The sequence below is a fragment of the Amblyraja radiata genome, chromosome 3, assembly GCF_010909765.2.
Source record: "Amblyraja radiata isolate CabotCenter1 chromosome 3, sAmbRad1.1.pri, whole genome shotgun sequence".
Classification (NCBI taxonomy): Eukaryota; Metazoa; Chordata; class Chondrichthyes; order Rajiformes; family Rajidae; genus Amblyraja; species Amblyraja radiata.
In genome coordinates this window covers 108,114,755-108,186,843 of record NC_045958.1, presented here as the reverse complement: position 1 = coordinate 108,186,843, position 72,089 = coordinate 108,114,755, and the positions used below count along the sequence as shown (strand labels likewise).

The 72,089-nt window shown below is 46.2% G+C and overlaps 1 protein-coding gene and 1 long non-coding RNA gene across 2 annotated transcripts; both read right to left on the bottom strand.

Moving 5' to 3' along the window:
- Positions 1-31,552: 31,552 nt before the first annotated feature.
- helt (helt bHLH transcription factor) lies at positions 31,553-36,910 on the bottom strand. The gene is made up of 4 exons (XM_033017208.1): positions 36,803-36,910; positions 36,355-36,459; positions 36,141-36,237; positions 31,553-32,097 (listed from the first exon to the last, which is right to left on the bottom strand). The coding sequence occupies exons 1-4, from the start codon at positions 36,827-36,829 to the stop codon at positions 31,607-31,609; spliced, it is 720 nt and encodes a 239-aa protein (XP_032873099.1). The 5' UTR covers positions 36,830-36,910; the 3' UTR covers positions 31,553-31,606.
- A 14,402-nt stretch (positions 36,911-51,312) lies between these two features.
- LOC116970715 lies at positions 51,313-64,607 on the bottom strand. The gene is made up of 3 exons (XR_004411283.1): positions 64,597-64,607; positions 60,684-60,686; positions 51,313-51,378 (listed from the first exon to the last, which is right to left on the bottom strand). It is a non-coding gene; the product is annotated as an uncharacterized LOC116970715 (long non-coding RNA).
- Positions 64,608-72,089: the final 7,482 nt, after the last annotated feature.

Genomic DNA, 72,089 nt, shown 5'->3' with positions numbered 1-72,089 from the left:
GGCAGATTACAATAGTTGCACGAATAGTGATTCTGTGTCAGTGTGCGTTTTTCCTCTCTCCTTATATAAATTCGTGTGTGTGTGTGTGTGTGTGTGTGTGTGTGTGTGTGTGTGTGTGTGTGTGTGTGTGTGTGTGTGTGTGTGTGTGTGTGTGTGTGTGTGTGTGTGTGTGTGTGTGTGTGTGTGTGTGTGTGTGTGTGTGTGTGTGTGTCGAGGGCATGGGTGGACGCTCAAGTGAGCTCTGTATTAGTTAAACCATTCGGACAACGAGCCCCAAACCATTGGTTCATCGCGCCGGGCCGGCACCGGCAGAGTTTGCGGGACCCGAACTATCAACCGCCAAACCCCAGGCCTTTTTTTTTTTGTTTTTGTTTTTCCCAGGGCACAGAAGAAACCTTTGATTTAATGGAGACGAGTATTTTTATGCTCGCCCAGTCAAGGGTGAAGCTCAAGGAAGCGGGGAATGTCTCTTTTCACGACTTTTACAATGGATCACATCCACTCAAAATGAAAAAAAAAGTGATAGGGGGGAGGAGGGGAGAGGAGGGGGGGAACAACGAAAATCCTGGGTCCTGTTCCGCCTCTCTTGGAAACCATCGCTATACAACTTACTTAAAGGAGCGGCGGAGAGAAAGAGGGAGAAATGAATCCGTTCTTTGTCGGAGAGAGAAGAGAGCAAGTTGAGTCACAATCCGCTTCCAATCTGTCCCGTCCCGAGACGAGATTTTTGTGTGAGGTTTTTTTTTTGGGGGGGGGGGGGGGGGAAGACAGTTTATCCGGTCGCTTCAACTTTTGACCAGATTTAGCGAATTGCTTGCAAGGGTCAGTTAGTTGTACGATTTGCAAGCGAAGACTTACTTCTGAGGCAATCCTCAAAGCATCTTCGACGTCTGAGGTTCTCCATTTTGGTGGCAAAAACAGGAAAGCAGACTATTATCTAAATGGTGGCCGACTAGGAAAAGGGGAGATGCAGCGAGACCTGGGTGTCATGGTACACCAGTCATTGAAAGTGGGCATGCAGGTGCAGCAGGCAGTGAAGAAAGCGAATGGTATGTTAGCTTTCATAGCAAAAGGATTTGAGTATACGAGCAGGGACGTTCTACTGCAGTTGTACAGGGTCTTGGTGAGACCACACCTGGAGTATTGCGTACAGTTTTGGTCTCCAAATCTGAGGAAGGACATTATTGCCATAGAGGGAGTGCAGAGAAGGTTCACCAGACTGATTCCTGGGATGTCAGGACTGTCTTATGAAGAAAGACTGGATAGACTTGGTTTATACTCTCTAGAATTTAGGAGATTGAGAGGGGATCTTATAGAAACTTACAAAATTCTTAAGGGGTTGGACAGGCTAGATGCAGGAAGATTGCTCCCGATGTTGGGGAAGTCCAGGACAAGGGGTCACAGCTTAAGGATAAGGGGGAAATCCTTTAAAACCGAGATGAGAAGAACTTTTTTCACACAGAGAGTGGTGAATCTCTGGAACTCTCTGCCACAGAGGGTAGTCGAGGCCAGTTCATTGGCTATATTTAAGAGGGAGTTAGATGTGGCCCTTGTGGCTAAGGGGATCAGAGGGTATGGAGAGAAGGCAGGTACGGGATACTGAGTTGGATGATCAGCCATGATCATATTGAATGGCGGTGCAGGCTCGAAGGGCCGAATGGCCTACTCCTGCACCTAATTTCTATGTTTCTATGTTTCTATGTCTTTTCCTACACACAGACGGCTGTGGAGGCCAAGTCAATGGGTATTTTAAAGGCAGAGATAGACAGATCCTTGATTAGTGCGGGTGTCAGGGGTTGTGGGGAGAAGGCAGGAGAATGGAGGTGAGAGGGAGAGATAGAAGGGTAGACTTGATGGGCCGAATGGCCTAATTCTGCTCCTATCACTTGTGAATTTATGAAAAAAGCCGACTTGAGAAGTTTAGGCTGTGGTTCATGATGTGCCGAAGTACGGTGACAAGCTTTGTTTTGCACGCTGTCTAACGTGTGTTGGGGGGGGGGGGGGCTGATGGGGCGGCATGTGGCATCACATACACTAACTACCCCCCAGCACACACACTAACTACCCCCCTTGATATTATATTAATTTTATTAATTTGCTCCTTTTACCCCCATAATCGCCCTATCCACTGACGCATAGCCCCCAACTCGCAGGCGCGTCTAGAGAGGGGGTGGGAGGGGGGGGGGGGTAGAGAGTGAGGGCAGAGAGAGAATGGGGAGAGACATAAAGAGGCAGAGACAGAGACAAAGGGTAAGAGACAAAGGGAGAGGGGAGTGGAGGGGAGGAGGAGAGGGTGGGTGGGTGAGGGGGGGAGAGTGGGGGAGGAGGGGAGAGAAATGGGAGGAGAGAGAGAGGGGAGGAGGAGAGAGGGGGGCTGAGAGGGGGCCTGAGAGGGTGGGAGGGAAGGGGGAGAAGGGGGGAAGGGAAGGGGGGAAAGGGAGGGGGAGAGGTGGGGGGAAGGGAGGGGGTGGAGGGAAGGGGGCAGGGGAGGGGTGAAGGGGGTTTAGAAGGGAGGGTGGGGGGGGGTGGGGGTGGGGGAAAGGAAGGGAGGAGAGAAAGGGAGGGGGAGAGAGAGAGGGGAGAGAGGAGGGGAGAGAGTGAGGGGAGAGAGAGGAGGGGAGAGAGAGAGGGGGAGAGAGAGAGGGGGAGAGAGACAGATTGCAACCTTCACGTGGACCGCCCTGTTTTGACTAATGCAATTGTGAGGGATAAGATGATTAAACCACCATCATTGTGAGGGGCCGAGTGATTGAAGTCACCGACCTTGTGATGGGCCGAGAAGTTGGAATCGCCAACCTTGTGATTCGAACAAACAGTCAGACCTTCAGAGCTGTTGATAACATTGTAGAACAACAAGATGAGGTAAGGAATGTTGCTGACAACACAGAAGCTATTCTTTAGGTCAAAGGCAATTAAGTAGGTTAGGGCAACAGCTACTGCGCATGCTTAATAAGTTAAATGAATATTAACTTTACGCCCCTCATGACAAAGAACCTAATTTAAATGTACATGCGATGTATGATGTGGGAGGAGAGGGAATGATTGATGACGCACGGAGGGGAGGGTTGGAAGATTGTGAACCTCGGCACCCTGATTGGAAGGGGTCAGAAGGGGAGGCGTCCGATCAATAAAGACTGTATACTGAATTGTATAAAAATAGAAGTTTTTCCTTTGCTCGGTGTGTCTCAACTTGGAGAGGCACCCGGTTCCGCAGACTCGCAAATAAAGCATTTCTTGTTTCCACGATTTAGTCTCTGAGTAGTGATTGTGAGCACAAACCATATATCTCACAAGTTGGGTGCTTGTCCGGGATCGCCACTCCGGCCGCTTGACGGAGGCACGAAAGGAAGGGAAGGTGCACCCTGCTGATTTCAGCAGTCTCTGATCTCCTTGCTTGCCGTCAGTGGTTTGAGCGAGTGATATTCGGACAAGAGACTCTGGAAACAAGAGGGAATCCGGTGAAAGGGATCAATCAATCGAGCAATTCCTGTGCACAGGACTCGGGTAAGAATATTGACTATTAAGTATTACTCGGGCGATTGGGTTCTGTTGGATGGAAAAAGGTCTGACAGGGATGGGTAACCGGAACGGGCAAAGTAAGGGCACGGGGGAAAAGGCTCAAAATGGTGAAGAGCCGCACATTCCACCTGATAGTCCATTGAGGCGGATGTTGAACGGATGGGGTGAGGGGGGGACTCAGGGTAAAAGTAAGAAAGTCATGATAAAGTATTGTTACTTTGAATGGCCAAAGGAACCCATAAAAGGGGTGAATGGAGGGACCAAGGTTGGGGTCCCCCGGGAAATAAAGAACAAGGATCAGGGGGATGGTGCACCAGGCCATCCCGGTGTTATCATTGTCACAAAGAAGGACACTTTAAAAGAGAATGTCCAAAGATAAGGCACAATCGTACACACTGATGGAGGAATAGGGGGGTCAGGGGTTCCCCTCCTTGGGGTGTGTAGGACGTACATGGGAACCCTTGGTAAACTTAAAATTAGGTCCCCAAGGAGAAGACACGGTATTTATGGTGGACTCAGGGGCGGAAAGATCAAGTGTAACCAGGATACCGGAGGGAATGGGATTAGGGGAAAAGCAAGTCAAAATCTCTGGAGTAGAGGGAAAGGTAATTACAGCTCCCGAGATAGAAGGAGTAATGGTAAGATATGAAAATCGAGAGGCCATGGAAGACTTAATCCTGGTGCCCCAGGCAGGAATAAATCTGATGGGAAGGGACTTACAAGTTCAATTAGGAATGGGCACAGCTCCCGTAGGTGGACAGATTATAGTACAACTATATAAATTGACAACCGAAGATGAAGAAAGAATAGTCTCACAGGTGTGGGCAAGAGAGGGAAATAGGGGAGGGCTAAGAATACCACCTCTGAGGATAGCCTTGCGAGAAGGAAGTGAAGTAGTACAAGTAAGACAGTATCCGATTTCAATGGAAGGAAGGAAAGGGCTGCAGCCAATTATAGAAAACTTACTGAAGGATGGAGTATTGGAGAGTTGTATGTCCCCCTACAACACGCCAATACTCCCTGTAAGAAAGACTGACGGAACGTTCCGACTGGTCCAGGACCTAAGAGAATTGAATAGGGTAGTTAGGGCTCGACACCCGGTAGTCCCAAATCCTTATACCATAATGGGACGTATACCCCCTAACCATAGGTGGTTCAGTGTGGTAGATCTGAAAGACGCCTTTTGGAGCTGCCCCCTGGCTGAGGAAAGTAGAGACCTCTTTGCATTCGAGTGGGAAAACCCAGACACACTGAGGAAGCAACAGTATCGATGGACTGTGCTCCCTCAGGGATTTACTGAATCCCCGAACCTGTTCGGGCAAATATTAGAACAAGTATTAGAGGATGTTCCCAGGACCTATGGGACACAATTATTGCAGTACGTAGATGATTTGTTACTCTCAGGCGGAGAAGAAGAGCCAGTAAGGCATGCAACCATAACCCTCTTAAACTTTTTAGGGGAAAAGGGATTGAGAGTGTCCAAAAATAAACTACAATTTGTAGAACAGGAGGTTAAATATCTAGGACACCTGATTAGTGACGGGAAAAGGAGAATAAACCCCGAAAGAATAGCTGGGATCACCGGGCTGCCGATGCCAAGGAACAAAAAAGAAATCAGGAAGTTTCTCGGGTTAATTGGATACTGTAGATTATGGATAGACAATTACACCCGACAAGTCAAGTTCTTGTATGATAAATTGTGTGAGGAGACTGATAAAGTACAATGGGATTCTGAGGACGAACAGAGATTTGGAGAAATAAAGAATAGCCTGATCACCGCACCGGTACTGACCCTCCCGTCCATCGATCAACCATTCCATCTCTTTGTTAATGCGGAGAATGGAATTGCGTTGGGGGTACTGACACAAAAGAGAGGAGGGAAGCGACAGCCAGTCGCATTCCTTTCTAAACTCTTGGATCCGGTATCACGAGGGTGGCCTGTATGTATTCAAGCGGTCGCAGCAACAGCAATATTAGTGGAAGAAAGTAGAAAATTGACATTTGGAGGTGACCTGGTAGTATCTACTCCCCACACGGTCCGGACAATACTAACTCAGAAGTCCAACCGGTGGTTGACTGACTCCAGGATCCTAAAGTACGAAGTGATACTTATGGAAAAAGACGATTTGACCATTCTGACCGATAAGAATTTAAACCCTTCCCAGACTTTATACTCGGCGGACGACGAGCAGGAAGGGCAGAGACCAGAACACTACTGTAGCGAAGTTATAGAACTACAGACCAAGAGCAGGGAGGATTTGGAGGAGCAGCCTCTGGTAGAGGGAGAAAGGTGGTTTATAGACGGTTCTTCCCGCTGTATAAATGGAAAAAGATATAGTGGGTATGCCATAATAGGAGGAGAAGGATTTGAAGGAGTGGAGGCGGGCAGGTTGCCAGGTAGTTGGTTGGCTCAGTCATGTTAATTGTATGCCTTAATACGGGTGTTAGAATTGTTGGAGGGGAAGGAAGGAACGGTGTACACCGACTCCAAATATGCATTTGGACTAGTGCACACGTTTGGGAGAATATGGAAAGAAAGGGGGATGATTACAGCAAGAGGAAAGGAGTTGGCACATGAGCAATTAATTGAGAAGGTGCTGGAAGCATTATATTTGCCAGAAAGGATAGCGGTGGTCCATGTGGCGGGACACCAAAGGGGAACTCATTAGAAGCAAGGGGAAATGAAGCGGCAGACGGAGCTGCCAAAAAGGCAGCGACAGAAGGAACAGTGAGGATGTTGTCTTTAATACCATTAAAGGAAGGAGTAGGAAAGATACCTGTATTCTCACAGGAGGAGGAGGATAAAATGAATGAGTTAGGGGCTCGGCGTTCCATTGACGGGAGGTGGTGGACGCCGGATGGGAAGCAAATGTTAACCAAAGGATTAACTCGGGATTTGATGACACAACTGCACTCCCAGTCACATTGGGGAGCGCAGGCCCTGTGTGACACACTACTATGGACCTACGCTTGCCGAGGTATCTATACTTTGGCTAAGCAGACAGTCTCCGGTTGTGTGTTATGTCAGAGGGTTAACAAGAAGGTAATGAGAGCTGTCCCTGGTGGAGGACAACAATTGGCTATAAGACCCTTCCAGAGAATACAGGTAGATTTTATAGAACTTCCAAGAATACAAAGGTGGAAGTACCTCCTAGTAGTTGTAGACCATTTCACCAGGTAGGTGGAAGCATTTCCCACGATAAATGCCACCGCTCAGGCAGTAACCCGGATATTATTAGAACAAATCATTCCCTGATACGGGGTCATCGAATCCATAGATTCCGACCGAGGAACACATTTTGCCTCTAAGGCTCACCTGTTGGTTTGCAGTACCTTGGGAATAAATTGGAAATTGCATACACCCTGGCACCCCCAGAGTTCTGGGCGAGTGGAAAGGATGAATGCAACCCTTAAAACACAGATAACTAAGTTAATGGAGGAAACCAGACTACCCTGGACTAAGTGTTTACCAATTGCATTATTAAGAATACGAGCGGCACCCCGTAAAGATATTGCGGTGTCTCCCTACGAAATGTTGTTTGGGCTGCCCTATCTTGGAAAGGTAGAGGGCACGCCGACCTTCGAAGGCAGCGATGTGTTCCTGAGGAACTATTTACTGGCAGTGTCTCGTTCCCTTGCAGAATTAAAAATAAAAGGACTGTTGGCACAAAGTCCACCACTCGACTTTCCAATACACGCTATAAAGGCCGGTGACTGGGTACTGATTAAAAGTTGGAAGGAGGAGAAACTGCAGCCCCGGTGGACTGGCCCATACCTGGCATTGCTGACAACGGAGACAGCAGTACGAACAAAAGAAAAAGGGTGGACACATGCGACCCGGGTTAAAGGACCCGTTGACCCGCCGTCAGTTCCTGAGAAAGACGATCAGTGGACGGTAAAACCAGGGAATAAGCCCCTGACATTAACTTTCAGTAAGAAATAAGTGTATGAAACTAACAGCATGAAAGGAGCAGTTGTAGTATTACTAACTAGGTATGTAACCATTATAAGAAATGTTAATAACTGTGATAAGTGCTACCATCCTATCAGATATGGAGGGTGAACAACCAGAGCATTTACCTATCATTCCCATGTAAGTGATGTTTGCTACGACCTAAGGACTAGAGCTGTTTGTCAGGACGGGGGGAGGGGGTATTATGTAGTAGAAAATAAGGGACATGTAGGAAGTTTTGGGCACATTACCTGCCCAAAAGGGGAGAAATGGGTCTGCATGACCAAGAGAGGACAGTTAGGCATCCCTTCCCGAGCCAGGGAGGAAACATTAGACAAAATTAAGGAGGTAGTGATAGTGAAGTTAGCAGAAGCAGTAGTCAACAAACCTCCACCACCTTCCCAGCCTCAACTGCACCAGACTATGTATGATTAAATAAAGCAGCAGATTGAGATCCCGGAAGTGGGGAGAAACCTGTTTGTGGACTTGGCCCTCCGGATAGCCAGAACCCTGAATGTGACTAACTGTTGGGTTTGTGGAGGACCGCTGATGAGCTCACGCTGGCCATGGAGAGGATCTATCATTGAGGTATGGGACCTGATAAAGTGGAATTTGACGGTGGGAAGAGATCGAAGTCCCCAGGAATGGGTCCTGACACACACCCCGGTTGGAACTGAGTGTATCGCCAGGCCCTGGGCAAAGGATGCCATCCTAGTAGGCAGCAGCCCCTGCCAGCGCATCATCACCCAGTGGCCAAATCAATCCCGAGTGTGGTGGCCAGAGGAACCTCAATGGTATCCCACTGTAAAGGATGAAGGAAACTGTACTATCTGGATGAAGACTGATGGAAGCGAATCGACTGGATTATGGAATTGCACCGGGAACAACCCTTACCAGGGAATCCCAGTGTTGCAGGACATATGGGACAATGTTACCTCTAGTGGACCGGCCCCTGAAGGACTGCTTTGGATATGTGGACACAAGGCATACTCGGTATTGCCAGAAAAATGGAGTGGGACTTGTTTAATTGGACTGATACAACCAGGTTTTTTTATTTTATTTATTTATTTATTTTTTGACCACTGAGGAGGGGCGGTCGCTAGGAACACCCATCTTTGACAATTTACACCGAACGAAGAGAAGAATGGACATCGGAAAATGGGAAAATTATGAGTGGCCACCTGCAAGAATCATCTCATATTATGGACCAGCCACTTGGGCACAGGACGGATCCTGGGGCTACCGGACCCCAGTGTATATGTTAAATCGGATCATAAGACTACAGGCAGTGCTGGAAGTAATTACTAACCAGACTGCATCTGCACTAGAGATGTTGGCAAAGCAGCAGACACAGATGAGAACAGCGATATACCAAAACCGTTTGGCCTTAGACTACTTACTAGCCGAAGAGGGAGGAGTATGCGGAAAATTCAACCTCTCTAATTGCTGCCTAAACATAGATGACAAAGGGCAAGCAGTAATGGATATATCAGAAGGAATCAGAAAAATAGCACATGTCCCGGTACAGAGATGGAGCACAATCATGGGAGCAGGATGGTGGGATTACATCTTAGGAGGAGCCTGGTGGAAAGCGGTGGGACTGGTGATTTTATGGGCATTAGCTGCATTGATCATTATCCCCTGTTGTATACCATGTCTCAGGGTTCTTATAACTAGAAGTATAAGCCAAATGCAGGCAGTTGTAGTCCCCATGGGGGAGAAAGGGGGCGTCCAGAAGATAATGATAATGAGGCCGAGAGAGGACCCAGAGGAAAGAGAGATAAAAATAATGTTATTAGCTTTGGAACAGCAGGAAGTCTAGGAATGGGGTTTAATACAGGATGCGTAGCAAAAGAAAAAGGGAGGATTGTGAGGGATAAGATGATTAAACCACCATCATTGTGAGGGGCCGAGTGATTGTAGTTACCGACCTTGTGATGGGCTGAGAAGTTGGAATCACCAACCTTGTGATTCGAACAAACAGTCAGACCTTCAGAGCTGTTGATAACATTGTAGAATAACAAGATGAGGTAAGGAATGTAGCTGACAACACAGAAGCTATTCTTTAGGTCAAAGGCAATTAAGTAGGTTAGGGCAACAGCTACTGCACATGCTTAATAAGTTAAATGAATATTAACTTTACGCCCCTCATGACAAAGAACCTAATTTAAATGTACATGCGATGTATGATGTGGGAGGAGAGGGAATGATTGATGACGCACGGAGGGGAGGGTTGGAAGATTGTGAACCTCGGTACCCTGATTGGAAGGGGTCAGAAGGGGAGGCGTCCGATCAATAAAGACTGTATACTGAATTGTATAAAAATAGACGTTTTTCCTTTGCTCGGTGTGTCTCAACTTGGAGAGGCACCCGATTCTGCAGACTCGCAAATAAAGCATTTCTTGTTTCCACGATTTAGTCTCTGAGTAGTGATTGTGAGCACAAACCATATATCTCACAAGTGAGGTGAGAGAGTGAGGGGAGAGAGAGAGATGGGGAGAGAGAGAGATGGGGAGAGAGAGAGGGGGAGAGAGACAGATTGCAACCTTCACGTGGACCGCCCTGTTTTGACTAATGCAATCAACCCGGCATGCACAATCAAATAAGATCATGTAGCGGCGCCTGCTGGAGAGATCGAACCTGGTGGTCCAAAGCCGCGGTCATGTGAATCAGAAGGGGTCACTTGTTTTGCGCGGTTTTCACTTGCACGCGTTAGTTCAGCGCTGACCACCGTTGTGGGCAGACGTGTCTGAAGAACCTGTGTACTGGTGTCTCGACGTCTACGTTGGACATGGGTGGCAAGGAGTAGTTCGTCTCCGTGAGCCGCCTTAAGCCAGCACACGTCGACGAGGATAGCCCGGTGACAGTGGCTACTCCACGGCGTAGAGGACATCCACCAGCCGTTTTGCCGCCCTCTGCACTTGTTACCCCCGGTCGCATTTCGCCGGTCCCCATTGTTACGCCCGTCCCTCGTTCACATTCTTCGCGCCACTCCGGTCCTGTTTTACCGGTCCCTACAGTTACACTAGCCCCGCGACCTCGAACTACGCTATCCGGTCGAACCGTCCGTCTACCCGTGTATTTCCGTACCGCGGAGTCTTGGGGGGGGGGGGGGGGCCATGTAGCGGCGCCTGCTGGCGTACGCAGAGATCGGACCCAGCATTCGGAAGCCGCGGTCACGTGACTCGGGAGGGGCCGCTTGTTTGCCGTGGTTTTCATTTGCGCGCGTTAGTTCAGCGCTGACCACCGTTGTGGGCAGACGTGTCTGAAGAACCTGTATACTGGAAATCGAACCTTTGAATAAAGATCTGTTGAAAACTCCAGTAGTCGTTTCTCAGACCACTAAAATCAAAAGGAACAAGTTGTCCTGCAACTTTAGGCTGTGCACGCCATACACAAGAAGAAGACAACTCTCTATATAAAAAAACAATGCCCCGCACATCTCCTTTAAACTTTGACCCTCGCACTTTAAAGCTATGCCTTCTCGAACCTAATATTTCTATCTGGAGAAAAAGGTTCTGATTGTAATACCCTCTCGTAATTTTATACCCTTCTATCACATCTCCCCTCGGACTCTGACGTTCCAGAGAAAACAATCCAAGTGTGTTTTGTAAACCAGCATCTGCAGTTCCTTATTTCTCCAAGTTTGTCCTACCACTCCGTATAGTTAATACCCTCTAATCCAAGCAGAATTTTGGTAAACCTCTTCTGCAAAGCCCTCACTCCCTTCCTCTAGTGGGGTGACCAGAACTGCATCTATTCAGGTTAGATTGGTTCTTCAGACTGATTGTGGTAGGGAAGTGCGGGGGGGGGCTGGAATATTTTTATTAGAAGCAATGTACAATAATATAAAGCATGAATAACATAATACATTTCATGTACAACTTCTTGTTTTAAATTTTGTAGTAAAAAAAAGTAACAAAAGCAAGAAAAAGAGAGAAAGAGAATGTTAAATAAAGTAGTGATATTGATAGTTCATGAAAAATAGAGAGAAAGAGCCCATAAAGATGTAAAAACCCGTGAGAAAAAACAAAAGGGAGAGATGAAACAAAAAAAAGGGATAGAGAAGAGAAAAAAAGAATTAAAAGGGATATACCTGCTTCGTATCTTTACACACCTGTCACCCGGTTCTGAAACAATTTATTTTTTAAGGTTATGTTGCACCACATGCTTGTAATGTCGATAAAGGGAGACCAGATCTTTAAGAATTGGTCTGATTTGCCTGATAGGACGAATCTCATATCTTCAAGATGTAACATTTCAGACATATTTGAAATCCACATTTTGAGCGTCGGTGTGGGTGCATTTTTCCAGAATTGGTATAAGTTTTTTTGCCGTTATTAAGCCATAATTAAGGAGACACTTTTGGAACGAAGTCAGCTTACATCCGTCTTCCATTGTTCCAAAAATAATCAGTTCTGTATTGGGGTTCAATTTTATTTTAAATAATTTTGTGAAGATTCCAAAAATTTAATTCCAAAATTTATGGAGTTTTATGCAAGAGACAAAGGAGTTCCATCTTGAGATAAGCATTTGCATAGTTGCATAGTTGCATCTTGAGATAAACATTTATCACAGATGGGAGAAACATTTGGAAAAATTCTATTCAGTTTAGTTTTCGAGTAATATAATCTATGTAAAAATTTTAATTGTTTTACATTAATCGAAAATTTATGTATTTTTGCCATCTGTCTTTCGAAATTTTTATAGATAGTTCTTGTTCCCAGTCCATTCTAATTGCATCTGACGATGGTATTTCTATATTTAGAATGATGTTATACAAATATGATATTAAATTAATTGATTCCACCTTTCTGTTCATTCCTCATCTAATAGATCTGAGGTCAAAGTTTGATATTCTTGTGTATGTTTTTTCAAGTAATCTCGGATTTGAAGGTATTTAAAATATTGATTACTTTTCAGGTTGATATCAGTCGAGTTTTTTAAATAATTTTTTAGGTAAGTATATTGGTATTGATTGAAATAAATACAAAATTTGTGGGAGAAAAATCATTTTTACAGCATTTATTCTGCCTATTAAAGACATCGCAAGTGATTTCCAACATTTAATCAACGCATTTAATTTAGTTAGTAAGGGCATATAGTTTGCATTAAATAAAGATTTATATTTTCTGGTAATATGGATACCAAGATATTTAAATTTTTCTAAAGGGGAATTTTAAAAGGTGTGCCGGCTCTTGAGGTTTTATCGTCATAATTTCGCTTTTGTTCCAGTTTATTCTATATCCTGAAAAGGAACCAAATTCCTCTATTAAATTTAATATGTTTGGTATGCTGATTTGCGATTTTGTAATGTATAATAATACATCATCAGCATATAATGATATTTTATTATTTGAGAGTTTGGTATTATAACCATGGATATTCGGATGCGTTCTTATACTTTCTGCTAGGGGCTCTATCACAAGAGCAAATAGCAGGGATGATAAAGCACATCCCTGTCTATTGCCCCTGGATAGTTGAAATTTCTGAGATAGTATGTTATTGGTCAATATTCTAGAAGTTGGCTTATCATATAATAGTTTTACCCATGAGATAAAATTCTCTCCCATTTGAAATTTTTGGAATACTTTGAAGAGGTATTCCCATTCCACTTGGTCGAATGCTTTTTCTGCATCCAATTACATAATTGATAAGTCTTCTTCTTCAATTTTATATTAATACATTATATTAAGCAAATGTCTCAAATTATTAAATGAATATCTCTTGGGTATAAACCCCGTTTAATCAGCATTTATTAATTTACTAACATATTTACCCAATCTTCTCGCTAGAGTCTTCGCTAATATTTTCTGATCTGTATTTAACAGTGCGATGGCTCTATATGAACCAGGGTCTTCTAGATCTTTATCTTTTTTTAGGTATGAGAATGAAATGAAAATAGCAAAAATAATACCAATATACAAAACTGGGAACAAGCATCATTTTACAAACTATAGACCTGTTTCCTTACTCCCACAATTTTCCAAAATATTAGAAAAAATGTTTAATAATAGATTAGACAAATTTGTAGAAAAGAATAAATTAATCACAGAAAGTCAATATGGATTCAGAACAAATAGATCAACATCACTTGCAATACTAGAATTAATTGAAGACATCACAAACGCCATTGATAAGAAATTATATGCAGCTGGGATATTTATTGACATAAAAAAAGCATTTGATACAATTAATCATGATATTTTATTTAAAAAATTGGAGAGGTATGGAATTAGAGGAATAGTACTGGACTGGATTAAAAGCTACTTAAGGAACAGGCAACAGTTTGTAAATCTGGGTAGTCATAATTCTACATGCTTGGACATTGTGTGTGGTGTACCACAGGGGTCAGTGCTGGGCCCAAAATTATTTATCATGTACATAAATGATATTTGTAATGTGTCCAATGTCTTGAGGCTGGTTTTGTTTGCAGATGATACAAATATTTTTTGTTCTGGGGAAAATTTAAAACAGCTATTGGATAAAATAATAAAAGAAATGGGTAAATTGAAAATATGGTTTGATAGGAATAAAATTTCATTAAATCTGAGTAAAACTAAAATAATGTTATTTGGTAATTGTAGAATAAATACACTAGTAAGTATAAAGATAAATGGGGTGGAAGTTGAAAGAGTGCATGAAAATAAATTTCTTGGGGTTATAATTGACGATAAAATAAGCTGGAAATCACATATTAAACATGTAAAATTAAAATTGTCAAAAAGTATCTCTGTATTATACAAAGCCAAGCAAGCTCTGGATTACAAATCACTCCGTATTCTTTATTGTTCATTGATTTTACCCTACTTAAATTATTGTGCAGAAGTCTGGGGTAATAACTATAAAAATTCGATACACTCATTAACCATGATGCAAAAAAGAGCAATTCGTATTATCCATAATGCTAAGTATCTGGGTCATATGAATCCATTATTTTTAGAGTCAAAATTATTAAAATTAGAAGATTTGGTTACATTCAAAACAGCTCAGATAATGTTTAGGGCCAAAAATAAAAATTTACCTGGAAACATTCAAAAATTATTTAACGAGCGTGTGGGGGGTTACAATTTAAGAGGAATATTTAACTTTAAGAAACAAAAAGTCCGTACGACTAGAAAAACCTTTTGTATTTCGGTTTGTGGAGTAGGAGTGTGGAATAAATTGAACGGGGAATTGAAGCAATGCACAAACATGAATCATTTTAAAATGATATATAAAAAATAATTCTCAAGGGGTACAGGGATGGAGGGGATGGTTGACAAGTGGGGGTTAGTGTTTATCTATTGCTTTACTATTGTTTACTTATGTTTGGGTACTTCAGTTATGAAGTTTGTATGTACATAATAGTTGTATGTATATATATGTCTGTAGGTATTACGGGAATTGCCTAGGGTAGTATTATTAATAGTAATGAATTGATTTTTAGATATGGTAGAAGTGTTGGGGAAAAGGGGTGAGATTTAATAAGTTATTCTTCTTCTCACTCCTTTTCGAGCTTGTACAGACACAGAGTTGGACATTGGAACTTTGATTTTGTTCTTCTCATTGCTTTGTAAATATTGATTGTAATGTCCAATTGTTTTATAATTTCGATTTTGTTAATATTAATGTCGTTAATGTCTTTACTTGTTCGGAATAAATAAATAAATAAATAAATAAATAAATAAATAAAGTGTAATCGTTGATTCGGCTAATGTTTCTGGTAGTGTTTGTTCTTTAAAAGCGTGTGTGTACAGTTTTTGTAAGCATGGTGAGATTATCTCATAAAATCTTTTATAAAATTAATTACTAAATCCATCAGGTCCTAGCGTTTTACCGTTCTTCAACGAATTTATTGTCTCTTCTATTTCTTTAACTGAGACCTGAGCTTCTAATTCCTCTTGTTCCAACAGATTAAGTTTTGGGAGGTTAGTTTGGAAACAAAAGAGTTTGGGAAAACAAAGTAAGTGATAGGTGGATACAAGTGAAAAGAGGTATTTTGGCAGATGGGTGGATAAAGGCTAAAGATAGCTCAGGGTGGCACAGTGGAGCAGCGGTAGAGTTGCTGCCTCACAGTGCCAGAGACAATAGACAATGGGCCACAATTTAAGAATAAGGAGTAAGCCATTTAGAACGGAGACAAGGAAACACTTTTTCTCACAGAGAGTGGTGAGTCTGTGGAATTCTCTGCCTCAGAGGGAGGTGAAGGCAGGTTCTCTGGATGATTTCAAGTGAGAGCTAGATAGGGCTCTCAAAAATAGCGGAGTCAGGGGATATGGGGAGAAGGCAGGAACGAGGTACTGATTGGGGATGATCAGCCATGATCACATTGAATGGCTCGAAGGGCCGAATGGCCTACTCCTTCACCTATTGTCTATTGTCTATTGTCTATTGGGTCCGGGCCGACCAACGATCCCTGTACACTTTCCTTCTTCTTCCTGTCGTGTCGCTACACTTTTCCAAGTCATTGCATGACCTTGAGATCTTCTGGTTATCAGGACTCTGGGAGGAGGTGGGCAGGTAAGTCAGTGCTCCATAGTTTGGGTTGCCTCCCCGCGGTCACATTCGGTCGGTCCATCCTTGTTGTACCCCCACTTCTGCATGAGGGTTTTGCACCGTCCGACCTGTGTTCTGAGGCGATTGAGACAGAGCCAGTCTGACCCTGTCTCTTTCAGATTCAGATTCAGATTCAGATTCAGAAAACTTTATTGTCTGTCGTAACAGAAAAACTTCTTTGATGTGGCTCAACATACAATCAGGACAATGTACTGATAAGCAGTCATACAACACAGATTTCTGCGAGCACACACAGTGTGTATAGATCTTAAAAGCAAGTATAAAGATTAGAAACTGTAAAAATAGACAAGATAAAAGTTGTGGATACGTGTAAAGTGACAGTGCGTCAGGGTTAATTTGTCCCTTGTTCATTTTTTATTTAAGCTGTTTATGGCAATGGGTATGAGTGAGTTTTTGTGGATGTTTTTCTTGGATAGGGGGTCTTTATATCGGCGGCCTGATGGCAGAGGTTGGAAGGACTTGTGCAGGGGGTGGGTGGGATCCTGTGTAAAGAGGTTGGCTTTCCTTTTAACTGCCTGGGTGTGGAGTACTGATAATTGATTTTGAGTTTTGCCAGTCAGACTTCGTCGGACTTCGCTCCCAATGGAAGGGACTCCTCAGGGTATATATAGTGTCAGTGTGTGGGGTTTTTGATTGTATGTGTGTCACCCAAGCATCTATCCTACAGGTGAAGGCGAGGTTATCATTCAGGTGTTGAACTGCATGTAGGAAGCTATTTCTAGATTTTAACCTTGTTGGTGCCTGGATGTGTTGGAAGAGTGGGTGACGAGGGTCATCCTCCTGCTTGCTGCGCTCCACTATTGAGGACACTGCTCTTCTGATTGGACACTAAAGGGCCTGTCCCACGAGCATGCGACTCCGTGCGGCAAGTGCGACCTAAAGGGCCTGTCCCACCAGCGTGCGCCTGCATGCGGCAAGCGTGACCTAACGTGGTCGCTTGAGCCGTACGGCCTCGCGGAGCCGGTCCCACTTCGATTGCCGGAGCCGTATGGAGTTGTGCGGAGCTGGTCCCGACATCGCGCGGTGCTCCGAAAAACTGACCAGGTTCAAAATTCCGCGCGGCAACGGCCTGTCGGCCCGTAACCGCCTCGACACCGTATGCAGCGTCTCGACGCCGTATGCAGCGTCTCGACACCGTATGCAGCGTCTCGACGCCGTACGCCCGTCGGACTTCGCTCTAACTTCACGTCACTCACTCAACCTCCGTGCGTACGCCGTCGAGGCGGCTGCGGGCTTTGGGTTGCGCTTGCCGCATGGAGTCGCATGCTCGTGGGACAAGCCCTTAACTAATCCCCGTACACTGGCACTATCCTACACACACTAGGGACAATTTACATTTTTACCCAAGCCAAATAACCTACAAACCTGTACATCTTTGGAGCGTGGGAAGAAACTGGAGGGTCACGGGGAGAACGTACAAACTCGATACAGACGATACCCATGGTCAGGATCGAACCAGGGTATTTGGCGCTGTAAGGCAGTACCTCTACCGCTGCGCCACCGTGCCGCTCTTAAAGCGGGACAACAAAAATGCCCCATTCATGCATCAAATACAGTTGAAGTCAATAAGAGGGTAGAAAGGAACTGCAGATGCTGGTTTATACTGAAGATAGATAACAAGTGCCAAAGTAACTCAATGGATCAGACTGTATCCCTGAATCTGAAGGGTCCCGACCCGAAAAGTCGCCTATCCATTTTCTCCAAAGATGCTGCTTGACCCGCTGAGTTACTCCAGCGTTTTTGTGTCTATCTGTTGTGAATAGGTGTGGTGTGTAAAGTTCTGTGTCATACAACATTGGCTTACGTAGCCTAGATCAGAGACAGTGGAAGCATCTTAATCTCGTTTTTTCGTTGCCAGGACCTTTAGTTTAAGTTAGACTCTCGTAGCTTCAAGAAAGGGTGTGAATTTACATATTCTGCAAAGAATAGGTTTTGGCAAGGGTGCAGAGGAGATTTCCCAGAATGTCTGAAGAAGGGTCTTGACCCAAAACGTCACCTATCCACGTCCTCCAGAGATGCTGCCTGACCCGCTGAGTTACTCCAGCACTCTTTGAAACGTCACCTATTCATGTTCTCCACAGATGCTGCCTGACCCGCTGAGTTACTCCAGCACTCTGTGTCTATTAACAGAATGTTGCCTGGATAAGGGGTGTGGCATTGAGAAAGACACCTGGTTTGGCAGTGCCCACCAAAGATACTAGAGGAGCTCTCCTTTAGTATATTTGGTGCCCACATGGACATTCGCAGTGGGGTGAACTCACATACATATTTTATTTACAGCGGTAAGGATGTCTATTGACACTTGGGGGCGCTGTCCCTCACTGTCAGGACCCATGCGTAGTTTTGGGGTGCTGGCGATCTCAGGCTTGTCCCGGCAGCTCAGTCTCGGTCTTGAAGGAGAAGGTGTGGCGATCTCAGGCTTCTCCCTGCAGTTCACCTGCGCCTCGAGAGGAGGCGCTGGCGGTCTCTGCATTGTTCTGGCGGCTTAGTCTTTGTCTCTGTGTGTGCGCGGTCCCTTGTTGTTGTGAGCAGGGCGGGGCACTGACGTCTCGGGCTTGCCTCGCGGGGTTACTCAGTCTTAGCCCCAGTTGAGGCACTGGCTCTCGAGGGCTTCTTCCCATCAGCTCAGTCCTGACCACACGGTGGCGCTGGTGGTCTCTTCCTTCAGTCCTTCTTCATTTTAATGGGGATGTGTGGGCCAACATTTGCCCATATAAAACTCACTCACACTCCACCATCATCCTCCATTACCACCCCTGGCAGCGCATTCCAGGCACCCACTACCCTCTGTGTAAGAAATTTGCCCCACATACCACCTTTAAATTTTGTCATCGAGTCACAGAATCGTAGAGTGATACAGTGTGGAAACAGGCCCTTCGGCCCAACTTACCCACACCGGCCAACAATGTCCCAGATACCCTAGTCACACTTGCCTGTGCTTGGTCCATAATCCTCCAAACCTGTCCTATCCATGTACCTGTCCAACTGTTTCTTAAACAATGGGATAGTCCCAGCCTCAACTACCTCCTCTGGCAGCTTGTTCCATACTTCCACCACCCACTGTGTGAAAAAGTTACCTCTCGGACTCACCTTGAACCTATGTCATCTGGTCCTCAATTTCCTTACTCTAGGTAAAAGACTTTGTGCCTCTACCCGATCTATTCCTCTCATGATTTTGTATACCTCTATAAGATCACCCTTCATCCTCCAACGCTCCATGGAATAGAGACCCAGCCTACTCAACCTTTCCCTGTAGCTCACACCGTCTAGTGCTGGCAACATCCTCGGAAATCTTTACTGAACCCTTTCAAGCTTGACAATATCTTTCCTATAACATGGTGCCCAGAACAGAACACAATATTCTAAACGCGGTAGATGAAAGATAATAATATGCTTCAAGGCAGATTATGCCAATATTGATGACGCCAATATCAGCAGTCATGGTGGAGCAGCGGTAGAGTTGCTGCCTTACAGCGAATGCAGCGTCAGAGACCAGGGTTCGATCCCGATTGCGGGTGCTGTCTGTATGGAGTTTGTACCTTCTCCCCGTGACCTGCGTGGGTTTTCTCCGAGATCTTCGGTTTGCTCCCACCTTCCAAAGTGGTTCAGGTTTGTAGGTTAATTGGCTTGGCAAGTGTATAGATTGTCCCTCGTGGGTGTTAATGTGCGGGGATCGCTGGTCGGCACGGACCCGGTGGGCCGAAGGGCCTGTTTCCGTGCTGTATCTCTAAACTAAACTAAACTAAATATTGCTGGAGTTACAGATTGTGTCTCCTCAGATTCTGGTGAACTTCTACCGCTGCACCATCGAGAGCATCCTTACCAACTGTATCACAGTATTGGATTGGATTCAATTTATTGTCATTGCACTTTTCAGTGCAACAAAATGGTTTAGCCTGCAGTCATAACATAGAATAAATAACAAACACTCAACACAGTTTAAAGTCCCAAAGTCATTGTCTCTTCCCTCCTTGCTCTCCCTCTGCGCCGAGGCAATCCAAGCCTCCGATGTTGTGACCCCGCCGGGTGATGGTAAGTAAGTCCCGCGGCTGAATCCGTGCTCCGCAAACGGGCCGGCTCAAACTCCGCGGCCCGGGGCGGTCGAAGCTGCCGAAACTGCTGCCCTCCAGTCCAGCGGATGCAGCTGTAGTAGCGGGAGCTCCGGAAAAACAGGTCACCACCTGTGACCTGCGAGCTCCCGATGATGTCGTCCACTGGCCCGCGGCCGAGCCTCCGAGGCTCCAAAGTCGGGTCGGAAGTTGGGTCGCACCGCAACCACAGCCCCGAAGTCGGCCAGCCTCGCGTTGGTAAGTCCTGGCTCTGCCTCCGCAGCCTCGAAGTCGGTCGCAGTTGGAGGCCGCCAGCTCCGCGATAGGCCTCAGCGCAGACGGACACGGAGACGGGGGATACGGCAGGAAAGGTCGCATCCCCCCCCGAAGGAAGAATCAAAAAACATGTTACACCCACCCCCCCACACATGCACAACTAAATAAACCGAAATAAACTGTAAAAACGGGACAAGAGAAAACAAAAAACAGAAAAGACAAACGGACTGCAGGCGAGCCGCAGCTGCAAGGCAGCGCCGCCACTTTCCAATGGTATGGCAACTGCTTTGTCTCCGACCGGAAAGCACTGCAGAGGGTTGTGAAAACTGCCCAACGCATCACCGGTTCCTCACTCCCCTCCATTGAGTCTGTCCAGAGCAAGTGATGTCTGCGAAGGGCGCTCAGCATCGTCAAGGACTGCTCTCACCCCAACCATTGACTGTTTACCCTCCTCCCATCCGGGAGGTGCTACAGGTCTCTCCGTTGCTGGACCAGCAGGTTCAGGAACAGCTTCTTTCCTGTGGCTGTTACACTATTTAACTCTGCACCTTGGTGATTGCCAGTCACCCCCCCCCCCGGACACTCCTTCCCCCAGAAAAATTGCACTACTGCTACTGTTTGTACATATATATATTTTACTGTTCATTATTCTATGTTCGCTCTTCTGGGTCAGATGCTAACTGCATTTCGTTGTCTCTGTATTGTACACTGCACAATGACAATAAAGATTGAATCTGAATCTGAATCTGAATCTGAGATTGTGTGGAGCGCTGTCAAGGTATACAACAGGTAACAGCTGTAATACCTGTGTTACAACAGGTAACACCCGATCAGTGCAACAACACCTCACACGTACTTGAATTAAACTCCATCTGCCATTTTTCCACCCATTTCTTCATTTTGGACTTTACTTTATATTTTAGAAATACAGCGTGGAAACAGGCTCTTTGGCCCTTCGAGGCCGTGCTGACCAGCAATCACCCTGTACACTAACCCTATCCTACACATTCGGGACAATTTACAATTTTACTGCAGCCAGCGTGGAGTGTGGGAGGAACTCGGAGGACCCGGGGCCAACCCACGCAGGTCATGGGGAGAACGTATAAACTTCATACAGATCTGTAGGCAGGAATGGAACTCGGGTCTCTGGTGCTGTGAGGTAGTAACTCTACTGCGGCGCCACCGTGCTGTTCTGGAGAAAAAGGATGGGTGACATTTTGGGTCGGGACCATTTTTCAGACTTCTTCAGTCCTGACCAAAATGTCACCCACCCTTTTTCTCCAGAGATAATAGACAATATGACAATAGACAATAGACAATAGGTGCAGGAGTAGGCCATTCGGCCCTTCGAGCCAGCACCGCCATTCAATGTGAGCATGGCTGATCATCCCCAATCAGTACCCCGTTCCTCCCTTTTCTCCATATCCCCTGACTCCGCTATCTTTAAGAGCCCTATCTAGCTCTCTCTTGGAAGTATCCAGAGAACCGGCCTCCACTGCCCTCTGAGGCAGAGAATTCCACAGACTCACAACTCCCTGTGAGAAAAAGTGTTTCCTCATCTCTGTTCTAAATGGCTTATTCCTTATTCTTAAACTGTGGCCCCTGGTTCTGGACTCCCCCAACATCGGGAACATGTTTCCTGATCTGGCGTGTCCAAACCCTTAACAATCTTATATGTTTAGATGCTGCCTGACCCGCTGAGTTACTCCAGCACTTTGTGCATAGCTTCAGGATAATGCATATGGTTAATATAACCGGGTCATTTGACTGAAATATGATGCAGATCCATTGGCAGGTGGGATGCGCAACTCTGGCCTTTATCCAACCAGCTGCCTATCAAATAACCATCCTTACCTGTGTTGGACAATTACCAGCCAGACTTTGCCCTTGCCCTTCCTCTCTGTCAGCTTTCCTTCCCCCTTACAATGCTTACGGGTGGTACGGTTGCTGCATTAAAGCACTAGAGAGCCGGTTTCGATCCTGACTACGGGTGCTGTCTGTACAATACGAAGTTTGTACGTTCTCCTTGTGACCGTGTGGGTTTTCTCTGGGTGCTCGGGTATCCATCCACACATCCACAGATTGTTCCTTGTGTGTGGGATAGTGTTAGTGTATGGGGATCACTGGTCGGTGTGGACTCGGTGGGCCGAAGGGTCTCTTTCCGCACTGTATCTCTAAACTAAACTAAGCTGAACTAAACTAAACTGAAGAAAGGTCCCAACGCAAAAAGTTGCCTGTCCACATCCTCCCGAGAACCTGCCTGATCTGCTGAGCTACTTCAGCACTCTGTGTCTTTTTGTAAACTGGCATCTGTAGTTCCTTTTTATACAGATAGAATACTATGTTTGGAGTCTGGAACTGCCAGAGGGGGTGGAAGCAAGCATGGTCACATTTACAAAGTATTAAATTAGATATTCAAATGCCATGGTACAGAAAGAGCAAGGAGGTCCTATATCAAGATTACTGAATATAGCAGCAAGGAGGTCCTACTGCAATTGTTTGAGTATAGGAGCAAGGAGGTCCTACTGCAGTTGTACAGGGCCCTGGTGAGACCACATCTGGAGTATTGTGTGCAGTTTTTGAGGATGTAACTAGGAAAATGGACAACGGAGGATGTAATGAACCTTGACTTTCAGAAAGCATTTGATAAGGTCCCACATAGGAGATTAGTGGGCAAAATTAGAGCACATGGTATCGGGGGTAGAGTGCTGACATGGATAGAAAATTGGTTGGCAGACAGGAAACAAAGAGTAGGGATTAACGGGCCCCTTTCAGAATGGCAGGCAGTGACTAGTGGGGTACCGCAAGGCTCGGTGCTGGGACTGCAGCTATTCACAATATACATCAATGATTTAGATGAAGGGATTCAAAGTAACATTAGCAAATTTGCAGAAGACACAAGTTGGCTGGCAGTGTGAACTGTGAGGAGGATGCTGTGAGAATGCAGGGTGACTTAGACAGGTTGGGTGAGTGGGCAGATGCATGATAGATGCAGTTTAATGTGGATAAATGTGAGGTTATGGTAGCAAAAACAGGAAGGCAGATTATTATCTAAATGGTGTCAAGTTGGGAAAAGGGGAAGTACAACAGGATCTGGGGTCCTTGTACATCAGTCAGTGATAGTAAGCATGCAGGTACACCAGGCAGTGAAGAAAGTGAATGGCATGTTGGCCTTCATGACAAGAGGAGTTGAGTATAGGAGCAAAGAGGTCCTTCTGCAGTTGTGTAGGGCCCTAGTGATACCACACCTGGAGTATTGGGTGCAGTTATGGTCCCCTAAGTTGAGGAAGGACATTATTGCTATTGATGGAGAGCCGCGTAGGTTTACAAGGTTAATTCATGGGATGGCAGGACTGTGATATGCTGAGAGAATGGAGCGGCTGGGCTTGTATACTCTGGAATATAGAAGGATGAGAGGGAATCTTATTGAAACATATAAGATTATTAAGGGTTTGGACACGCTAGAGGCAGGAAACATGTTCCCGATGTTGGGGGAGTCCAGAACCAGGGGCCACGGGATAGAAAATATAAGGGGTAAGCCATTTTGAACGGAGATGAGGAAACACTTTTTCACACAGAGAGTTGTGAGTCTGTGGAATTCTCTGCCTCAGAGGGTGGTTCTCTGAACACTTTCAAGGGAGAGCTAGATTGGGCTCTTAAAGATAGCGGAGTCAGACGATATGGGGAGAAGGCAGTAACAGGGTACTGATTGGGGATGATCAGGCATGATCACATTGAATGGCGGTGCAGGCTCGAAGGGCCGAATGGCCTACTCTTGCGCCTATTGTATATTGTCTATTGTCTATTGTTTTGGTCTCCTAATCTGAGGAAGGACATTCTTGCTATTGAAGGAGTGCAGTTTAGGTTCACCAAGTTAATTCCCGGGATGATGGGACTGACATATGATGAAAGAATGGGGTGGCTGGGCTTGTATTCACTGGAATTTAGGATGAGAGGGGTCTTATAAAAAAAATTCTTAAGGGATTGGACAGACTTGATGCAGGTAAAACTTTCCAGATGTTGGGGGAGTCCAGAATCAGGGATCACAGTTTAAGAATAAGGGGAAGGCCATTTGGGGCTGAGATGTGGAAAATCTTTTCCACCCAGAGAGTTGTGAATCTGTGGAATTCTCTGCCACAGAAGGCAGTGGAGGCTGATTCAATGGATGATTTCAAGAGAGAGTTAGATAGAGATCTTAAGGCTAATGGAATCAAGGGATATGGGGAGAAGGCAGGAACGGGGTACTGATTTGGGATGATCAGTCATGATCATATTGAATGGTGGTGCTGGCTCGAAGAGCCGAATGGCCTACTCCTGCACCTATTTTCTATGTTTCTATGCTATGGGAAAAGTGCAGGAAAATTGGATTGGAATAGATAGGTCCCCATGGTTAAGCTAGGTTTATTACTGTTAAGTGTACCAAGGGACAGTGAAAAGATTTGGTATAATTTAATTTAGAGAAACAGTGTGGAAACAGGCCCTTTGGCCCACCTAGTCCACACCGTCCAAAGATCACCTGCACACTAGTTCTATCCAACACACTGGGGACAATTTACAGAAGCCAATTAACCTACAAACAAGCACGTCTTGGGAATGTGAGAGGAAACCCAGATGGTCACAGGGAGAACGTGCAAACTCCATACAGACAGCACCCATAGTCAGGCTCAAACCTGGGTCTCTGGTACTGTGAGGCAGCCATTTTGAGCAACCCATTTTGCATGCTATCCAATTCAATCCGATAATAGCATAGATAAATGCACGCAAGCCAAACTCAAGAACAACAGGTAGAGTGAAGAGAAAGATACAGAGTGCAGAATATCATTGCTCAGCATTGCAGCAAAACAGTTCCAGAGAAATAAGCCAATGTCCGCAATAAGGCGAGTGGAGAATTGGAACTGTGGATGGACTGGCATAGACAAGGTAGGTCAAAGATGGTGTTATCATTCTCTGAGTGGTGTCCAGCACTATAAAGTTATTATCAAAGAGCTTCAAACCCTGAAGGAGGGTCTATCCTTCAACAAAACATTCATGAGGTCCCCGGTGTAGGCACAACGTGCGCGACTCAGCCGGTGAAGGAATGGGTGACGTCTCGGGTCGAGAAGAAGAAGAAAGGTCTCGACCGATTCCTTCTCTCCACAGATGCTGCCTGTCCCGCTGAGTTGCTCCAGCATTTTGTGTCTATATAATTAACCAATGTGTCGGACTGTGGGGCCGTGAGCCTTCAGCGGAGTCACTGAAGCAGGTGCGATTGCTTGTTATTCACAAGTTATACGAGTAGAATTAGGCCATTCGGCCCATCGAGTCCACTCCGCCATTCTATCGTGGCTATCATTCTCTGCCTCAGAGGGCGGTGGAGGCAGGTTCTCGGGATGCTTTCAAGAGAGAGCTAGATAGCTCTTAAAAATAGCGGAGTCAGGGGATATGGGGAGAAGGCAGGAACGGGGTGCTGATTGGGGATGATCAGTCATGATCACAGTAAATGGCAGTGCTGACTCGAAGGGCCAAATGGCCTACTCCTGTACCTATTGTCTATTGTCTGATTTCTGCCTCCCACAAACATCCGTTTATTTGATTTTTAACTATTTTTTGAAATTTTAACCAGCGCGTTAAAAATTACGTAAAATCTCAGGTGGCTCGAATAATAAAACTCGGTTCAAATTAAATTAAATACAAATCAAATTAAATTGGCAACTCGGCTTGAGAAGGCATGTGCAGGAACGAACTGGAGATGCTGGCAAAAGTGGTAAAAGTTTGGAGAAGGGTCTCGACCCGAAACGTCACCCATTCCTTCTCTCCAGAGATGCTGTTTGGCTTGTTGAGTTACTCCAGCAATTTGTGTCTGTCTTTGGAGAAGACTCACTTCGAGAATCGCGCCACCGAGCGCCTTGCCAGACAGGGATTCCGTTTATGAATACATAATTACATTCTTCGTACGTGAGGGTTTTAGGTTAATTGGCTCTAGTGTAGAGGGAGTGCGTGAGAAAATGGGATAACATGAAACTGGTGTGAACGGACTCGGTGGGCCGAAGGGCCTCTTACAAGCTGTATCATTCAATCAAACACACAATTCCAGACGTGTAGCAAGGAACTGCAGATGCCGGTTTAAACCGAAGATAGACACACACACAATGCTGGAGTAACTCAGCGAGACAGGCAGCATCTCTGGAGGGAAGGAATGGGTGGCGTTTCGGGTCGAGACCCTTCTTCAGACTGAGAGTCAGTGTAGAGCAGTGGTTCCCAACCTTTTTTTAGCTCATGGACCCCTTGGGCTCTTTAAAATGTTCTGTGGCCCCCTCCTTGACATTATTAGCGAAAAAAAGGTTGCCCCCTTCATTGAACCTAAATCCCCAAATTTTTCTGTGGCCCCCTGAGATTTGCCATGGCATATGGACCCAGGTTGGGAATCACTGGTGTAGAGGGATGGGGTGGATTCAATGGGCCGAAGGGCCTGTTTGCATGCTGTATTTCAAAACTAAAATGTCTGCAGCTAGTTGCTTTAAATCTTCTGGTTTACGCAGTGATTGTGTCTGTAACCCTTTGTCCATCAAAATAAAGCTGACGGCCGTCACAGGCGAGATTCCCCAGAGGGTTAAAGATACTTACATTAGTGTAAACTATTCCCATTCAAGAATGATTGATGGATGGATCAGTGGTTGGGATTGCAAATGGAAGAAACCGCTTTCCATAGCCGGGAAATAACGATTTGCGTAAACACTCCCTTGAGAATGACTCCTTGAGAATGAAACACTCTTTCGTATCTTAGAAACATAGAAGCATAGACAATAGGGGCAGGAGTAGGCCATTCGGCCCTTCGAGCCTGCACCGCCATTCAATATGATCATGGCTGATCATCCAACTCAGTATCCTGTACCTGCCTTCTCTCCATACCCCCTTTAGCCACAAGGGCCACATCTAACTCCCTCTTAAATATAGCCAATGAACTGGCCTCAACTACCTTCTGTGGCAGAGAATTCCACAGATTCACCACTCTCTGTGTGAAAAATGTTTTTCTCATCTCGGTCCTAAAAGACCCTTATCCCCCTTATCCTTAAACTGTGACCCCTTGTTCTGTATCTTCAGAGATACGGCATGGAAACAGACCCACCGAGTCCGCGCCGACCAGCGACCCCCGCACACTGGTACAACCAACACACACCAGGGATACTTTATTGTTAACCGAAGCCAATTAGCCGACAAACCTGTACATCTTTGGAGCGTGAGAGGCAACCGGGGCACCCGGAGAAAAGCCACGCGGGTCACGAAGAGAAGATACAAACTCCGTACAGACAGCATCCGTGATCAGGATCGAACCCGGGTCTCTGGCGCTGTGAGGCTGCAATTCTACCGCTGCGCCACCGTGCTCACTCACGAGAAAAAAAACTGCAACCGTGTAGATACATACAGGAAACGCTAATAGACTCAGCCCAACTTGCCCACCACCACCAACATGTCCCATCTACTCTAGTCCCACCTGCTTGCGTTTGGTCCACGTCCCTCTAACCCCGTCCTATCCGCGTAAATTGGGATGTAATGTTAAAATTGTACAAGGCATTGGTGAGGCTAATTCTGGAGTATGGTGTGCAATTTTCGTCGCCTAATTATGGAAAGGATGTCAACAAAATAGAGAGAGTGCAGAGGAGATTTACCAGAATGTTGCCTGGGTTTCAGCAACTAAGTTACAGAGAAAGGTTGAACAAGTTAGGTCTTTATTCTTTGGAGCGCAGAAGGTTAAGGGGGGACTTGATAGAGGTCTTTAAAATGATGAGAGGGATAGACAGAGGTGACGTGGATAAGCTTTTCCCATTGAGAGTAGGGAAGATTCAAACAAGAGGACATGACTTGAGAATTAAGGGGTAACATGAGGGGGTACTTCTTTACTCAGAGAGTGGTAGCTGTGTGGAATGAGCTTCCAGTGGAAGTGGTGGAGGCAGGTTCGATTTTATCATTTAAAAATAAATTGATAGGTATATGGACGGGAAAGGAATGGAGGGTTATGGTCTGAGTGCAGGTAGATGGGACTAGGGGAGAATAAGTGTTCGGCACGGACTAGAAGGGCCGGGTTGGCCTGTTTCCGTGCTGTAAATTGTTATATGGTTATATGTTATATGGTTATACCTGTCTAAATTTTTAATAAACTTTGCGATAGTACCTGCCTCAACTACCTCTCCCGGCAGCTCGTTCCACATACACATCACCCTTACTTAAGTATTAGAAAAGTTAATTAAAGTGAAATACTTTAAATTATCACCGCTTGACCAGAGAGAATAAAGGTGTCGATGGTGTTTAACTCTTGCCTTTAGGCCGCTTATTATATTTATGAATAGAGACAATAAAACGGCGCAATAAATGTATTATAAACAAGGTAGTATTGGAAGAATAAAATCAAGCTCTTTAATTCATAGAAACATAGAAAATAGATGCCGGAGGAGGCCATTCGGCACTTCGAGCCCTTCAAGTAAAATTCATTTTACGCTTTGTTATACACCGTGGAACTTGTAAGATATTTTATTTGATATAACGTGCATATTAAAAAAAACTTTCCCGTCCCTAGATTTTAAACAAATGAAGGTTAAATATATAATTCCATCTAAACGCGTGGAGTGAGACACCGAAGATAGGCACAAAAATGCTGGAGTAACTCAGCGGGTCAGACAGGCAGCATCTCTGCTGAGAGAAGGAATGGGTGGCGTTTCGGGTCGAGACCCTTCTTCAGACTGAGAGTCGGGGGAGAGAGAAGCTAGAGGTGTGAAAATACACTGTTCCGCCTTCCGCCTGGAGATGAGCAGTTGCCTATTTCCTTCACTCCATAGATGCTGCCTCACCCGCTGAGTGTCTCCAGCATTTTTGTCTGCCTTCGATTTTTCCAGCATCTGCAGTTCTTTCCTAAACAACGTTTAGTGTAAGTAGGATAGCGATTCTAAAATAGGCACAAAAAGCTGGAGCAACTCAGGGGGTCAGACATGATCTCTGGAGAAAAGGAAATGGCCACCTTACGGGACGAGACCCTTCTTCAGACTGATAGCAATGCCGCCGGCGCCCGTGACCGTCTGGTCTGTGGCCGCTGTAGGTGGAGAAGGAATATTCGTGGTGTTATGTATTAGGAACCCCGCGTTCGCCCGTCCGTCCCATCACGGTGGATACTTTTCACACTCGCCTCACCACAGGTACGAGCAAAGCCGATGCGGCAACGACTCAATACACAATATACAATAGTTGCAGGAGTAGGCCATTCGGCCCTTCGAGCCAGCACCGCCATTCAATGTGATCATGACTGATCATCCCCAATCAGTACCCGGTTCCTGCCTTCTCCCCATATCCCCTGACTCCGCTATTTTTTAAGAGCCCTATCTAGCTCTCTCTTGAAAGCGTCCAGAGAACCGGCCTCCACCGCCTTCTGAGGCAGATAATTCCACAGACTCAACCCGCTCCGGGGGTGATTGCCCAAGAGGGGCGGAGAGGCCCGAACAGTCCTGGTTAAAAACGTGTTGAAATTCAGGAATATGACCGCTCGCTTCCTGAAATCAGGGCAGACCTCTTCAAAGAAAAAACCGAGCCAAACACTTATTACCGGCGTTGAAACAGTGAACTTGCAGATGCTGGTTGACAAAAGGAGACACGGGGCAGCTGGACTAATTCAGCGGGGCAGGCGGCATCTCTGGAGAGAAGGAGTGGGTGACGTTTCGGGTCGAGACCCTTCTTCAGACTGAGAGTCAGGGGAGAGGGAGACACAGAGATAAGGAAGGGTAAGGGGTGAAAACGAGACAGCAAAGGGGACGTTGTTCAAGGCAGGGAAATGTAGAATTGATCACCGTTCGCTCGCGGAAGGTGACAACGAGGCGCACAAAAATATTTAATTTTATCAGGCAGACAACTAGGATGGGGGAGAGATGGCGGGAGAGGGGAAGCGAAGGTTAGATAAGTCAATATTCATACCACTGGGGTTGTAAGATGCCCAAGCGAAACACGAGATGCTGAGAGCATGAATAGGCGACGTTTGGGTTCTTAGGTACACCGGGACGCGAAACTTTCCCGGTCCACTCCAGAGATTTCAAGTTAGATTTTGCTCTTAGGGCTGCTAAAGGAATCAAGGGATATGGGGGGAAAGCGGGAACGGGGTACTGATTTTAGATGATCAGCCATGATCATATTGAATGGCGGTGCTGGCTCGAAGGGCCGAATGGCCTACTGCTGCGCCTATTTTCCATGTTTCAATGTTTCTATGAGATGCTGCCTGATCCGATACGTCACGCCAGCACTTTGTGTCCCATTAACTGGCAGCGAGCTGTTACGCCGTTACAGGATTGTACAGTGAGATATATCATTTTCTCATCCGTATAGTCTTCATTTGCAAAACCATTCTCGTTATCAACATAAATATTGCGGCGTGGGACAGGCGTACACTCGGCCGGCGCTATCAGTGCGGAGAGTTGAAATACAGCAGTATTTAGTTTCGTTTTTCTATCGACTGGCGCGCTGTACAAGTAACATTGACCGCGAAATCGTGTTATAAATAGTGTCACGTTGAATGCAGTGGTGCTGTTATGAATTTGTTCCGATCAGAAAAAAAATATTTAATGGATTTTAAGTTATGAATCGTTTGCGTCCGAAGACAGACACGAAGTGCTGGAGTAACTCAGCGGGTCAGGCGCATTCTCTGGAGAACATGGATAGGTGACATTTCAGAGTGCTGGAGTAACTCAGCGGGTCAGGCAGCATCTGTGGAGAACATGGGTAGGTGACGTTTCACAGAGTGCTGGAGTAACTCAGCGGGTCAGGCAGCATCTGTGGAGAACATGGATAGGTGACGTTTCACAGTGCTGGAGTAACTCAGCGGGTCAGGCAGCATCTCTGGAGAACATGGATAGGTGACGTTTCACAGAGTGCTGGAGTAACTCAGCGGGTCAGGCAGCATCTCTGGAGAAGTACGGGATTGGTACGGTTGTCAGGAGGGGTTTACGGGGAGAAGGCAGGAGAATGGGGTTGAGAGGGAAAGATAGATCATCCATGCTTGAATGGCGGGGTAGACTTGATGGGCCGGATGGCCCAATTCTACTCAAATGAATGATAAATTTATGAAGAAGGTGGGTGAAGTTTGAGTCAGGAGTCTGAAGAAAGGTCCCGACCCCGAAACGTCACCTATTCCTTTCCCCCCCGCAGAGATGCTGCCTGACCCTCCAGCGCTTGGAGTCTATCTTTGGTATAAACCAGCATCTGCAGTTCCCCGTTGGCACCTGGCCGGCGAGCATCCCCTCTATAAATTGGCGTGCTGGGGGCTGTGTAGGCTGAACGCGTTCGGGTGCGAGTGTCCTATCAAGTTAATGTAGTGGCGATCGAGGCCCTGCACGGAGTGGAGGAAGTTGTGCTGGTGGCCGGGGTTGGCAACGGGCAAGGTGGGACTGGGAATGAAAGGGAGCCCTGGACCCCGAGCCGATCCGTGCCAGTGCATCGCTTGTGTTCTACCCACCCCGGGGCCTTGCTGAAGCAGGGACTCGCTCAGACGCGAATTGGCGAACTCCGGCACGGGGTGAAGCTGGTACGAGTATTCCGCGTCGTGAGTTGAGAGTGGCCCGAATATGGGGTCGGAACAGCGGCGAGATTTGGACTGCAGGAAGGCGAGGATTCTGGCGTATTTGGTGTCCTTGGTCTCCATGCGTTCCACCGTGGTCAGATAGTGAACCAAGTTCTTCATGCACTCGTGATAGCCGGCGTGGAAATAGTTCGCGAACTCTGCGAGCAGTTCGCCTGCAACAAAGAAAAATAATGCGTTCAGATGGCGCGCACACATATCCAATGAAATTACCAAGCCTTGTGTTAAACCTTTAACGCGTTTTTAAAGCTGCACGTCCTCTCTGGAAGTGCTGCGCTGCCATGCGGAGAGGAAAAGGGTCCCCACCCGAAACTTCACCCATCCCTTTTACAGTTGCTGCCTCACAGCGCCAGAGACCCGGGTTCAATTTCAGAGACTACAGGTGCTGTCTGTACAGAGTTTGTACATTCTCCCCGTGACCTGCGTGTGTTTTCTCTTGGTGCGCCGGTTTCCTCCCACACTCCAAAGACATTCACACAAAAAAAACCCCATTGGCTTGGTATAAATGTAAACTGTCCTTAGTGTTAATATGCGGGGATCGCTGGCCGGCGCGGACTCGGTGGGCCGAAGGGCCTGTTTCATAGAAAATTAGAAACATAGAAAATAGGTGCAGGAGTAGGCCACTCGGCCCTTCGAGCCTGCACCGCCATTCAAAATGATCATGGCTGATCATCCAACTCAGTATCCTGTACCTGCCTTCTCTCCATACCCCCTGATCCATGTTGCCACAAGGGCCACATCTAACTCCCTCTTAAATATAGCCAATGAACTGGCCTCAACTACCTTCTGTGGCAGAGAATTCCAGAGATTCACCACTGTTTTCCTCATCTCGGTCCTAAAAGATTTCCACCTTATCCTTAAACTGTGACCCCTTGTTCTGGACTTCCACCAACATCTGGAACAATCTTCCTGCATCTAACCTGTCCAACCCCTTAAGAATTTTGTAAGTTTCTATAAGATCCCCCCTCAATCTTCTAAATTCTAGCGAGTACAAGCCGAGTCTATCCAGTCTTTCTTCATATGAAAGTCCTGACATCCCACGATTTCAGTCTGGTGAACCTTCTCTGTACTCCCTCTATGGCAAGAATGTATTTCCTCAGATTAGGAGACCAAAATTGTACGCAATACTCCAGGTGTGGTCTCACCAAGACCCTGTACAACTGCAGTAGAACCTCCCTGCTCCTATACTCAAATCCTTTTGCTATGAATGCTAACACACCATTCGCTTTCTTCACTGCCTGCTGCACCTGCATGCCTACTTTCAATTACTGGTGTACCATGACACCCATGTCTCGTTGCATCGCCCCCTTTCCTAATCGGCCATCATTCTGATAATAGTCTACTTTCCTGTTTTTGCCACCAAAGTGGATAACCTCACATTTATCCACATTATACTGCATCTGCCATGCATTTGCCCACCATATCTCTGATATTTCCGCACCATATCTCTGAACTAAACAAAAGCTGAACTTGAAAAGTTAGCGTTAATGTTTTACTGCGTGTTAGGCATTGGACTCTATCCATGGAACGGTTGCGCTACAATGCTGAGAAAAGAGTGTCGAGCCGAAAACTCACCCATCTCTCCCCTGCCCCCCCCCCCCCCCCCTCCCTCTCCCCATAGTCATAGACTCATGCGGCGTGCAAACAGACCCTTCGGCCCAACTTGCCCACACCGACCGAAGTGACCCATCGACACGAGCCACAACTGCCTGTGTTACATAGAAACATAGAAAATAGGTGCAGGAGGAGGCCATTCGGCCCTTCGAGCTAGCACCGCCATTCATTGTGATCATGGTTGATCGTCCCCAATCAATAACCCGTGCCTGCCTTCTCCCCATATCCCTTGATTCCACTAGACCCTAGAGCTCTATCTAACTCTCTCTTAAATTCATCCAGTGATTTGGCCTCCACTGCCCTCTGTGGCAGGGAATTGCACAAATTCACAACTCTCTGGGTGAAAACGTTTTTTTCTCACCTCAGTCTTAAATGGCCTCCCCTTTATTCTAAGACTGTGGCCCCTGGTTCTGGACTCGCCCAACATTGGGAACATTTTTCCTGCATCTAGTTTGTCCAGTCCTTTCATAATTCTATATGTTTCTATAAGATTGGCCCATATCTCACTAAACTTGTCCTATCCATGTACCTGTTCAAATATATTTAAAATATTGTTATAGCATCTGCCTCATAAAAAATCCTATTAAATCTTATGACAACTCTTACAATTAAATCTTATGTACACGTGACAACAATATACATAAACCTAAAGAAATTAAACCATATAGCGACCAATAATGTATTTATTATAAATGACTCTAAAGTTGTGCGTGTATTAGTGTTTTTTAAGCTTCACGCGGGATAATAGACAATAGACAATAGGTGCAGGAGTAGGCCATCCGGCCCTTCGAGCCAGCACCGCCATTCAATGTGATCATGGCTGACCATCCCCAACCAATACCCCGTTCCTGCCTTCTCCCCATATCCCCCGACTCCGCTATCTTTAAGAGCCCTATCTAACTCTCTTGAAAGTATCCAGAGAACCGGCCTCCACCGGAGGCAGACTCACAACTCACTCTGTGAGGAAAAAGTGTTTCCTCATCTCCATTCTAAATGGCTTTCCCGCACATTCTAACTTAAACTTATAACTTAGCTAACACAATTATAAATTAAAAACAACTTAATGAGGTTTCCTGAAATTATGACAGACTTCTTTAAAAATTTGCCGATCACATGTTATTTGGCGCTCCCGTTAGTTGGGAGCGAGTTGTTACGCCGTTAAACGAGGGCGGCACGGTGGCGCAGCGGTAGAGTTGCTGCCTGACAGCGCCAGGGTCCCTGGTTCGATCCTGACTACGGGTGCTGTCTGTACGGAGTTTGACCCTCTCCCCGTGACCTGCGTGGGGTTTCACCGGGTGCTCCGGCTTCCTCCCACGCTCCAAAGCTTCGTAAGCTAATTGGCTTCGGTAAAATTGTAAAATAATAGTCTCCAAACTAGACAAGAAACTCTTCAATCTGGCTAGGTTACTCCGAAGATTGGCTTGGTACAATTGTAAATTGTCCCCCCTAGTGTGTGTGTAGAATAATGATAGTGTGCGGTGGTCAGCGCGGACTCGGTTCCACGCTGTATCTCTAAACTAAAGAAGGATACATAATTTTCGTATCAAAGCATTTGCAAAACACGAAACTCGGATTTAAAAAATACTTCAACCTCCGACAATATTTATCTCCCGGCGCGAATCCTCCACGAGCGCGGACAACTCGGCTGTGCATTTGTCTATTTCTGGCTTTAAAATGTTCCTGAACGCGCGGATGATGGCAACAGTTGTTTTTGCTTAGCGTTATCGTCAGCGTTGCCCTTGTGTTAAAGGCGCGTAACGGCCACACTGCTTAGTTATCGTCGCTGCCACACTGCTTTGCCTTCTGGTGAATGGAGTGCAATACAAGGTGCCGCAGTCGAGATGTGTCTGAAGGAACTGCAGTTGCTGGTTCACACCGAAGATGGACACAACATGCTGGAGTAACTCCGCGGGGACAGGCAGCATCTCTGGAGAGAAGGAATGGGTGACTTTTCGGGTCGAGAACCTTCTTCTGAACGTCACCCGTTCCTTCCCTCCAGAGATGCTGCCTGTCCCGCTGAGTTACTCCAGTACTTTGTGCCCATCTTCAGAAGTTACAAAGTGTTTAAGAAGGAACTGCAGACGCTGGAAAATCGAAGGTAGACAAAAGTGCTGAGAAACTCAGCGCGTGTACAGCAGCACCACAGATGCTGCCTGTCCCGCTGAGTTTCTCCAGCACTTTTTTCTACCTTCGGAAGTTACAATTTGAGTTCCAAAACCCAGATCTCAGCGTACATTTTATAGACAATAGACAAGAGGTGCAGGAGTAGACCATTCGGCCCTTCGAGCCAGCACCGCCATTCAATGTGATCATGGCTGATCATCCACAATCAGTACCCCGTTCCTGCCTTCTCCCCATATCCCCTGACTCCGCTATCTTTAAGAGCCCAATCTAGCTCTCTCTTGAAAGCATCCAGAGAACCAGCTCTTTTTAACTAAGGCCACGTTTATAAAAAAAACCCACACACACTTTGTGAGGATTTTTACCCCCTAAGATTTGCGCTCAGTTGTAGCCAGTATCTTACTGCACCACGAGTTAGTGAAATTCAAGTGCTAGGTGTCCTGAAAGAATATTGAGCTCGTACCCTTCTCTCGTCCTCTGGCGAGGTCAGCTGAGTGCAGCGCTCTCAAATACTGGACTGTCATCTCCAAAATCTCCGCCTTTTCCAGTTTTCCGGTGCCCTGAAATAAGATATCACAGCATATTAACCGTGGGGCAATGCACGGCTGGAGCGGCTTGTAGCCAACAGCGTTTTAAGAATTAATATTTTTTTAACTAGACTTAAAAGTGTGAAGTACCTGCTTTGCCAAAGCCATTGGAACGGTTTTGCCAAGTTCGTTCAGACAGCGATTGATCCGATCCCTTCGTCTTTTTTCGATCACTTTGTGGGACACGGGAGCCGTCTAGGAGACAAAATAAAAAAAGGGGGGGAACGGTTGGATGAATAAAGTAGGTACGGGAGGGGTGGGGGGCGGGGGGGGGGGGGGGAATAAAGGACATTCGGCAGATGTGTACAATTCCGTTCGAGATTCCCCCTTTCACGACGCGAGTGGATATGCACTGCACTCTTTCGGACAAGTTAACTTCCAATATTAACACAAATAAAGTTATGAAAATACAATCAGCAAATTATCACGGCATATCTAAATGGAGGCTGGACTGGATTGTAATTCACAGTGAAAAGGCTGACCATCAGAAGGGGACGGTGAGAAAGCACGGATTTATAGACCAGAAGGGTTGCCTTACCTTGCGCTCTTTCGTTTTAGACGACATGGTCAGATACAAGAGGATAAACTGGGCAATTAAAATAGTTTCGCCCTGAGCAGCTAAAGCTTTTCCTCCCCGTCTGCTCCCTGCAAAACTCGACTGTGCTCCTCTCCCAGGCTGAAAGTGGCTCCCTTATAAAGCCATCATTAAGGAGTCCAGCGCATTCATTGCCTGAGATTATTCCAGCGGATTAGAGAGCGGGGCATTGGGGAATAAGGTGGCTAAAGAGGTGGCCGAGGCACTATACCAGAGGTGAGAAAGGGCCAGTCCGGCTTTGTTAATCCACGTGGCTCTTCAAAAGACACGCGATGGTCTTTTGGAATATGATTTGCATGGTAATAAAACGGCGGGAAATGTGAACTAAGCCTGGTGTCTCTACCGATCCATCAGAGCGCAGTGCGCACGAGAAAAGGAACAAACAAACTGAAATGTTTCTACCCTCCTCCTCTCCCCCCCTCCCCTCCCTCCCTCTCTCTCTGCTTCCCCTCTCCCTTGCCATTTTGCAAAACTAAAGAAAAAAACCCCAGCGATTCCCAGCCTCCAAGCATGTCCGGAGTCATTAAAGTAATTAAGTAAGCCTTTAATAGGCTGTTCCGCCGAGTTCAAGGGAAAGGGAAGGCTCCCGTTTGTTCTCACACGACTTGGTGACACATCCAGTTTATGGGAGATGGCAAGCTTTTTGTTTCCACTCATTATTTATTGGAGACCTCGGCAGGTGTGTGAGCAAGGGCTGGCACACGAAGATTGCTCGCTGTTAAACCAGACCAGCAGACTTTGGCACGCGGGTTCACCCACCGCCGGATTCGATTTGGTGAGCTCAATTTGTAGCCTATTATCCTATAAGAAAATGTCCATTGAAACGAATGAATAGTTTCGTTGGCCTAAATTTTAATAATGGGAGATCTTTAAGCATTGTGGAGGAAAGAGACAGAGAGAAAAGAAAAAAGTAAAAGGGAAATGCAGCTGGTCTAAATGTGTATTATTCAGTGTCACCTGCAACTAACCACAGCCTGGCGATCCCCATTCATTTGCCTAATTTTGATCAATTTAACAAACTTTGGGAAAAATTACTCTGGCATTGTTCAAGAGGGCAAAGCTTGATGATCGAATTAACAGCATGTTCTGATCCGGTAAATGTCATTAGAGCCAAAGAGACAATCGCCTTTAAACGGGTGCATTTAAACGCGCCAAGTTGAGGTACCGGGGGCGCTCATATTCTAAAGGCAGCGCTTTGATATGATAGGCTACTTTGCATCTCGCTTTTTGCAATATTATCATAACAAAAATATTTTAACATGCGACTAAGTTAAATGGGAACAAAGCTGCCTTTTTATTTTCGGGCGGCCTTTTAAGCAAACTTTACTTGGCGATTGTTTAGTCTGGTGGCGTCGGTTTTAACACACCCCACCAGCCGCTAACATTTTTTTGCGCAGGAGTTTTTTAAAATAAATAAATAGCAAAAGTAGCTTTTCGCATTCGCTAAATAATAAACATATCAATTGTAAAGTGTCAAAGGACCATTGTTTTTCATCGCAAGCAGGCACACAACTTTAACAAGATTTCCCCCCAGGAAAGATAGGAAGGGTATATTAATGATGCTCTGGTTTTAAAAGCACTTTTGCTAGTCACGGAAAAAACACACATTTTTTTATTTTATTTCGGATTTAGCAAAATAAACAAAAGTAAATAAAAAATAAGGATAGGTTAAAAAAAACACGTAACGACAAAAAGACTATAATCTGAAAGTATGTTTACAAAACACTTTAAATAAAAAAGGCATCGGTAAATATATAAGTTGCCTGACATAGATGAGACTACTTTTAGAATTTGTCTTTAAAAAAAAAAACTTTTTTCAAAGTTTAAAATTAAGATATAGGGAGATGTCAGATACATCGAAATGTCCTGTTGAAAGGTTGTGTGCTCTGGGGTTTTTACGTGCAGGGAGTGTTCGCGACCCTGGGCTCTGGTAGAATGTGGACAGCATCACTTTGTAAGACAAATCGGTCTAGCCGGCAGAAGTGGCTTCTGAGATGAGATTTCAATGGGAATTTGTTCTGTTTGAATTAATCTTCAAGTGAAACAAAAAGACGCAAGGTCACTCGAGCAACTCCGTCTTTACAATTATACGGAAAGCATATTTAATGCTCAAAATCTACGTTAGAAAGCGGTTTACATTTCACTATCCGGTCAATGTAAATCGCACCATCGGTGGCGTAGGGGGTGTAAAAGGCGAATCGCCGCATAAACCGCTCTCCTGTTTCTGATGAAGATTTCACAGCGTTTTTTTGAGGAGAAAAAAAATGAATTGCTTTCATCCAAAGCCTTTCTTTAAAAATAACTCTGTGAGGTGCAGATTTGAGTTCTAGTTAGCACAGGCAACGTTTTAAGCACAATTTGGGAGATTTTGCGCATGAGTGCATCATCGGTTCAATTAAAGATTTGCATGTTTTTACAGGGTGTTTCAAAATTTCTTAAAATCGTATATGAAGAGATAAATTATGGCGAAGTCACCAACGCTTGTTTCTTCCTTGTCTTATTATGTCTGCGCGCTGTAAAGCATCGGGGGGATCGTGAAATTGAGAGATACGCAGAGTTTGAGAGTGGCTTTTATATGCAATGGATGCTGTTCTCCAAGGGGGTGCTTTCTAACTTTCTGAGTGACGCCGAATAAGGCTGTTCGCATTTTTTTTAAACTTTTCAAATATTCATAAACCCTCCTGTTCATTCCTATTTGTGCTCCTGTGTCCTATTTTTAAGGGTTGGAACTTTAGCTCAGCGCAGCGAGCCACAACTTTAGTCATAACACAATTACTGCCAAATGTAAATGATATAAAGGGCGTCGCGCACTCCAATAAATTAACTCGTCGTCTCTTAGGGCGAGAAGACAAGATAACTTTTAATACGTGTATTAGCGTCTACACGAGCACATTCCTTTATGCATAATTCAGATGGTACCCGAAGAGTAGGAGAGAACTCAAAGTGTAGTGGAGTCATGCATTTTGGTAGTGGGAATTATTTTCTAAATGGGGAGACAATTCTGAGATCGGAGGGGTAAAGTGACTTGGGAGTGCTGGTGTAGGATTTCCAATGTCAATTATGCAAGTCGAATCGATAGTAAAGAAGGCGAATGCAATGCCAGCATATATTTCGAGAGGACTAGAATATAAAAGCAGGGATGTAATGCGAAGGCTTTAGAAGGCACCTGTCAGACCGCATTTGGAATATCGTGAGCAGTTTTGGGCTCCAAATCTGAGGAAGGATGTTCTGGCTCTGGGGAGGGTCGAGAGGGAGGATTTTTAAGGCAGAGATTGACCAACTCTTGATGAACAAGGGTGCCGAGGGTTATGGGGGAGAAGACAGGAGAATTTGGTTGAGAGGGAAAGACAGGTCAGCCATGATTGAAGGGCGGAGTAGACTTGATGGGCTGAATAGCCTAATTCTGCTTCTATGCATTTATGAGGACAATAACCAACTTATTGTACGGCTGAGTGAGATTAGTTTATAATCAATCATGGAGAAAAGATGGGGAATAAAAGTGTATAAACTGTACTAAAGTGATCACTGTACTGTTCATGGCTTGATGCAAGTCTAAATAAATAAAATGGTTAATATTTATTCTGGAGGGTGTCTCCATTTTGCACGTGTTTCCCCAAATCCACTGCATCCTCTGTGTACCCTGGTACAAATATAAGCCCCACAGTGATATTGGGAACCCACCTGATAGTCCTCCTTAATCCCTGTGGTGTTCATTGCCACAGTAGGCTGTGGAGGCCAAGTCAATGGATAATTTAAAGACAGAGATAGACAGATTCTTGATTAGTACGGGTGTCTGGGGTTATGGGGAGAAGGCAGGAGAATGGGGTTAAAAGGGAAAGGTAGATCAGCCGTGATTGAATGGCGGAGTAGACTTGATGGGCCGAATGGCCCATTTCTGCTCCTATCACATGAGCATGGAGTTATGAGAAAAAAAACCTTTCTCCCAGACACACCATCCGGGGATTACCACATCTTGGAACCAATCCATGAATATGCCTCTGAATGGTCTACAGTTCTAGTGGTTTAGGTGTTGACATAAAGGGATCTCTTCAAGTTGGCAGCGGGGTGGGAGATTGCAACCTTCACGTGGTCCAACCTGTAATCAATCCGACGTGCATAAACAAATAGAATAAGTTGCTCTCCAACTTTAGGCTGTGTACGCCATACGCAAGAAGAAGAAGTTGGCAGCTATGTAACAGACTGGAAGGGATCACAAGATAACAAAAACAAACTGCTGGCGGAACTCAGTGGGTTAAGCATCTTATGTGGAGGGAATGGACAGAGTGTTTCAGGTTGGGACCCTTACAGTCGTAGAGTCAAAGAGTCTTGCAGCGTGGAAACAGACCCTTGCACGCAACTTGCCCACACCGGTCAACAAGTCCCATGTATACTAGTCCCACCTACCTGTGTTTGGCCCATATCCCTCTGAACTGGTCCTTTCCATGTACGCGTCTAAATGTTTCTTAAACATTGCGATGGGGCTCGTCAGCCTGGGAAGGCAGTCCATCTAGGAGAGGGAAAACTCTGATTTAAAACCTCCACTGCCTTGTGGCCATATCCAGTCATGGAAAAGGCTCCAGGAGTAAACTTCAAGAAAATCCGGAGTCGGAGCCCCTAAGGCAGTTCGTCGTTGTCTACAACATCGCTCTGCAGCTCCTGCGACGGCGCTGGTGCCGAACTGTAACAGCCCTGCTGTTCCTTTGGATCGATCAGCGACGTGGAGAGGGGGGACGTGCTGCATGGGCAACAGCATGTCCTCCATATGACATCGCCCAGGCTTGCATCCGACCAGGATGCATCACCCATGGTCAGTCATGACCGAGAGGGGCCTACTAGTAACATTCTGCAGATCCTCCTTCAGTGTGAAACGTTGTCTGTCCATTTCCCACCATAGATGCTGCCTGACCCATTGAGTTCCTCCCGCACTTTATCTTTTGCTTATTATTCCAGTATCTGCAGTTCCTTGTGTTCGCAATGATAAAAAAAAAGATGTGTCCAAATAACTGACGGTGGAGTGGCAAAATATATAATTGCTCACTGTATGGTTTTGGAACCACTCAACATGTTATTTTTACACTGAATAAAGCTTATGAGATGTGACCATTGTTGTGATGTAAGGGCCAAACCATCTAACTATCAAACAAGAGCATCCTGCCAACACCAGTGAAATAAATGGTCAGATCACCAGTCGAAATGTTGGCTGAGAAAAAATGAGTGACCAAGACATTGGGAGGAACATAACTGTGGTGTGGCATTAGAGAGGCAGATGGGGTTGTTATTTAATATTCAATCAAGTTAATGTAGCTAGATAGGGCTCTTAAAGATAGCGGGGTCAGGGAACACGGGGAGAAGGCAGGAACGGGGTACTGATTGGGGATGATCAGCCATGATCACATTGAATGGCGGTGCCGGCTCGAAGGGCCGAATGGCCTACTCCTGCACCTATTGTCTATTGCCTGCCTATTCCCTCTGTATTGCAGTAAAGTATCAGGCAAAGTTCTTGGATCATTTGGAATTGAGCATCAGCCCACATCCTTTAAGAACAAGTTATGGCTATATTGAAAAGTTCATAAGTACTAGGCAGCAGAATTAGGTAATTCGGCCCATCCAGTCTATTCAAGTCTGCCATTCAATCATGACTGATTGATCTTTCTCTCTCAACCCCATTCTCCTGCCTTCTTCCCATACACCTGACACCCCTACTAATCAAGAATCTATCTATCTCTGCCTTATAATTATCCATTGACTTGGCCTCCAGAGACTTCTGCGGGAAAGAATTCCACAGATTCAGGCCTCTCACTATTTGGTAAGATTCAATGAGGTCCCCCCTCATTCTTCCAAACTCCAGCGAGTACAGGCCCAGTGCCATCATACACTCATCATATGTTAACCCAATCATTCCTGGGATCATTCTTGTAAATCTCCTCTGGACCCTCTCCAGAGCCAGCACATCCTTCCTCAGATATGGCGGCCAAAATTGCTCACAATATTCCACAATTATCCATATTCATGGTCATTATTATTCATCCTCACGGTCATTATCATTTATTATCATTGTCATTATTCATCATCACTATCATCATCGATGTCATTGTCATCATCATCGATGTCATTGCCATCATCATTGATGTCATTGTCATCATCATCGATGTCATTGTCATCATCATCAGTCATTGTCATCATCATCGATGTCATTGTCATCATCATCAATGTCATTGTCATCATCATCAATGTCATTGTCATCATCATCGATGTCATTGTCATCATCATCGATGTCATTGTCATCATCAATGTCATTGTCATCATCATCAATATCATTGCCATCATCATCAATGTCATCATCATCGATGTCATTGCCACCATCGATGTCTTTGTCATCATCATCAGTGTCATTGCCATCATCATCGATGTCATTGTCATCATCATCGATGTCATTGCCATCATCATCGATGTCATTGCCATCATCATCGATGTCATTGCCATCATCATCAATGTCATTGTCATCGTTATCATTATCATCACCTTTGATTATCACTGTTGCTACATTACCAAATTTATTATCATTGATTATCAATGTCATTGATATTCTTAATCACTGTCATTATCATAATTAATGCTACCACTATCATTCATTAATGTTCATTGCCACTGCCATTATCATTTCTTATCACTGTCAATCTCCGCCATCAAAATGTCCATTACTTGGCCTCCATGGCTTTCCGTGTCAATGAATTCCACAGATTCACCACCCGCTGACTAAAGAAATTCCTCGTCATTTCCTTTCCAAAGGAATGTCCTTTTAATCTGTGGCTATGGCCTCTGGTCCTATTTGAGAATGTATTTAAGAACTTTGAGCTTGAAGAAGACAAGATGGCACCTGAAATGTAGCGACACTTATGTACTGCCCTAGTGATATCTACGGTTTTTATACTCTTGTACCTAAATATGATTGTGCTTGTGTACAGGAAGATTTTTTTAAACTGAATTGTGTGCAAAAAATAGGAATTTCACTGTACGTAGGTACATGTAGGTACCATTGAGATATTGAACCGCAGAAGCAAGAATGAGAAATGAGAAGGTAGACAGAAATGCTGGAGAAACTCAGTGGGTGAGACAGCATCTATGGAGCAAAGGAAATAGGCAACATTATCATAATTATTGCTACCACTATCATTCATTAATGTTCATTACCACTGCCCTCATCATTCCTTATCACTGTCAATCTCTGCCTTCGAAATGTCCGCTGACTTGGCCTCCATGGCTTTCTGGTGAGAGCCTCATCTATGGTAGAAGAGGGGAACCCACATTCCCTGAAGAATGAGGACATCTCCGATGCCCTGGTGTGGAACACCTCATCCTGGGTGCAGTTGCACGGTAGACCTTGGAATTGGGAATAGGGGATGGAGTCCTTACAGGAAGCAGGATGGGAAAAAGTGTAGTCCAGATAGCCATGGGAGTCAGTGGGTTTATAGTGGATGTCGGTCAGGTGTCTATCACCTAAGATGGAGATAGTGAGATCAAGAAATGGTAGGGAAATGTCGGAAATGGTCCAAGTGTATTTGAGTGCCGGATGGAAGTTAGTGGTGAAATGGATGAAATCAGTGAGTTGTGTGTGGGTGCAGGAGGTAGCACCAATGCAGTTGTCGATGTAGCGGTGGTAGAGTTCGGGGATAGGGCCACGGTACGTCTCGAACAAGGATTGTTCGACGTACCCTACAAAGAGGCAGGCACAGCTGGGGCCCATGCACGTGCCCATAGCTATGCCTTGTATTTGGAGGAAATGGGAGGAGTCAACCGAAAAGTTATTAAGAGTAAGGACCAGCTCCGCTAGGTGGAGTAGAGTATCAGTAGACGGGGATTGGTTGGTTCTCCGGTCGAGGAAGAAACGGAGGGCTTTGAGACCCTCCTGGTGGGGGATGGAGGTGTAGAGTGACTGGACATCCATGGTGAAGATGAGGGAATGGGGGCCTAGAAAACGGAAGTCCTGGAGTCGATGAAGAGCGTGCGAGGTGTCTTGAACTTGGGTAGGGAGGAATTTAACCAGGGTGGATAGGATGGAGTCGAGGTATGTGGAAATAAGTTCGGAAGGACACGAACAGGCAGAAACAATGGGTCTGCCAGGACACAAAAATGCTGGAGAAACTCAGCGGGTGCAGCAGCATCTATGGAGCGAAGGAAATGGGTAACGTTTCGGGCCGAAATCCTTCTTTCGGCCCGAAACATTACCCATTTCCTTCGCTCCATAGATGCTGCTGCACCTGCTGAGTTTCCCCAGCAATTTTGTGTACCTTCGATTTTCCAGCATCTGCAGTTCCTTCTTGAACACAACGGTCTGTCAGGACAGTCAGGTTTGTGGATTTTGGGGAGAAGGTAAAATCAGGCTGTGCTGGGCTGGGGAACGATGAGGTTGGAGGCTTGGGGGGGCAGGGAGCTGGAGTTGATGAAGTCAGTGATGGTGCTGGAGATGGTGGCCTGGTGCTCGTCTGTGGGGTCATGGTCCAGGGGTAAGTAGGAGGAGGTGTCTGAGAGTTGGCGCGTGGCCTCAGCCTTGTAGAGATCAACGCGCCAGACTACCACGGCACCTCCCTTGTCGGCGGGTTTGATCACCCAGTCTGGGTTGTTGCAGAATGAGTGGATGGCTGTACGTTCGGGGGGGGGGGGGGGGGAGAGGTTAGAGTGAGACAGGGAAGTGGAGACGTTGAGGCGGTTGATGTCCCGCCGGCAGTTTAAAATAAAAAGGTCTAAAGCTGGAAGATGGCCATGTGGGGGGGGTCCAAGAGGAGGGGGTGCATTGGAGATGGGAGAAGGGGTCATCACTGGGGGGCGAGGACTACTTCCCATGGAAGAACGCTTTGTGGCGGAGGCGACGGAAGAAGAGCTCCACATCGTGGCGGGCGCGGAAATCATTGAGGTGGGGACGGAGGGGGACAAAGGTGAGGCCTCTACTGAGGACAGACCATTTGGTATCAGAGAGGGGGAGGTCAGGGGGGATGGTGAACACACGGCAAGGATGGGGGTTGGGCCGGAGGAAGGCAGGTGAGTGGACTGAGGTCGAGGCGATGTCTGGTGGGGGGTGGTGGGTGGTCAGGGAGGGAGGGGGTATGAGGACTGTAGTGTGGGTGGGAAGAGCTGGGGTCACATAATAATAATAATAATAATACATTTTATTTATGGGCGCCTTTCAAGAGTCTCAAGGACACCTTAGAAAAATTTAGCAGGTAGAGGAAAAACATGTAAGGGGAATGAAATAAATAGTAGAGACATGACTAGTACACAAAGTAAAGACAGAATTCAATTCAAAACACAATATGAGGCAATTAATGCACAGATGAAAAGGGAGGGGGACGTGGGGCTAAGGATAGGCAGAGGTGAAGAGATGGGTCTTGAGGTGGGACTGGAGGATGGTGAGGGACACGGAATTGCGGATCAGTTGGGAGAGGGAGTTCCAGAGCCTGGGAGCTGCCCTGGAGAAGGCTCTGTCCCCAAAACTGCGGAGGTTGGACTTGTGGATGGAGAGGAGACCGGCTGATGTGGATCTGAGGGACCGTGAGGGTTGGTAGGGGGAGAGGTGGTCAGTGAGATATGGAGGGGCCAGATGGTGGAGGGCTTTGTAGGTGAGGATAAGGATTTTGTAGGTGATCCGGTGGGAGATGGGAAGCCAGTGAAGTTGTTTGAGGACTGGAGTGATGTGATGCCAGGATTTGGTGTGGGTGATGAGTCGGGCGGCTGCGTTTTGGACCAGTTGGAGTCGGTTGATGTAGGTGGAGCTGATGCCAAGGAGAAGTGAGTTGCAATAGTCCAGTCGGGAGGAGATGAAGGCATGGATGAGTCTTTCAGCAGTTGGAGGTGTGAGAGAGGGTCTGAGTTTGGCGATGTTGCGGAGATGAAAGAAGGAGGTTTTAATGACATGGCGGATGTGAGGCTCAAGGGAGAGGGTGGAATCAAAGATCACGCCTAGGTTGCGGGCCTGGGGAGATGGGGAGACAGTGGTGCCGTCGATGGTGAGAGTGGGGTTATTTATTTTGCTGAGTGTGGCTTTGGAGCCTATGAGGAGGAATTCTGTCTTATCGCTGTTGAGTTTGAGGAAGTTATGTTGCATCCAGGTTTTTATAGCTGACAAACAGGAGTTGATATGGGAGAGGGTTGTGGGGTGATTTGGTGCCGAGGTAGATCTGGGTGTCATCGGCGTAACAGTGGAAGTCCAGGTTGAAGTGGCGGAGTGTCTGACCAAGGAGGAGGATGTAGATGATGAAGAGGAGGGGGCCGAGTACGGAGCCTTGGGGAATGACTTGAGGGGGAAGGGGAAGACTCAGTGGAACAACCATTGAGGTTCCCTGGGTTAGGGGGACTAGCACTAGGACCCAGCGCATGTGTACAAAATCATGAGAGGAATAGATTGGGTAGATGCACAGAGTCTTTTGCCCAGAGTAGGGGAATCGAGAATCAGAGGACGGTTTAAGGTGAGAGCGGAAGGATTTCATAGGAATGCTGGTTTACTTTGGTTTAGTTTAGTTGGAAACATAGAAACATAGAAAATAGGTGCAAGAGTAGCCATTTGGCCCGTCGAGCCAGCATCTCCATTCAATATAATCTTGGCTGATCTTCCAAAATCAGTACCCTGTTCCTGCTTTCTCCCCGTATCCCTTTCGTTTAGAGATACATTGTGTAAAGCAGGCCCTTCAACCAACCAAGTCCACATGGTCCACACATTAACCCTATCTGACAGGCTTGGGACAATTTACAATTTCACCAAAGTCAATTAATCTACAAACCTCATGTTTCATGAATTAATCTCCCCTCGTTTACAAGCCCTTTATATACATGCATTTAAAGAACAGACACTACCACAAACTTTAGCCGACTCAACTATTACACTGATACCCAAAAAAGATAAAGATCTTGATGAGCCAGGATCATATAGAGCAATAGCTCTGCTAAATACAGACCAGAAAATATTAGCTAAAACCCTGGCAAGAAGACTAAGTAATACACCCTGATCAAACTGGGTTTATACCCAAGAGACACTCGTTCAACAACTTAAGACGCCTGCTTAATATAATGTACTCACATAGAACGATAAAAGAAGACTTATCAATCATTTCACTAGATGCAGAAAAAGCATTTGACCAAGTAGAATGGAAATATATTTTCACAGTATTGCAAAAATTTCAACTAGGGGAAAATTTTTGTTCATGGATAAAGTTGTTATATAACAAGCCGACTGCCAGAATACCGACTAATCAAACACTCTCACCTAAATTTCAAATATCCAGGGGCAATAGACAAGGGTGTGCTTTATCACCTCTGTTATTTGCTCTTGCGATCGAACCCTTAGCTGAAAGTATAAGAGTACATCCGACATACATGGCTATAATACTAAAGATTCTAATAATAAGATATCGCTGTATGCAGACGACGTACTATTATATATTACCAACTCCCAATTTAGTATTCCAAACATACTAAATCTTATAGAGGAATTTGGTTTCTTTTCAGGGTATAGAATAAACTGGAACAAAAGTGAAATTAAGTCAATAAAACCTCAAGACCTCATTTAAATATCTTGGAGTTTACATGACTAGAAAATACCCTTCTTTATTTGAAGCAAATTTTACCAAAGTTAATTACCAAATTAAATGCCCTTATTCAATTTTGGAAAACGCTTCCGATCTCCCTTATAGGTAGAATAAATGTCATAAAGATGATCTTCCTTCCACAAATCCTGTACCTATTTCAATCAATATGGATTTTTCTCCCTAAATTTTTTTTTTTAAACTCGATTCTATGATCACAAACTTTATTTGGGATTACAAAACTCACAGAATTCATAAACGACATTTATGTAAACCTAAAGAAATTGGCGGACTGGCTTTACCTAATTTTTGTTACTATTACTGGGCAACGAATATTAAAAATTTAATCTATTGGATGGACGATACATGCCAACAGGTAAACTGGCTAATAATGGAGAGAGAAGATTGTTCGCCTTTTAATATAGGCGCGATTCTTATCTCTCCAATAAATCTGAAGAAATCAGCATATGAGAAAATTCCGATAATCCATAGCACTTTACGAATCTGGAAACAGGTGAAATCAACCCTTAAATTAGGAAATTATCTCTTCTCTTACCAATTGTCAATAATCCCTCGTTTAAACCGTCTACTTTAGATATGGCGTTTATACAATGGGAAAGCTTAGGAATTAAAAAGCTGGGACACCTTTATGATCTCCTCTCATTTCAATAATTAAAGTCGAAATATCATTTGAAAGGTAGCCAATACTTTAGATATCTTCAAATACAAGACTATGTGAAATCACACACACAAGACTGTCATTATATGGTTCCAGACATACTAGGCAAATGCATGAATAGAAAGTCGGATTCAAATAAGTTAATATCGTACCTTTATAATACCCTTTTAAATTTACAAACTCATCGTCGGAAATAATTAGGCGAGCTTGGGAAGATGAACTGGGTTTAACAATTTTAAAAGATAGTTGGGAGGAAAGCCTTCTATATATACACAACTGTTCTCTTAATGTTAGGCACTTGCTAATACAATTTAAAATACTGCATAGACTTTATTACTCAAAGTCTAAACTGAATAAGATCTTCCCAAATGTCTCCCCTATTTGTGATAAATGTCTCCTCCAAGAAGCAACCATAACCCATTCCTTTGCTTCCTGTATAAAGTTACACAACTTCTGGAGGGGAATTTTTGATATTGTTTCTAAAATACTTAAAATAAAATTGGACCCCGACATAGAAATGATCACACTAGGTACGTCAGAAGCCGGTTGTGAGCTAACATTATTTCAAAGACGTTTTCTTAACTATGGCCTGATAACGGCGAAAAAACGAATACTTAAATTTTGGAATCACACATCAGTCCCTACAGTGAAGATGTGGATTACAAACATGTCCGAGATACTACATTTGGAAAATATTAGGCTTGTCTTGGCAGAAAAAACAGATCAATTTTTCAAGACATGGACACCCTTCACCGAATTCTTACAAGGATAGTATGGCGCAACACAAATCTAAATTTAAATATGATTCTGGGTTGGGTGAGGTGGGCGGGGGTGGGGGGGGGGGGGGGGGGGGGGGGACGAGGGGCAGGTACATCTCCACTTTCCTTTTTTTCTTTTTTTTTCTTTTATCTCTACTTTCTTTTCGGCCACACTATTTTGGTAGTCTAGGGGTCTTTTCTATCTGCTTTTTCGAGCTATCTTTTCACCTCACTTTTTCCCTTTGTTCTCTCTCTCTTATTTTCTTTCATTTTCAGGTGATAAGGTTAAAAATTAAGCTGTACAATAATTGTATAACTTTAGATGACGAATGTTTTATCCTTGTACAATTGCTTCTAATGAAAATAATTTTAAAAAAAAAAAGCAAACTTTGGTTGGAAACATAGAAACGTAGAAAATAGGTGCAAGAGTAGCCATTGGGACCGTCGAGCCAGCATCTCCATTCAATATGATCTTGGCTGATCATCCAGAATCAGTACCCCGTTCCTGCTTTCTCCCCGTATCCCTTTCGTTTAGAGATACATCGTGAAAACAGGCCCTTCGATCAACCAAGTCCACATGGTCCACACATTGACCCTATGCGACAGGCTAGGGACAATTTACAATAGCCAATTAACCTACAAACCTCACGTCTGGAGCATGGGAGAAAACCAGGGCACCCGGGGAAATCCCACATGTTCACGGGGAGAACGTACAAACTCCGTACAGACAGCACGCGTAGTCAGGATCGAACCCGGGTCTCTGGCATTGTATGGCAGCAACACTACCGCTGCGCCACCCTACTTAGGGGCAACTTCTTTACACAAAGTGTGGCGGGTGTATTTTTACGTGCTGCCAGGGGAGGTTGTTGGGGTAGGTATTATCGCAAAGTTTAAGAACCATTTAGATAGGTACATGGATAGTATAGGTTTATAGGGATATGGGTGAAATGCAGGCAGATGGGGCTACTGTAGAAGGGACATGTTGGGTGGTGTGGGCAAGTTGGGCCGAACAGCCTGTTTCCATGTTGTATCACTCTGTGACTAAATGGCTGTCTCTACTCCATATAAAATAACCTAATTTTATGAGCCTCACATCCTTTGTCCTGTGGGACCGTGTACTCAGTCAATGAACCCCTCTATAATCTTGGCTATCATTCCCACAATCGTATGTTTGAACCCCTGCACAGTTCCAATAGAGCCCCCAATACAATCATAAATAATATTCTCTATCACTGCAACTGGGGTGAAGTCTTCATTGTATCTTTCAACATGTCTATAATCTTTGACATTGTTGATCTTACAACTCCTCTGACCCATTCACCATCAGGGGCAGCATGGTGGCGCAGCGGTAGAGTTGCTGCCTCACAGAGCCAGAGACCCAGGTTCAATCCTGACCTCGGGTGCTATCGGTACTGAGAAACTTGCACAGGTTCTCCCTGTGATCACGTGGGTTTTCTCCAGGTCCTCCGGCCTCCTCCCGCATTCCCAAGGCTTGCAGGTTTGTAGGTTCTGTCCCTACTGTGTTGGATGGAACTAAGGTACGGGTGATCGCTGGTCGGCGTGGACTCGGTGGGCCGAAGGGCATGTTTCCACGTTGTTCCTCTAAATGAAACTAGGCTAAACTAAACTGAACTAAACTGTTTTCATTTTCATTTGTTAATTTAGCTGGAGAATTTCCTTTAGCGATCTTTCTGGGCTGAGTGGCCAAATTCTGCTCACTTATGAACTTATGTCCTTTCCATCATCAATTTTATTTCTTTTCACTTTTACAGCGTCACTTCATCGAAGGCATCTAGTAAGTAAAGGGCCTGTCCCACCAGCATGTGATTCCAAGCGTCTAGCGCGACCAAACGGAAGCGGAGTTCGCGCTAAGTTCACGATAAGTACGCGCTAAGTATTCGGTAAGTACGCGCAAAGTTCGTGCGTGACGTAATTTACGTCATACTCACCAATAAGCTGGGCAGGAGGCGGGCCAACTGAATTTGGACGTTGCACGGCGTCGGGCGGTGACGTCATCACGCGACGGCACGCGCTAGGTGTATGACGCTGCGTACGCCGTCGAGACGCTGCGTACGCCCTCAATGCGCCTGCGGGCCGACAGGGCGTTGTCGTGCGGAATTTTCAGACAGTGCAGGATTTTCGGAGCCCCGCGCGATGTCGGGACCAGCCCCACACAACTCCATACGTCTCCGCGGTTCGAAGTGGGACCGGCCCCGGGCGGCCAGACGCCTCAAGCGACCACGTTTGGTCGCGCTCGACACATGCAATCGCATGCAGGTGGGACAGGCCCTTAAGTACATTTTATTTATATAGCACATTCAAATCAACTCGCGTTGAAACCAAAGTGTTTACATAGAAGAAATAATTAAGTTAAATTAATAATAAAGAAAAATGACACAACACATTATAGAATTCAACATGAACATCCCCCCACAACAGAATCAACATTTTCCACTGTGAGGAAAGGCACCAGAAAGTTCAGTCCTCTTCCTGTGTGATCACCCGAGGTCAGGGCCTATTTGTGGCCTCCGCAGCCAGTCCGATGTTTTCAGGCCCTCTTGCTGGGAAGATGGAACTGCGGCGTCGGGTGAACACTCCTCAGCGGCTTGGAATGTCTGGAGCAGCCACTTCCTCCCCAGAGACCGCGGCACCCAAAGTCCTCAGGCCGCGCCGGTTGGAGCTCTGACTCTGGCGATCTCGGATCCCAGGCTCCGCAGTGTTTTAAATCCAGCGCCGCCTGCAGCCACAGCTCCTCGATGTTGGAGTCAGCGGTCAAAGCACTCCGGGGCTTACCGCACGGCGACCCGGTAAGACATCGCCCGCTCCGTGATGGTATCCCAGCGCTGTGCCGCCACCGAAGCTGGGGCTCCAGCCAGTCCCGACAGGAAACGCCGCTCCAGTCCGATGGTAGGCCGCGAGGAATGGGTGAAGAAGCAGCTCGGAGGGAAGCTGCCTCTCCGACTAGGTAGGGACTAGGAAATAAAGTTTCTCCCTTCCCCTCCTCCCACCCACCACATAAAAGAAGACCTCCAACAAACATTTTGTTTTTTAACAGGACTAAAAGTAAAAATAAAAAAGGGTGACAGGACGGACTGCAGGCAGAGCAGCCATACACAACGGCGCCCCACTCCTGCAGTCCATCATCGGCTCTGACCTTCCTTCCATCAAGGGGATTTATCGCAGTCGCTGCCTCAAAAAGGCTGGCAGTATCATCAAAGCCACACCATCCTGGCCACACACTCATCTCCCTGCTACCTTCAGGTAGAAGGGACAGGAGCCTGAAGACTGCAACAACCAGGTTCAGGAATAGCTACTTCCCCACAGCCATCAGGCTATTAAACCTGGCTCGGACAAAACTCTGATTATTAATAACCCATTTTCTGTTATTTGCACTTCATCAGTTTATTTATTCATGTGTGTATATATTTATATTATGGTATATGGACACACTTATCTGTTTTGTAGTAAATGCCTACTATGTTCTGTGTGCTGAAGCAAAGCAAGAATTTCATTGTCCTATACAGGGACACATGACAATAAACTCACTTGAACACTTGAACACTTGAACAGTCCGCCATCTACATGGGATGTGGTCTCAAAAGACGGCATCAGTCTACTAAGGATCACCATCATCAGGACCATGCCCTCTTCTCGGTGCTACTGTTGGGCAGGAGGTACAGAAGTCTGACATCCCACATATGAGGTTCATACTGCAGGGGTGTAAGCTGCCCAAGCAAAATATGAGGTGCTGCTCCTCCAATTTGCGGTGGGACTCACTCTGACCATGGAGGAGGCCCAGGACAGAAAGGTCGGATTCGGAATGGGAGTGGGAGTTGAAGTGTTGAGCCACCGGGAGATCAGGTTGGTTGATGCCGCCCCATCTGTCGTTTGTGGAAAGGTTGTTCCGGACCAACACCTTTGACCACATGTCCATCGGGCAGTGGTCAGGAAGGAACGTCCTGCAGACACTGCAGGGAAAGGACTTGTTGGATCCGGTGGTGTGGTTCCCAGAGCAGACTGCCCAGCTTGTTTGGCAAAATGCCTCATCGCCAGAACTCACCAATAAGCACCAAGACCTGGCTTGGCTGGCGGTGAGGGGAGCCCTCCCAGTCAGATCCTTCCTGCACCGTCGGAACCTCACTACCAGCGCACGCTGCCCTCGGGACGGCTGCTATGGAGAGGAGACGGTTTCCCACCTCTTCGCAGAGTGTGGATTCACAAGAAGAGTCTGGAAAAGTATGCAAGGATCTCGAACAGCCCCATCACAGAGGACTGTGATTTACGGACTGTTCCCAGGGACGCATTCAGAGACTGACATCGAGTGCTGCTGGAAGGTCATCAACTCGGTGAAAGACGCCCTTTGGTCTGCCCGAGCGTTGTTCACCACCCAGCAGAGCGAGATGTCCGTCGGGGAATGTTGCCGACTGGCCCGCTGCAGACTGCAGGAGTACGTGCTGAGGGACGCACTGGAGCTCGGTGCAGCCAACGCCAAGGCTCGGTGGGGGAGGACCACAGTCTAGGGTCCTTCCGCTGCTGGACATGGGGGGAGGAGGGTGTGGTGGAGACGCCCCTCAAAATAAGGTAAGGGATTCCACGGCAGTGGGCCACATACGTGGAACGGGTGGGGGGCAGATTTGTGAAATTTGAGCAATGTATGTAGACTGTATTGAACAATTTGTATAACCTCCGAAAATGTCGGATGAATTTTTTGCACGGTTCGTGTATTGTATATATTTATTACCTGAATAAAGTCTATTTTGAAATTTAAAAAAAAAAGAATTGTGCGGAAGTGTTGGGCGAACACAGTGTCATTAAGCTGGGTTGAACTCTGACCTTGGGTGCTGTCTGTACGGAGTTTGCCCGTGTGACCACATGGGTTTAATCCAGGTGCTCCGGTTTCCTCCCGTATCCCAATGCTGTGCAGGTTTGTAGGTTAATTGGCTTTTGTAAAATTATCCCTAATGTGCAGGGAGTGGATGAGAAAGTGGGATAACAGAACTAGCGCGCATGGGTGATCGATGGTCGGTGTGGACTCGGTGGGCTAACGGAAGGTAGATACAAAATGCTGGAGTAACTCAGCAGGGCAGGCAGCATCTCTGGAGAGAAGGAACAGGTGACGTTTCATGTCGAGACCCTTCTTCAGACTGATGGAAGAAGGGTCTCGACCCGAAACATCACCTATTCCTTCTCTCCAGAGATGCTGCCTGGCCCGCTGAGTTACTCCAGCATTTTGTGTCTATCTTCGATGTAAATCAGCGACTGCAGTTATTTCTTAGACACGGTGGGCTAATGGGCCTGTTTCCATGCTGTATCTTTGAATCAACCAATCCAATATAACACATGACATGGTCACAAATATGCTGATCTGCTGCCCAGTGCTAATTGGTCAAGTTCATCTTAAGGCCACTATACCTGGAGAAGTATCTGAGGTGTTGCAACTACACCGCTCCATTCTGTCCAAGGCTTGGTTCATATTGTTGGCCTGGACTTCAGTAAATGCAGTGTGACGTTCAGCTGCTTTTTGCCATGTAAGTAATTCTTTGGATGGAATGACAAAGAATCATTCAACCCCTCTCCAACTATGGATAGCTATAGTTATACCTTGACCACCAGGGGGCGCCGGGGAGATGGCAGCCCTGCCGGCCGTCTGTTCGTTTTATCATCTTTTTGTTATTTTTAGCGTTTGTTAAAAGTTTGTTTTAATGTACTTCGGTTTGTTTTATGTGCGGGGAGGGGGGAGGGAATCGTGGGAAACTTTTCTTCAAGTTCCTACCTTCCCGGAGATGTGATCAATTTTCGGATCACATTCTACGGACTCTGCAGCCTACCATCGATGGAGCTGGAGGCCACCTCGGACTGTCGTGAGCCCCACCGCGGGGCACGGACTTAACATCGGAGCGGATCCCTCGCCTGGAATCGCTCCCACCGCGGCCTGCGGACTTACCATCAAGGGCTCGCAGTCTCGGGTGAGGCTAGTCGGGAGCTCCAACGCTGCAGTAGGTTCGACTAGCGAGGTTCGATCGCCCGGCGCGGGGGGGCTGACATCCCCCCCGATGCAGGAGCTGATCGCCTCGATGCGGAGGGCCCGAACGCCGCCGGCTAAGGGAGTCAAGACCGTCCCGTCAACGGGGAGCTCGAGGCCCATGACCGAGGAAGAACAAAAGGAAGGACTTGAACTTTTTTTCGCCTTCCATCACAGTGAGGAACGTGTAGGAGTCACTGTGGTGGATGTTCATGTTAAAATGTATTTTTGAGTGATCTGTTGCTTTTAATTGTATGACTGACCTGGCCATTGAAATTCCTCGTATGTTGCAAAACATACTTGGCGAATAAAATCTGATTCTGATTCTATCCAATCATGTCTACACATTCAGTACTTATTCAATCAGCACTACCCAATCAGTACCCATCTCTGGAAAACATGGATAGGTGATGTTTCAGGTCTGGACCCTTTAAACTGAGATACTAGCGTGGAAATAGGCCCTTCGGCCCACCGAGTCCGCACCCACCAGTGGTTCCCATACATTAACATGACCCTACACACAATAAGGCCAATTGTACATTTATACCAAGCCAATTAACCTGCAAACCTGTATGTCTTTGGAGTGTGGGAGGAAACCGAAGATCTCGGGAAAAAACCCCAGAAAGGTCACAGGGAGAACGTACAAACACCGTACAGACAACACTCATAGTCAGGATCAAACCTTGGTCTCAGGTGCCGTAAGGCAGCAACTCTATCGCTGAGCCACCATGCCGCCTTAGTCTGGAGAAAGGTCGTGACCCAAAACGCCACCTGCCCACATACTCCAGAGATGCTGCCTGGCCCACCGAGTTACTCCAGTACTTTGTGGGTCTAGTTTTGTAAACTAGAATTTGTAGTTCTTTGCTTCTACCCCTCAAATCGTGCCAATCTAATCAGTACGTATATATGTACCTATCCAATCAGTACCTATCCAATCAGTACCTATCCAATCAGTATCTATCCAAGATAGACAAAAGTGCTGGAGAAACTAAGCAGGTGAGGCAGCATCTATGGAGCGAAGGAAATAGGCGACGTTTCAGACCAAAACCCTTCTTCAGACTGATGTAGGGTGGGGGGGGGGGGGAGAATAAAGGAGAAAGGAAGAGGAGGAGCCAGAGGGCTGAGGGAGAGCTGAGAATGGGAGGAGAAGACGAGACAGCAAGGGCTACCGGAAATTGGAGAAGTCAATGCTCATACCGCTGGGGCGTAAGCTACCCAGGCGAAATATGAGGTGCTGCTCCTCCAAGTTACGGTGGATCTCACTCTGGCCATGGAAGAGGCCCAGCACAGAAAGGTTGGATTCGGAATGGGAGGGGGAGTTGAAGTGCTGAGCCACAGGGAGATCAGGTTGGTTAATGCTGACCGAGCGGAGGTGTTCGGCGAAACGATCGCCAAAAGTATCGCCAGTATCTATCCAATCAGTACCTATCCAATCAGCACATATACAATCAGTATCTATCCAATACTGGAGGGCAGAGCTAAACGATGAAAGGGGGGAAGGTTTAATGGAGATGTGTGGGGTGTGTTTTATATGTACACAGAGGTTGGTGGGGGCCTAGAACGTGCTGCCAGGGGTGGTGGTGGAGGCAGATATGATAGTGGCGTTTAAGAGGCTTTTAGATAGGCACATGGATCACATGAAGTTCAATGGGATCAGTTCAGCTAGGTATCATTTTCAGCATAACCATTGTGGGCTGAAGTGCCTGTTCCTGCACTGTACAGTTCTATGTTCTATTAGTACCTATACAATCAGAACACCCCAATCAGTACATATCCAACCTGGACTACCCAGTGAGTGTATTTTGCAAGATTACCTGCATTGATGAGAAGTATCTCTTCCCCTGGTGACAGGTCAACATTTGCTAAGGAGCCAAATTTCCTGGTTTCTCAACAACCGCACTGTGTTTTAATGTTGAGTTTAGTTTAGTGTCACGCCTACCGAGGTACAGTGAAAAGCTTTTGTTGCCTGCTAACCAGTCAGCGGAAAGACAATACATGATTACAATCGAGCCGTCCACAGTGTACAGTTACATGATAAAGAGAATAATGGCTTGTGCGGGATAAAGTCCGATCAATGATAGTCCGAGGGTCTCCAACGAGGTAGATGGGTGGTCAGGACCGCTCTCTCGTTGTTGATAGGATGTTGACTCTGTACCCAATGAGTACGTATGGAAAATCCCTCGGTTCATTTGCTTCAATGTTAAATCTGCAAAATGGAACCAAGGGTCGTGGTGAGAGAGCTGTTCTGGAATTTGTTTTTGCACTTAATTTTTAAATTTTTATTAGAGGCATATGCATATCATTTTCCAAACCAATACAATCTTTGTTTAACGATTACATATTAAATATCCAGGATTCCAGGGACCCAGTTACCAAAGTAGCTGGGATCCTCATTTATCGGTTACATATTAACATTGCCTCTAATTATTTAATTTTGCACTATTATTTTTTTTATCCAGGTTGAACGACTCTTTTGCAGCACCCTCTGTTCCAGAGCCCTTTCTGGATTATTCGTTCACCCAGCATACAAGGTAGCAATGTTACAAAATTTTGAGATTTAAAAAATCAAGTCTGCAATTTATCCCATCAGATAAAGCACACAAATGAGTTTAATTTGACACCTAATTCACTTTAATATCTTCAGTATTAAAAAAGTTATGGCCATTTTCTTACTCGGAAATTAGCATCTTGTTCCCTATTGATTTTTCATTGACTTAACACAAAAGCTGTGATCGAGGACAGTGAAATGGCCATAACTTTCTTAAAAATTAAGAGAACTGAAAGAAATTTTCAGTTATTATAGATTGAAGCATTCTGAAACAAATATGAAACAATCTTACTTGGATGACCTGAAATTAAAGCATATAATTAGTTAGTTACCCAATTGTAGCTAATTCCAAACTTCAATTACTAGATCTAAACATCTATCCATTTCTTAAGAAAAGATTAACATTTTAAAATAGCCTAAGTGTCCAAATAACATTCACAAATAATTCACAATAAAATATGATTTTTATATCTCGTTGACATTAATTATAGGCCAAATGGAAGGGATTTAGTGTTCAATTGCTGTAAATTAATGGCCATTTAAATCAGCTTTCAAGTGGGATCCTGCGGAACTCTGTGGAACGCGCTGGTTTAGAACGTTCCCATTGCGGTAGATTTGTACCCCCATATGCCCAGAAAAATACTGCGGGATTTAATGGGCCCCCAAATTAGCTACTCTCAACTTAAAACTTTGTATAAAGGGATCTTAAGTAGCGCTTTTTAATGTAAAAATAAACAACCTACCTTCCGTTGTCCCCTGTATTGGATCCGTCCCGTTGTCGGCGGTCGCGGATTTAGAGGATAATTTTTAACCTACTGTAACAATTAAACTAACCATTTAAATTAAAAATAGCTCCAGCGAACGAACCTCGCAGCGATTTTTCGTCTGCAACTAAGTAGGCTGAGCAACCTCGATTTGAATAGCCTAGGGAAAATCGCGTTTTAAACCCGCCCCCCTCTCAACGGCGCCAAAATCACGCACACGGGCTGGGACAGACCTGCAGCCCAGCTCAAGGTAGGTTTTGCAACATACTTACACAAGGGGCAATTTAGAGAGCGGCAATTATCTGACAAACCTGCAGGTCATTGGGATGTGGGAAGAAACTGGAGCACCCGGCCAAAGCCCATGCGGTCACAGGGGGTCGACACTTGACCTACAACTTTAGGCTATGCACGGCACACGCTAGAGGACGAAGACAGGGAGAATGTGCAAACTCCACACACTGACAGCACCCGAATTGAACCTGGGTCTCTGGCAATGGCTCTACCTGCTGTGCCAATGTGCCGCCCCAACTAAGATGCCGACCTCTTCTCCAGTTTCTTGTAGTCCAGCAGTGCCTGGCCTTGGAACTCCTATGTCCTCTGAAGGTCACCAGGATGAGGTTATGGAAAGGGGATGAGGAAATTAAGTTAGATGCTGAAGCAAGCATCTTCTAAGTCAGAAGTGATGGCGGGATGAGGGGGGAAGTGTGATTTGAGAAGATGAATTAGACACAATGGCAAAGGTGCTGGAGTAACTCAGCGGGTCAGGCAGCATCTCTGGAGAACATGGATAGGTGACGTTTCACAGAGTGCTGGAGTAACTCAGCGGGTCAGGCAGCATCTCTGGAGAACATGGATAGGTGACGTTTCACAGAGTGCTGGAGTAACTCAGCGGGTCAGGCAGCATCTCTGGAGAACATGGATAGGTGACGTTTCACAGAGGGCTGGAGTAACTCAGTGGGTCAGGCAGCTTCTCTGGAGAACATCGGTAAGTGGCATGGTTGCACAGCGGTAGATTTGCTGCCACACAGCACCAGAGACTCGGCTTTGACCTTGACTACGGGTGCTGTCTGTGTGTGTAGTTTGTATGTTCTCCCTGTGACCGTGTGGGCTTACCCCGGGTGCTCCGGTTTCCGCCCACAGTCCAAGGACGTACAAGTTTGTAGGTTAATTGACTTCGGTAAATTGTAAATTGTCCTAGTGTGTGTAGGATAGTGCTAGTATACGGGGTGATCGCTGGACAGCACGGACTCGGTTGGCCAAAGGGCCTGTTTCAGCGCTGTATCTCTAAAGTCTAAAGCAGTTATCATGGGTGACTTTAATCTACATATAGATTGGGCCAACCAAATTGGTGACAGCGCTGAGGAGGAGGATTTCCTGGCATGTATACGGGGTGGGGTTTTTAAACCAATATGTAGAGGAATCAACTTGAGGGCAGGCCATCCTAGACTGGGTATTGTGTAGTGAGGAAGGATTAATTAACAATCTTGATGTGCAAAGCCCCTTGGGCAACACTGACCATAATATGGTGGAATTGTGCATTAGGATGGAGAGTGACTGTTAATTCAGAGGCTAGGGTCCTGAACTTAAAGAAAGGAGACTTTGAAGGTTTGAGACAAGACTTGGCTAGGATAGGCTGGCAAATGGGAATCAAGGGATATGGGGAAAAAGCCGGAACAGGTTACTGATTTTGGATGATCAGCCATGAACATATTGAATGGCGGTGCTGGCTCGAAGGGCTGAATGGCCTACTCCTGCACCTATTTTCTATGTTTCTATGATATTTCGGGATCCACCTTCAGACCTAATAATGGTACAAGTACTTGTCTATACTGCCAATGGTTGACAACTTCATGTTAATCACTCCAATGGATTCCACTCTCCCCAAGGCCACTTTGATGGAGATTCTATTGTGCTTGCCGCCTACCTATCCAGGACGTACGTCTAAGGTGAGAGGGTGAAAGATTTCATAGGAATCTGCGGAGTAACTTTTTCATGCAAAGGGTGGCGGGTGTACGGAACAAGCTGCCAGAGGAGGAGGTTGAGGCAGGGACTAGTTGAGTTTAGTTTAGAGATGCAGCGCGGAAACAGGCCCTTTCGGCCCACCGGGTCCACGACGACCAGCGATCCCCGCACACTAACACTATCCTATACCCACGAGGGACCATTTTTACATTATACCAAGCCAATTAACCTACACACCTGTACGTCTTTGGAGTGTGGAAGGAAACCGAAGATCTCGGAAAAAAACCCACGCAGGTCACAGGGAGAAGGTACAAACTCCGTACAGACAGCACCCGAAGTCAGGATCGAACCCGGGTCTCCGGCGCGGCATTCGCTGTAAGGCAGCAACTCTACCGCTGCGCCACCGTGACCGCCACGACTATCGGAACATTTAAGAAAAAATTAGACAGGTACATGGATAGGACAGGTTTAGGGGGATATGGGCCAAATGCAGGCAGGTGGGACTAGTGTAGATGGGGTATGTTGGTTGGTGTGGGCAAGTTGGGCCGAATGGCCTGTTTCCACAATGTATAATTCTATGACTCTCGGAGATAGGAAGTTTATGAATGAGAGTGTGAGTTCGTATGAGTTGTGCACCAAAGCTGAATGGATGGAAAGTTGTAAGCTGGGTGAGCGTAGATAAGTGAGTGTGGGTGTGGTAGTGGGCGTGTGGGGAGTGTTTGGATATTGATATTGAGCATTAGAGTCAGGAAGTCATGTTACAGCTTTACAAGTCCATGTCAATACTCATCATCATCATCGGCGGTCACTCAAAACCAGTATGACTGTCCTCTCATGGAGGACGCCTGTGCGTGACTTTGTTTAACGTGGGGAGACTGGTGCACAGACAGACACCCCACGGTCCTTGACAGATCTGGGTCAGGATCCAGTGGCATGGAGTCCAAGACGACCGGAGACCCTTTTCTGCTGCAGCCTTCATCCGCCTTCCCAGCCATTGTGACGCTCCACTAAGGTCAGCCATCATCCTCCGCCTGTACCACCGTTGAGGTCTCGGTTGGATTGCTCTTTGTCAGAGACCTCCCCCTCGACCTTATCGCCATGGGTGGCCCTACCAGGAGCATAGATAGCTCCAGACGGCATCGCTCTCAGGATCTCAGGACCACGCAAGCTTCTCCACCACGACAAGGTGACAATCCGCGGAGAAGATGTCGATACTTGTTAATAGATGTAGGGCGGCATGGTGGTGCAGCGGTAGAGTTGCTGCCGTACATCGCCAGAGACCCAGGTTCGATCCTGAGGACGGGCGTGCTGCCACCACCACCACCCCTGGCAGTGCATTCCAGGCACCCACCACTCTCTGTGTAATAAAACTTGCACTACTAGCTCCATTAAATGTTGCCCCTCTCACCCTAAAGCTGTGCCTTCTTGTCTTCGACATTTCCACCCTGGGGAAAAAGATTGACGGGCCTGTCCCACTATTTTTAGGCGACTGCCGGCGACTGTCATAGTCGTAGCAGGTCGCCGAAAAACCGGCGACTGGACCCCCCTTCGACATACAATTTTAACTAGAATCATTACTTTAACAACAACAAAAAAACGATGTCAGCACCGGCGACATTAGAGTCAGGAGAGTCAAGCTACGCTCGTTGGCGTCAAACCCACTGTCATCGACTGTCTACGAAAATGTTTCAACACGCTAAAAATCCAGCGGCGACCAGAAAGACGCTACGACTCTGTGGGCGACTGAGGAGACGACTCGCGACCATACAGGCGACACCCTGGCAACCGTGTGTGGTTTTTTAAAAGGGTCCCGAAACATCATCTATCAATTCCCTCCCAAGATGCTGCCTGACCTGTTGGGGTCTTCCAGCACTTTGCATTTTACTCGGGATTCATCGGTGGGGGCGCTGTGTGAGAGGGCTGCCCTGCCAGCAGTGTGTTCGTCATTTCTACTTTTTTTTTTAGTGTGTCCAAATGTTTGTTTTAATGTCTCTTGGTGTGTCTTGTGTGGGGGATGGTGAGGGGGGGGGGTAAGGGGGGAACCGCTTTCGGTCGCCTCCTCCATGGAGAGGCGACTTTTTCCATGTCGCCTCCTTCGCGGCCTAACACCATGGATTGGTGCGGCCTTTCCCGGAGTCGGGCCCGGAGCTTCAGCAGCGTCGCCAGAAGGGAGTGCTTCAATCACTGGCCCGCCGACTGTTACAGCCTGAAGCGGCTGGTCTGCGGAGCTTCCAGCTGGCGCAGCGTCCGGAGCCTGGGATCCCTCATTGGGGACCCCAGAGGAGAAGGGCTCCGACTGCCGGCCTGCGGCCTACATCTTGAAGCCGCAGTCTGCGGTGCTTCGAGCCGCGGCACAGCGGGGACTTAGATCTTCGACCGCCGGCCTGCGGCCTACAACATCCTGAAGCCGCGGCCTCCGGTGGGGAAGCACCGATTCGGGACTTACCTTCCAGATGAGAGGGCCTGTCATCTGGCCGCCCGCAGCGGCGACTGCGGAGGTTTGTGGTCCCGACCATGGGAAAAAATGGAGGAGGACTGGCTGAACTTTGTGCCTTCCACCAACAGTGATGAATGCTGTGGTGGATGTTTGTGTGTTCAATTTTTATTGTGTTTTGTGTGTCTTTTTTAGTGTACCGCTGCTGGCAAGTTCATTTCACTGCCCTTTATTGTGTTTGTGACGAATAAATCTGACTATTGACTATTGATTCCACCATCCTTGTATTACCGGTTTTTAATAGACAGAGGGTTAAACTTGACTCTGTATTTAATCTGTCCGGGGTTGATGATTAGGTTTGTGTAATATTGTTTTACAACTTTGAACAAGCTAACAGCTTTTTTTTAGTAATGTGCTCACTGTTTCTGTCAAGTTCTCTCCAGTTTCTGGTTAGCTGATATTGGTGGATAGAAACGGTTTTTAGAGGGATGTGGGGCAAACGTGGGCAAGTGGGAGAAGTATAGATGGAGCATCTTGGTCGGCAAGGGCAAGTCGGGCCGAAGGGCCTGTCTCCACGCTTCATGGGTCAAAGACTGACTAGTGTAGATGGGGCATCTTGGTTGGCATGGGCAAGTCGGGCCGAAGGGCCTGTTTCCATGTTGTGTGACTCTATGACTCCCAAAGAAAAATCCCAAAAAGGCACAAGTCTGGATTCAGTGAACTTGGTTTTAATGGTTGCCATTATGAAGATAAATCCGTACGTTTCACTTCAGTGGTTTATTTCACAGATCAGAATCAAAGTGAAATCGCATCCCTGGTCATTCCTTCTTCTCCCTGCTCCCATCGGGTAAATGGTACAGAACCTTGAAAGCGCGCACCACCGGACTCAGGAACGGCTTTGTACCCTCAGGCTTCAGGTTATCAGGCTTCTGAATGGTCCATCCATAAGCCAGGGTACCTCTGAGGATTCACCTCTGCTCCATTGCGGACATTGGACTTTGTCCCTGGAACTGATGCGCAACAATGCTGAGAACTATATTCTGTGGGTTGTGAGCCCCCTAGTGGTTTATTTAAGCCAGCACAACAGGCGAGACCATCGGAAAAATCTATTGTGGATAAACAGAAAATGCTGGAGTAACTCAGGGGACTCTGGTCTCTGGTCGCTGTGAGGCAGCAACTCTACCGCTGCGCCACCGTGACGCCCAGCCACTTAAACGGCTTCCGAATTAGTCAAAATGAAAGGAAACGGAATCTGCATAGTTTTGGAAAACATGAAACAGTACAGCACAGCACTGTGGAAACAAATCTCTTCACTTTGCTTGTCAAAAATTGCAGAATGATCTTGATTGTTTGGCCAGGTGGGCTGAGGAATGGTTGATGGAATTTAATACAGAGAAATGTGATGTGGGAAGTCATTTTGGGAAGTCTAACATGAGCAGGGCCTACAGGATGAACGGTAGGCCTCTGGGTAGTGTTGAAGAGCAAGTGTCATCACAGGTAGATCGGGTGCTCAAAAGAGCTCTCGGCACTTTGGCCTCCATCAGTCAGAGTTTTGAGTATAGAGGTTGGAAGGTCATGTTACAATTATGTGAGAGGTTGGTGAGGCTACATTTAACGCATTGTGTTCAGTTTCGGTTACCAAGTTACAGGAAAGATGTTATCAAGCTGGAAAGGGTGCAGCGAAGATTTACAGGGATGTTGCCAGCCAGGACTCGAGGACCTGAGCTGCAGGGAGCAGTCTAGCAAGCTAGGACTCTCTATTCCCTGAAGTGTAGGAGGATGAGGGGAAATTTTAGTGGTGTACAAAATTATCAGAAGAATAGATCAGGTAGACGCGTCGAGTATCTTGCCCAGAGTATGGGAATCGAGAACCAGAGGACATTGGTTTAAGGTGAGTCGGGAAATATTTCATAGGAACCGGTGATGTGAATTGTTTATACAGAGGGTGGTGGGTGTATGGAACAAGCTGCCAGAGAAGGTAGCTGAGGCAGCAAGTAACCCAATGTTTAAGAAACACTTAGATAGTTACATGGATAGGACGGGTTTGGAGGGAAATGGGCCAAACGCAGGCAGGTGGGACTAGTGTAGATGGGACATTGTTGGCCGGTGTGGGCAAGTTGGGCTGAAGGGCCTGTATCCATCCACGCTGTAGAACTCTATGCCACTACTGTATCTCAACCACCACAATCAGTATATTTTATCCCTGGGTGGAAATGGCATAGCTTTAAGGTGATGGGGACAAAAAGAATTGTGATGGGCAAGTATTTTTCACACAGTGGGTGGTGGGTGCCTGAAACACACTGCCAGGTGCAGTGGTGGAGGTGCATACGATAGTGGCGTTTAAGGGGCTTTTAGATAGGTGCATGGATGTGCAGGAAATGGAGGGATATGGATCATGTGCAGGCGGAGGAGACTAGTTTAACTTGGCATCATGTTCAATACAGACATTGTGGGCCGAAGGGCCTATTCCTGTGCTGTACTGCTCTATGTTCTGTGAATGTCACTTTGTCATATTGAGTTTGGAACAAAAGCATGAACTCTGTTTCTTTAGTACTTTAGGGACCCAGCGCAGTCACTGGCCCTTCGGCCCACCAACTTTGAGCTGACTAGAGATTTTTTTGTTTAATGTAAACTAAAGGAATAATCATCTATGGTTCAGATAAGATAACAAGCCACTGTTTCCTTATTGATATCATATTACCAATGTTGCACACTCGGCTGAGTAATTCAGCGTACCCTGAATCGTAATTGAGTTGTTTCTATAGTAGCACATGGTGGAAGTAACCTGATATGTTTTCGGCTTTAGACTAGTCCAACATAATGCATGTGAAAGGGCGGCACGGTGGCACAGCGGTAGAGTTGCTGCCTCACAGCCCCCAGAGACCCGGGTTCCATCCTGACAACGGGTGCTGTCTGTACAGAGTTTGTACGTTCTCCCCGTGACCACGTGGGTTTTCTCCGGGTGCTCCGGTTTCCTCCCACACTCCAAAGACGGAGGATAATTGGCTTCAGTTCAAAAATTGAAGGGGGGGGGGGGGTTGCTGGTCAGCATTGCCACTGTAGATTTGTTAACAAAAATGAAATATCTCACTCCAATGGAGCACTCATGGAACCTGTAGATAGGAATAATTTTGTTGAGATTAGTTTAGTTAATGAATGAATGTTTATTGGCCAAGCATTCACATACAAGGAATTTGCCTTGGTGCTCCGCCCACAAGTGACAACATGACATACAGTGACAGTTACATAAAACATTAAACAATAATAATAAAACGTTTTCGCTTAAACATGTGAATTAAATAAAATACCAGAGCAAAAGGAGGCTACAGGTTTTTGGTTGTTGAGTAGAGCAACTACTCGTGGAATGTCTGTTTTTATGTCTGGCTGTGGCAGCTTTGACAATCCGGAGTCGCCTTCCAGAGAGAAGTGATTCAAAGAGTTTGTGGCCGGGGTGAGAGGGGTCAGAGATGATCTTACCCGCTCGCTTCCTGGACCTTGCAGCGTACAGTTCATCAATGGAGGGAAGGTTGCAGCCAATAACCTTCTCAGCTGATCGGACGATTCGCTGCAGCCTCCGGATGTCGTGCTTGGTGGCTGAGCCAAACCAGACTTTAAATAAGCAAACTGCACAATCTGGAGTTCAAGACCATCTTTAATCAGTACCCATATTATGGCGGTACAACAGGTCGTTAGTTGTTAGTTCATCGTTACCGCTTCCAAGACTGACCATTGTAGGAAGTGGGTGTTAGTATGAATCATACAGTAACGTGGGGTAAGTGATGCTATTTCTACTATGATTAGTTCACATGCAATAACCAATCTACATCCTTCCCCATAAAGAGCGAATATAGTTAAACACACATGCAGCTCAGAATTCAAACATACTCGCCATATCTGTCAGGCGGTCTACCAATACGGTCCGAACACGTACGGACTAACCCCTCTCCCTCTTCACCAGAAAATTTAGAGGGAGGCTGTGAACCCGGAAGTGAGAAAGCAGCAGGGGACACTCGTGGTGACCGACAGGGTGAGCATGCGGGAGAGGTAGTGTTGTTGTTAGTCATAGCCGCCGGTTGTGGTGGAGTAAGGGACATGCTGGAACTAGTGGTGGCCACGGCAGCAGACGGCTGGAACAGTAGAGTTGGAGTGAAAGGATCGGCTGGATGCCCGTGGTGCACGAGAGAGGGTGTCAACAACGAGCATGTCTTTACCCTTCTTGTAGACGATTTTGAAGTCGAATCGCTGGAGCTGCATCATACGCTGCAGACGTGCAGGTTCTGCGTGTATAGGTTTATTGAGGATGGTCACAAGAGGTTGGTGTTCTGTCTCGACCGTGAAAACATTCCCAAAGATAAAGTACTTAAAAGTCCTTTGAAACATATAAGATTGTTAAGGGCTTGGACACGCTAGAGGCAGGAAACATGTTCCCGATGTTGGGGGAGTCCAGAACCAGGGGCCACAGTTTAAGAATAAGGAGTAAGCCATTTAGAACGGAGACGAGGAAACACTTTTTCTCACAGAGAGTGGTGAGTCTGTGGAATTCTCAGCCTCAGAGGGTGGTGGAGGCGGGTTCTCTGGATGCTTTCAAGAGAGAGCTAGATAGGGCTCTTAAAAATAGCGGAGTCAGGGGATATGGGGCGAAGGCAGGAACGGGGTGCTGATTGGGGATGGTCAGCCATGATCACATTGAATGGCGGTGCTGGCTCGAAGGGCCAAATGGCCTACTCCTGCACCTATTGTCTATTGTCTATTGAATTTAGAACATGCGAAGCCCACAGCTAGCAGCTCTTTCTCGATCTGCGCGTGGCGCTGTTCGGTGTCCGTCATGGTGCGGGAGGCATAAGAGACAGGTCGTAAAGTCCCATCGGCAGATGTTTGTAGGCAGGCGGGGCCGAGCCCGTATCATGAGGCATCGCAGGTAACCGTGACAGGACGCCTCAGGTCGAAGAACGTCAAGGTGGGAGCGCTGGTCAGCCTCGACATTACATTCACACGGGCCCCCGTATCTAGCTTGGCCTTCACTGGCTTGTTATTAATTGTCATTAGAACAGAAGGATCCAGAATCTTACCAGCTGTGTGAAGGAGTGAATGCACAATTGGATCATCCTCGTAGGCACAGTCGAGCTGGTCTTGAGATTCAGGAATTGTTTGGTTTTATTGCACCAAGTGCAGATTAGACGCTGCGCTGGAGGGTCTTTTCCCACAGGCTCTGCAAACGACGGCGAAATGATTCATCTTTTTTGCAGTAATTGCAAGGCTTTCCGTAAGCTGGGCAGGTAGAGTGCCCCTTGTTGCGGAGGTAGTTACAATTAGGACATCTCTGACGGGGCTCATTGGCAAATCCCCGATTAGCCGTTTGAGAAGGCTCAGTCATAAATCTTCTGTTATTGGTCGGTGTTTGTAATCTGTTGAAACCCGTCAGGTTTATGGTCTTCTTCTCAAGCTGCATTAAGCTCGCTTAATGGAGCAACAATCTCAGACATACGACAGGCATGTATTGCTTGCTCAAGGGTTAAATCAGCATTCCGCAGTAACTCAGTCCTTAGCTTTTGATCAGCCATGCCACTGACAAGTTTATCCCGTATTAACTCATTCGTCATGATTTGAAAACAACATATTTAAGCCATATATTACAAGTCACAAATAAATCTTTCTACCGGCTCATCAGGAAGCTGGTGTCTCGTAAAGAATTTGTCTCTTTCTAAAATGCGGTTCGAGGGTAGGTCGCATAGTTCACGGAATTTACGCAGTAAAACATTAGGGTTACGCATAGACTCGGCAGGCACAACTACCTGATCGTTGTTGTCATGGACGGCTGGTGTGTATTCAAAGGTCCGAGCTCTCATCATGGCTTCGGGTCCCGCCAGGGAGAGAAGCCTTGACTGCGTCTGGTTCATTTCGGTGGATGATATTGATGTAGTGTTTGTAGTCAATGTAGTCTCCATCATTCCCCCATGTCAGAATCGAAGATAAGCTGTGCAGGCTTTCTGCATGATTGAGCCATAGTGAAGCAAGAAAAACTGATAAACAGAAATAAAAACCGCAGTGGGTTACTCCAAGCTTAATGACACCATGTAAATAAGCAAACTGCACAATCTGGAGTTCAAGATCATCTTTAATCGGTACACATAATATAGCGGTACAGCAGGTTGTTAGTTGTTAGTTGATTGCTACCACTTCCAAGACTGACCAGTGTAGGAAGTGGGTGTTGGTATGAATCATATGGTAAGGTGGGGTTAGTGATGCTATTTCTACTATAATTGGTTCACATGCAATAACCAATCTACACAGTCCATGATGGAGAAGGTGAGGACATGCAAGTGTAGTTTAATTATTGTCATGTAGATATAATGAAAAAACTTTTAGTTGCGTGCTATCCAGTCAGCGGAAAGACTATACATGACTACAATCAAGTCGTTCAGGGTGTACAGAAACAGGACGAAGAGAATAACGTCTAGTGCAATGATTAAAGATAGTCCGAGGGTCTCCAATGAGTTAGATGTGAGGTCAGGACTGCTCTCTAGTTGTTGGAGGATGGTTCAGTTGCCTGATAACAGCTGCAAATAAACTTTCCCTGAACTGACGATAGACACAAAAAGCTGGAGTAACAGGCAGGCAGCATCTCTGGAGAGAAGGAATGGGTGACGTTTCAGGGTCGAGACCCTTCTTTAGACTGATCCTGAACTGATCCTATCCCCTGAATGTTATCTCCCTCCTTTCGTGGGCATATTAGAGATTGCAGGATGAGTGAATTAATGCACGTGAATGCAGTGTGGAAACAGGCCCTTCAGCCCAACTTGCCCAACATGTCCCACCTGCCCTCATTTGGTCCATAACCCTGCAAACCTGTCCTATCCATGTACCTGTCCAACTATTTCTTCAACATTGGGATAGTCAGTCCCTCAATTACCTCCTTCAGCAACTCGTTCCATACTCCCTACACCCTTTGTATGAAAAAGTTACCTTTCAAATTCTTAAACTGAGGCCGCTGGTTCTGGACTCCCCCAACATCGGGAACATGTTTCCTGCCTCTAGCGTGTCCAAACCCTTAACAATCTTATATGTTTCAATAAGATTCCCTCTCATCCTTCTAAATTCCAGAGTATACAAGCCCAGCCACTCCATTTACATAGTGCTCGAGGGTGTGAGCTATAGGGAGAGGTTGAGCAGGCTGGGACTCTATTCCTTGGAGCGCAGGAGGATAAGGGGTGATCTTATTGATGTGTATAAAATCATGAGAGGAATAGATAGGGTAGACGCCCAGAGTAGGGGAATTGAAGACCAGAGGACATAGGCTTAAGGTGAGGGGGGGGGGGGGGGGGGGGGGGGGGGAGAGATTTAATAGGAGGGAAATGGGCCAAACACCTGCACCTATTGTCTATTGTCTACATGTCACCTTTCCTAATTAACCTATGGATTTTTACTTTTTTATTTTTGCTTCACGGTCTTCCAACTCATTATTTGGCTGCATTGAGTGATTGTGATTGTGATGACATACTATAGATATATCATACTGAGCCAAAACAGGCTCAATGGACTAGCCAGCCTTTCATAAGATCATAAGACCAGAAGATAATGGAGCAGGATTAGGCCACTCGGCCCATCAAGTCTACTCAACCCTTCAGTCATGGCCGATCTATCTTTCCCTCTCAACCCCATTCTCCTGCCTTCTCCCATAACCTTTGGCACACTTACTAATCAAGAACCTATCAATCTCCACCTTAAAAATACCCAATGACTTGACCTCGTCTGCCATCTGTGGCAATGAATTCCGCAGATTCACCACCCTCTGACTAAAGAAATTCCTCCTCATCTCCATTCTAAAGCTTCATCCTTTTATTCTGAGGATGTGCCCTCTGGTTCTAGACTCTCCCACTACTGGAAGCATCCTCTCCGCAACCACAGAATAAAAAGACGTGCCTTTAGAATGAAGATGAGAAGTCATTTTTTTTAGCCATTGAGTGGTGAATCTGGAATTAATTGTCAGAGAAGGCTGTGTAGGCGGTCATTTTTTATATTTTTAAAGAAGAGATTGATAAGATCTTGATTAGTATGTCAGGGTTTATGGGGAGAAGGCAGGTGAATGGGATTGAGAGGAAAAAGTAGTTTAGCCATGATTGAATTGTGGAGCTGACTCAATGGGCTGAATGGCCTAAATCTGCTCCGATGTCTGATAATCTTGTCATATAGATTCATACAGCACGGAAACAGGCCCATTGGCCCAACTTGCCCATGCCGACCAACGTGCCCCATCTACACTAGTTCCACCTGCCTTCTGCAGTTGTATAGAGCCCTAGTGAGACCACACCTGGAGTATTGTGTGCAGTTTTGGTCCCCTAATTTGAGGAAGGACATTCTTGCTATTGAGTGGAGTGCAGAGTAGGTTTACAAGGTTAATTCCCGAGATGGCGGGACTGTCATATGCTGAGAGAATGGAGCGGCTGGGCTTGTACACTCTGGAGTTTAGAAGGATGAGAGGGGTATCTTATT

What these genes read in the sequence shown, in the direction of transcription:
- helt (XM_033017208.1), bottom strand. Translation starts at nt 36,829, where the DNA reads ATGTCGTCTAAAACGAAAGAGCGCAAG. An exon ending in CTAAAACGAAAGAGCGCAAG is followed by an intron (nt 36,460 to 36,802) that starts GTAAGGCAACCC and finishes TTTGTCTCCTAG; the next exon opens with ACGGCTCCCGTGTCCCACAA. An exon ending in CAATGGCTTTGGCAAAGCAG is followed by an intron (nt 36,238 to 36,354) that starts GTACTTCACACT and finishes ATCTTATTTCAG; the next exon opens with GGCACCGGAAAACTGGAAAA.